Raw genomic sequence first — 72,089 nt, 5'->3', positions numbered from 1 at the left:
AACCCATTTCAGCGCCAGATTGCCTCTTATTTCACACAATCGAACAAAATTAATAGTCTGCTAGTCAACTAGAGTTGTTTAATTTGTTATAGATATATCTGTACCGCAAAATGTTTCAAAAAGTCACTTTTTTTAAATGACGTACGACTCGCATTGACAGGGGAATATCCGATCTGTCCGCTTACACGGCAGGTGCAAATGCACGTATCAGATTCATATAAGATTTATTTCCACATATGAATGAGGCCTGAAACCTCAAGTATGACTGAGCTCTCGCAGTTTACACGTGTGGGGGTTTGTAAGTCTTGCACCCAGCCGCAGAAGAATTGTTCATAAGCTTCTAATGACTTAAAGCTTCTGAACTCGTGCATTGTGTATGCACTGATAACATAATCCAGGTAATTTACGTTGTCAGGGAATGTGAAAGGTGGTAGTGCTTCTGGATCTTTCGTCCATTCTGTAGCTGGCAGGTCGTACGGGTCCATGTTGTTGATGTCAAGCACTTTTACTGCCTAGCGTTGTTATTTAGTCTCTTCCGATAGAGCCCCTTTCCTTTAGCTTCCTCTTCTCTTTATTTATTACCAAGAAACTGTGGCGTATCGCTAAAATGCAAACAAATATCAAGCTACTCTCTCTCTCTCTGTCTCTATTTCTCTCGGTCTCACTGTCGAAGTAACCATGGCAACGGATAACGCATCCTTCCAATATGACGCCGCCTTCCCGAAATGCAACGTGGAGTGAAATGCATGAGAGCTTCAAACAGATTCTGTTTAGCGTGAGATGGCTTACTCCCATTTGGAGGTTTTCTCCTAAGGCCACCACTTTGTATAAGCTCCAGATAGACCAACCAAGCGTAGGCCCACCTGGATAGCCACCTTGTATTTGTATAGCAGGTCTCATCTCACTTCTGAGTGTTGGTTTGAGACTTTAGCTTGGAACTTCGGACATAGGATATTCAAGTGCCATCCTTAAAGGAACACTCCACCGTTTTTTGAAATAGGGCTTATTCACCTTCTTTCCTACATTTAGATAGGTGGGCAAATGCATTTTTGTCTCAGTGCATGCATTGTTTTAGTTTGACAGGGTCGGCGCTAGCTTAGCTTAGCATAATGAATGGAATCCTTTGTTGCCAGCTAGCATGTCCTGAGTAAAAGTAATAAAAAATAAATAAAAAAACACCTAATTACTTCTTGTGGCCTGCGTATTCACAATGAGTACAAATAGCGATGCAGATTAACACTAGGCGATTTCCTATACAGATATTGACTTGGGACTATATTAGGGGGAAGCGCAGGCGAAGCACTGCTACTTGGGCGCAGAGATATCACGCCCAAGTAGCAGTGCTTCGCCTGTGCTTCCCCCCAATATAGTCCTTAATATATAAGTCAATATCTGCCTAGGAAATCGCCTAGTGTTAATCTGCATCGCTATTTGTACTCGTTGTGAATACACAGGCCACAAGAAGTAATTAGGTGTTTTTTTGTTTGTTTTTTATATCACTTTTACTCAGGACATGCTAGCTGGCAACAAAGGATTCCATTCATTATGCTAAGCTAAGCTAGCACCGACCCTGTCAAACTAAAACGATGCATGCACTGAGACAAAAATGAATTTGCCCACCTATCTAAATGTAGGAAAGAAGGTGAATAAGCCCTGTTTCAAAAAACGGTGGAGTGTTCCTTTAATATCTGGGCTGCCTTAATATCTGGCTTTGGCATGTGTACTAGGAGTTTGTTGGAGATGATCTGCTAGAAGGTTTTTTGTCCCGAGTCCCTTATCTGAGCGTAGGCTTTCTAGAGTTCATCATCTAGAGCTTATCTCTGTAAGGTCTAGTTTGTTCCCTGGTACTTGCCTCCTTTTTCTACAATAGTCGTGTAGCCTAGGCCTGGCTTTGCATTAGGCAATAATGCTAGTGGATGTAAAGGGTAGAATAAATAGCAGCATAGGTAGCAGGCTATTCCTAAGCCTCCCATGTGGGTGGCATTGTCAGACTTGTCTCTCTGGGAAGAGAGAGTTGGAAGCAGTAATGCTGAGGTCTCCGCTTTCAGAGCTGTATATTGTAGCTAGGATATAGGTTGGTTATAGGATATAGGTTGGCCAGCTAGTCTTTAGGTTGGTTATCTAGGCCCCTTGAATTAATTGTCAAGTTATAAGGTGAAAATGTTGCCAAAACTGGCATCCGACCAGCGCGGAAGGTCTTTACGTGTTACTGTCCTTTTCTCAAGGCAAAGTATTTTTTGATTAAATGCAATACATTTGAATATGTATTCTCTCGTTATTTCATCTGACTCCATAAATGAAAAGGTTTTAATTATATCATTGCATCATTAAATGTGAGCGAATGTTTGACTATTCCTTTTAACTCTTTAAAGCTGCAGTAGGGAACTTTTAGAAAACGTTGACTTAGCCTGAAAATTTGAACAAGCACAGCTTACAGGTCACTCCCCCTTGCTCTCTGCTGCGCTACAGCCCTCCCTCCACAGCTCCTCCCCCACCACAATGAAGCCTGCCGTGAACGCGCAGGCTAGTAAACAGGACCACCGATGACGGATAAACAGTTATCGCACATTCACTGGTAGGGACGAAAACATCAACAATATGCTTTATATTGACTATGGCCTGCCCATACTTTGACTTCAAACTTGGTCCTCAAATCATTACGTATTTTGCAATACATGTAATGTAACTTCATAACATTGCACTCTTTCTATAAGTTATAAATAGCTAGCAAGATAATATAACGGCAACGTTACAGTATGTAAGCAATTATTCTAGCGATGTGTAATGCTAAATAAGGTTTGCTAGTACATTATTTCAGCAACATGACAATGAATAAGCAGGTTTCAATTGTTGCTTTGCACAGTGCGTGACATTTTATCTGTAGGCTATGTTATGCGGCTAGAGTTTTGACACTGAGTCAATGGCCTCCGACGGGCTTGTTTATCGTCATCGGTCTTTTTCCGTTTACCTGTCTTTGTTGTATGAGCTGGTGCCACTCGAGAAATTGGCAGTTTTGGTTGTTTGTCCCTCATTAGCAGAGCTGCGGCACACCGGCAGTCTTGATTTTGAACGACGGTACGCGCTGTGCGAGAGAGGGGTGTGATCAGCGCGTACACGAGCTTGATTGACACTGCTAAGACATTCCTCCTGGCTCTGATTGGTTGTTTCTTACCGGGAGCGGTGTATTTCTGCAAATGGCAATAGGACCACTGGGAGGAGCCAGAGGAGCTTGATTTTTTCACAGATTATCTGTCTCATATTCTACTGTCAGGACATAATGACAGTTTTGGCAATATGTAAAAAATACATTTTTACAAAAGTTACCTACAGCAGCTTTAATGAAAATAAAGTTAGAATAATCAAATGTAACAATTTATTATGTCAGGTAAATGTATCATGCCAATTTCATAATCAATTCAAAGATAATCGATACAAAACATCAAATGCTCTGGAATAAAGAGAAAAGATGCAACCCAACATTAAGAAATACATGAGGCTCACGGGCTAATCTGAGGTACAGAAAAGGCCCAGAATTCCCTGCTGCATTTCATTATATAGCCAGACCTCTTTCACATGGAAACATGTGCTAACAAAAGAAATTTGCATTCAGAGGTTGCACCTTTTGGGAGTGTGTGACCATTTGTCTTGAGAGACCACCTTCCTTGTATGTCAGTAATCTTTAAACTCTTAAAATCCTTATTACCTTTAGTTTTACTTATTTGGAAATTAGACATTTGTACCAGTCGTACTGTGACATTTTAAATGATACCAAACATGAAAAATACTCTGTGGAAATCATTCACATTAAACTATACATTTTCTTGGGTGAATTCAGGTGATCATCTGAGCATGAGAGAGAGGGGGTGAGGGGAGAGGGAAAGAGATGTAGATTAGGATGACTCGGAGTCATCCTTTTGTCCTCTCAGGGTCTGGTCGCTCTTGAAATAGACTACCGGCATTTTGTAATTTCTCAATTCTTACAGCCTCATAACTGAGGCCTCCATTTCCCTTGGCCTTAGTGTTTTTTTGGCTACCCACAGGCCACAGCTTTAGTTTATTCGCCCTACACCACTGGGGCTAACTTTTGTACTCCCTCCCATTGGGGACGGGTTTGAGCCTGTATGTGACCCGAAGGGGGAGTGTGTTCTTGGCCTTTCAGGTTGAAACTACCAGTTCTATCGTTTTTGTCACACGTCATAACCCTTAGAGCCTGAGCATGCCATGGTCTGACGCTGTTGATAAATGAAATTGCAGGCCTTTCTATAGGCCTCCTCGATAGTCAGGTAGCGTAATATTGCACTCCCCTTGTTTAAAGGGTCGATAGCGCTCTAGCTGAGTACACTGTCCATTGGCAATGTAAAGTAGGAAAAGTCGGGCCCACAGTATTTCTGTGAGTACACCTATGATATCTGAGGCTAATTCTGCTAACAAGTATCGCAATCAAGTAGCAGGCCTTCACAGTATGTTGTGGAATTTAGCAATATTCATCATGTTGTAGGCGCCCTTTGAGCCACCCTGATTCTAGCCCAGAGCCTAGTCACACACATATATATATATATATATATATATATATATATATATATATATATATATTATTTTCCTAGCTACCCTAAGTCTGGTTAGAAGGTTGAAGGACTCTTATGAGGCCTCCCTGTTATATCAGCCCTAGAGCTGGAGGCGCTTCCCTTATCTAGGGTCCCTTGTTAGAGTGTCCATCCTCCACAATGTGTAATAGCACTGTGTAGATCCAGGATTGAGTAGAGTTACTCCCCTCGTTTGCAAGGGTTATAGAGCACTATGCGGAGTTCTACTCTCCAGGATGCCCGTCTCGATGATCCGGTCTGTGAGCAATTAATGCAACCATCTGCAGTCCTCACTATCGGATGCCTCCACAAGTGAGGCAAATAATGTTAGAAACTCTGTTTAGGTTGTTGCAGACAGGTTGTTGGCAAGACTATGTCAGAAGACTTGATCATGTCAGTTGGGTTGTGGGGTTGACTCTACGTCCCCCTCAGAGAGTGACTGGACGGGGCTCCTTTAGGATGCCCTGGCCATATTCCCTTAAAGCAGGGATGTCAAACTCAGTTCCTGGAGGGCCACTGTCCTGCAGAGTTTAGCTCCAACCAGCTCCAAAAACACCTGCCTGGAAGTTTCTAGCAATCCTGAAGACCTTGATTAGCTGGATCAGGTGTGTTTAATTAGGGTTGGAGCTAAACTCTGCAGGGTTGTGGCCCTCCAGGAACTGAGTTTGACACCCCTGCCTTAAAGGAACCTCTTCAATGGAAGCTGTTGGTTTCAAGCCCTTGAGCGGCCTTGGTAGGCTTTTTCTGTGTTTGGAGGCCTCTTTGAGGCTTATAGCTTGGGCAGTAATAGTAGGGCATAATGTCACTGACAGCCTGTATGTGAACCGAAGGGGGAGTGTGTTCTTGGCTTTTCAGGTTGAAACTGCCAGTTCTGACGTTTTTGTCACAAGCCATAATTGGCAAACACTCCCCTCAGCATGGTGGGATTGTACATCGTTCCCCAATAGCGTCATCGACGCAGTGCGAGTTCCCTTTCTAAAGGGAACGTCTAGGTTACGACTGTAATCTCTGTTCCCTGAGAACAGGGAACGAGACACTGCATCGTTAGTCATGCCTTGGGGATGCCTGCTGAACAGTCCCTTCAGACGAAAGTGGATGACGTTCTCTAGGCACCCCTTTTATACTTCCGGGTCACACTAGTAGTGATGTCATGTTGTCGCTGGTCAAATTCGATTGCCGTGATTGGATAGTTTTTGCGTCATCGACGCAGTGCGAGTTCCCTGTTCTCAGGGAACAGAGGTTACAGTCATAACCTAGACGCTTTGTGTAGGCTTACTGAAAATGTATGAAACTTATATCAGCAGAAGCATTGACTGGTTGTGTGGTTAAGACCCTCCACTAAACCCTGCTGTCATTATTGAATGGTGTTATTGTAACAACAGCACAGAACAACTACAGCATAGATATCATAAAACGCCTCGGTTACGACTGTAACCTCGGTTCCCTGAAGAGGGAACGAGCGTTGCGTCGAAAAGCTGACGCTATGGGAACGCTTTGCGTGATGACGTCTTGAAGCACATGTAAAATCAGTCCAATGGTGTGGCGGAACGTCAGAGGCGGGTGACGTCACGTACCAGGAAGCTATAAAAGCCGGCCCGAAACAGAAAACGAAAGCTTCGTAAAGTCTGAAGTCGCGCTGACAGGCATGAAGGAGATATGGCAAGGCGACGCAACGCTCGTTCCCTCTTCAGGGAACCGAGGTTACAGTCGTAACCGAGGCGTTCCCTTTCAAGGGAACTCCCGTTGCGTCGAAAAGCTGACGCTATGGGAACGTCTATACCAACGCCTCCATAGCTACAAATGTCTGTCCTGTGTGTAATCATGTGAGCAGCACTAAGAAGACAAAACATGAGACCCTAGAGTAGAGTCTAAATCCAGAGAGTAGAACCTGACGAAGGTGTGCGGTGAGGACCAGCCGCATCACAGACGTCCTGTAACGATACTCCTGATATAAGGGCCTTAGAGGCCGCCATACTCCTAGTAGAGAGCGACCGGACAGCCAAAGGAGAAGGCTGTCCAGCCGCCTCATAAGCCAGTGAGATAGTCTCAACCACCCACTTGCTCATCCTTTGCTTAGACACTGGACCTCCCTTGTTAGGGGAGCAAAAGTCACTTTTACGCCACAGGGCAGCTCTGTGGACATACGCGTCTAACGCCCGAACAGGGCAAAGCAAATTATTCGCCTCCTGGTCCGATTTCGAAAGGGAGGAGGACCTCCAAGTGCCACGAAGGAAACGAGATACCAAGGGGTCTTTCCCCACAGACATTCCACCCAAAGGACTGTGGTAAGCACCTATGGCCGCCACATAGACCTTTAAAGTGGACGGGGTCAGACCTGCAGTGAACCGTTCCTGCAGGAACTCCAGCACTGTACCAATTGGGCAGTGGACTGGGTCCAACCGACGGTCACTACACCAAGAAGTGAATACTCTCCACTTCAGGGCATAAAGTTTCCTCGTGGAGGGAGCTCTGGACTGTAGAATGGTCTCAACAACCTCGGTTGAGAGACCTGACTCTATGAGCTGGGCCCCCTCAGAGGCCAAGCCCACAGGTTCCACAGTTCTGGCCGAGGGTGAAATATCGAGCCCTCTGCCTGGGACAGAAGGTCCCTCCTGACGGGTAACTCCAGAGGATGCCCGTCGAGGAGGGACACAAGATCGGGAAACCATACTCTGCCCGGCCAGCGCGGGGCTATAAAAAGCAGGCAAACCCGGTCCCTGCGAACTCTTTCCAGAACTCCCGGGAGCAGAGCAACTGGGGGAAAGGCGTACAGACGTAGCCTCGGCCACGTCTGTACCATAGCATCCAGTCCCAGAGGAGCTGGATGCGTGAAGGAGAACCAAAGTGGACAGTGAGACGTCTCTCGAGACGCAAACAGATCCACTTATAATTTCCATATCAGCTCCACCACCTCGGGGGTGGAGCCACCATTCCCCGGGCCTCGGCCCCTGTCTCGACAGAGTGTCTGCTCCTATATTCTGGACCCCGGGGATGTAGGCTGCCTTGAGTGACAGCAACTTCCCCTGGGACCACAAGAGGATATGGCATGCCAGCGCAAACCCCCTTGATATAGGCGACTACCGACGTGTTGTCCGTATGTACTACACATGGTGTCCCCTGAGACCTGTGATAAAGCTCCTCAGAGCCCGGAAGACAGCTAACATCTCTAGGCTATAGAATGCCAGGAACGATGATGGTCTTCCCACAGACCTTGAGATGAGCGACCCTCAGGATCGCTCCCCAACCCGTGAGGGAAGCATCCGTCGTTAGCAGTTTGCGACGACAAGGAGCTCCCAGCACTGGGCCCTGGGACAGGAACCAAGGTTTCTTCCACATAACCAAGGCACGTAGGCATCACCGCGTGACCTTGATTGTGCGAAATGGGTTGCCCCTCGGGGAAAAACCCTCTGGTCCTGAGCCACCACTGCAGGGGCCTCATGTGCAGCAGTCCAAAAGGTATCCCGTTGGAAGCTGCTGCCATGAGACCCAACAGTCTCTGGAACTGTTTGACAGTGAGTAGCTGGCCTAGCTTTACACTTCTCACAGCTGCCAGGATGGAATCGAAGCGTGGCGATGACAGGCGCGCCTGCATCGACACTGAATCCCAAACCACGCCTAAAAAAGTGGTCCTCTAAAATGGAGAAAGCACACTCTTCTTGGCGTTCAGCCGTAACCCCAACTCTTTCATATGGGCGAGAACAACATCTCGATGTTGAACCGCCATCTAATGCGACTGAGCTAAAATCAACCAATCGTCGATGTAGTTCGTGATGCGAATACCCCGGAGGCGCAGAGGCGCCAGAGCTGCATCCACGCATTTGGTGAAAGTGCGGGGTGATAAAGCTAGGCCGAATGGAAGAACTCGATATTGGTATGCTTTGCCCCCGAAAGCAAACCTCAGGAACTTCCAATGACACGGACGGATGGAAATATGCGTCCTTGAGGTCTATCGTGACAAACCAGTCCTCGGACCTGATCTGTGGCACGATTTGTCTCAAGGTTAACATTTTGAACTTGAGCTGCATGTACTCGTACAGAACTCGAAGATCTAAAATGGGACGCAATCCCCCGTCCTTTTTTGGAACTATGAAGTACCGGTTGTAAAACCCGGTTTCCCTGTTGGAGGGGGGTACATATTCTATGGCCCCTTTCTCTAACAGAGTGTTTACTTCCTGTTCCATAACCAGAACCTGCTCGGGGCCCACCACTGTGGGCAGGACCCCCATAAACCGCGGTGGGCGTTAATAGAATTGTATCTAATACCCTTTTTCCACGGTCTGCAGGACCCAACGAGAAACATTTGACAGTAGCTTCCACGCTGTCAAAGATTCTACTAGAGGTACCAGTCTCTCGAGACTGGTTTCTGGATTTTGTTGCTGTTGAGTAGTCGGTTCGTCGCCCTGTAACGGCGCACCGGCAGGGAACGACCAAACAGACTGCTCCAGCACCCTCCTCAGAGGGGGCGGGCATCCCGAGGCCACTACGTTTCCGGGTGGACCTTGAGATATGTGCTCGCCGGAGACCGCTGCGCCCTGTAACACCGGAGGCGGCAGGGTTGGCAGAACGGTCCCCTGAGGGCACCGAAGAGAGACGGCACCGTATTTTTCTCCTGCTGTTGAGTAGTCGGTTCGTCGCCCTGTAACGGCGCACCGGCAGGGAACGACCAAACAGACTGCTCTAGCACCCTCCTCAGAGGGGGCGGGCATCCCGAGGCCACTACGTTTCCGGGTGGACCTTGAGATATGTGCTCGCCGGAGACCGCTGCGCCCTGTAACACCAGAGGTGGCAGGGTTGGCAGAACGGTCCCCTGAGGGCACCGAAGAGAGACGGGCACCGTGAAAAGAGGTGTTAACCGCTCTGCTTCGGGGGGACTACCCTCATTTGTCCTGAGCCCTCAGACATCAGGACTTTTTCCCAGCAGCCTTCTTGGCGGTAATAACGGTCCGCAGATCCGTTTTACCCCTCGAAGACTGCTGGGTTTGAGAGCGCCCTCCGTGTCCCCGAGATTTTTGTGGGGGAGCACGAGAGGACACACTCTGTTTTTGAGTGGCACGATGTTCAGCGCTCTTTTTAGAGGAGTGAGGCTGCTCCCGCTCAGCAGCCTCAATGAAAGAACGGCGGGGGAGAAGTTTTTGTAATGCAGCTGCCTGTTTAGCAGCTTCCTGAGATTTAGCTACCGCACTGTTTACTGCATCACCAAATAAACCAACAGTGGAAACCGGAGCATCTAAGAGAACGTGCTTTTCTTTCTCTTTTATATCGCTCAAATTGAGCCACAGATGCCTCTCAGTGGCCACCAGGGCTGCCATAGACCGCCCGATTGATTTAGCGGTCTCCTTGGTGGCCCTGAGAGACAGATCTGTGGCTCTGCGTAGTTCAGCCACTGTGTCAGGACCAATTCCCCCGCCCTCCTCTAAATCCCCCAATAATTCTGCCTGATAGGCTTGCATAATAGACATCGTATGCAGACACGCTGCAGCTTGACCAGCGGCTGCATACGATTTATGAACCAGAGATGATGTGAATTTTACTGGCTTAGAGGGAAGTGAAGGAGCTTTCAGGGAAGATGCCGTTGCTGGAGAGAGATAGCTCGCAAGCGTCTCCTCCACCTTCGGCATCTCCCCATAACCATATTCTTTATATTTGTGAATGGAAGAATAGTGGGATGTTTGTGGTGCATACACTCTGTATGAAACCGGTTTTCCCCACGATTTCGACACCTCGGTGTGGAGATCGGGGAAAAACGGAAGGCTTCTTCGCTGAGGCTGTGTACGAGATGGCAGGAAGCGTTCGTCGAGCTTACTTTTCGAACGAACGTCCTGCCTATCCTCTGGCCACTCAATAGATAGTCTGTCAACTGCTCTAGTAATAACATCGAGCAGTTCCTCAAACGCATGAGACTGAGGTGGCGAATCCTCAGACTCAGCTTCAATACTCACAACATCCAACTCCTCAGAGCTGGACAGTTGCAGTATTGGTGCCTCTATCGGGGGGGAAGAAACCGCAATGCGTGCTTCCACACCCTGATGAGAGGCACTGGATCTGTCAGATTGATGCTGAGATAAGGCAGAGCCCGTCTCAACATCCACTGACAGATCCATTTGCGAACCCCAGGTCTGAGATCGCCGCCGAGCCTCAGCCGCGGCGGGACCCGAGCCCTCGGGAACGCGATCGGGATTGAACCGAGCCAAGCGGGATCGGAGCGTGCGCAATGGAAGCGCGTCGCAATGCACACAGTCACCACCCTCGAGTGCTGACTGGGCATGCTCCTCACCCAAACAAACAACACAAAGAGTGTGAGTATCACCTCCCGTTAAATAACGCGGGCAGGGATGGACACACACTCTAAACTGCTGCTTGCTCGCCATACTGAATATATATATATAATATAGACAGACAACACCAAATAACAAGGACAGATTCAACACAGAGCGCAACTGAAGACTCAGAAAGCTTTCGTTTTCTGTTTCGGGCCGGCTTTTATAGCTTCCTGGTACGTGACGTCACCCGCCTCTGACGTTCCGCCACACCATTGGACTGATTTTACATGTGCTTCAAGACGTCATCACGCAAAGCGTTCCCATAGCGTCAGCTTTTCGACGCAACGGGAGTTCCCTTGAAAGGGAACTGTATTTTGAAGAAAAATGTGAAGTCTTTTTTTAATTTTTTTATTGTACATGACTGATTAAATAAAATAAATCATGATTGTGAAAAGGCTTCAATTGTTTTTTGTCACAAGGATAATTGTTTTTCAGTCATTTGTTTCAATCATTTCATATTATTCTCGGTACATGTTATTTGCTAAAATGTTTCATTTAAAACATTTTTTTTTAAAAATAAAATTTTTTTACTTCCTTATATAAACATTCACCACCCCTATTTGAGTTGAAAATGAAGTTGGAAATAGAATGGGCAGTTGTATTGTCATAGTGGTGATTGTCATAGAAGTGAATCCATCCACATTATTTTGCAACACGAAAGTAAGCGATTTTCTTTGAATATGCAAGACTTCAGGATGACATCAGAAGCCTTGCACATTTAAGTAACAAATGACCACGCCCGCTCTTACAGTAAACAACTGTTTGTAATGTTAGCATCATTCTCTTTCTGTGTAAAACGTGTCTGTACGTCAGTGAAGCATGGATTCCACATTCCTGGACCTGGATAGCCACATTCCTCCTGAGTTTAGTTAAGACCATGCTGCACTTTTCAAGTAAACTCAATTACCTTTACTTTTGATATAGGCCTAGGTGATGTTTTTATTAATGTTTGGATTAAATTTAGCAGGCATGTAAGTGCTTTTGTGTACTTCTGTGCATTTGTTTTTAAGTAATTAATTCATAATTAAATCTATAATTTCATGTATTCATCTATTTGAGGTACAATTTAAAATGTAAATGTGATGTAATTTGATGGATACTAATTTGTTGCACTTTAACTCTTTCCCTGTCTGTTTTTTAAACAGTTGCCAGCCACTGTCAGCATTTTTGATCATTTTCACAAAAGTTTCATGGCCCTCAGAATATTTTGTTGTATGAATATCTGAACATATGTCAAAAGAAAGAACAGACCCTCTGCTTTTTTGAAACAATCAAAACCTTCATACTTGACCAAAATGTTTTGCTTAGCCTATTTTCCTAATGTTGTTGCTTTTTGTTAGTTTTGTTGCTTTTTTTAATTTATTTTTTACGTATATTAATTTTGTTTCTAAATTTTTATTTATATTCTTGCTTATTTTGTTGTTTTTTGTTCATTTGATTGCTTATTTCGTTTCTTTTTATATTGTATATTACATTGAAGAGGTTTATTTTTTACAGAGGTGTACAGCTGTACAGTTTACATTTTTGTATCTTGTAAAATTGATTATTAATAAAGTATTACATTTCAATTATTAAACACAATTTAGATATGCTTATACATGAAGAATAAAGCATTTATAGCTGTATTTATAACTGCTTATAAATGTCTATTAATGTAGGGACATTGCTTTATAAATGATAAATTAACTATTTACTAACTAATGATTCATAGCATGCAGTAAATCAAGGCAAGGAAAAACAGTTTGCACTTAATCACGTACAGACTGCGAACAAATGGAAACAAAACAAAACTGAAAGTTAGATAATATGAAATCTTCCTCCTTCCTTGTGCTTCAATGCTGAAACCAGTTCAAAAACAAATCTGAATTGTTATTGTGGTGTGGAAAGTTTTCTTGTTTGGATTGTTCCAGTGATATCTGCCCCCACTTTGTTTTTGTAAAGTTTCTCAATCCTGTAATGTATTCTAAAAGTTCACAAGAACAAAGTCACTAATAGTACATTTTCATGCCATTTTCTAACTATTAATCTGTTGTTAATAATGTAGTAATGTTAGTTAATGGTCTTAATGAAAGCTTTTATATGTGTCACCAAGAATTACATTTTTGAAGGGGTCCCTGGGTAGTTTTGTCTGGTAAAAATGTTAAACATTTTACCTTGTGGTGAATCTTGTGAACTTGAATATCATGTAAATATTCATATAAACCACCAACCAACATAATAATGCATTCTTTTTATATTTTTTATTTATTTTATTTATATATTTATATAGCTTAAATGGCATATTGTAGTATACGCAATGCATGAAAATTAATTTATTCACCCTCATGTCATTCCAAACCTGCATGCCTTTCTTTCTTCTGCTGAACACAAAATTAGACATTTTTTTAGAAGATAAAGACCGTCATGTATGGACAAAAACAATGAGACATTTCTCAAAATATCTTCTTTAGAAGAAGGAAAGGCATACAGGTTTGGGACGACATGAGGGTGAATAAATGATCTATCCATTGTGTCAGTATTAGGGGTGTGATGAGATCTTGTGCCACGAGATCTTGCGATATTCAAATGTGACGAGATTTCTCGTTGAGGTGAAAACCTGTCTCGCTATCGCCATGATGAAGCGTGAGGGTGAAATTAGCATAGAATACCTGTATGCCATCGCTATGTTTACATTACATTGCTTCCACTCTTGTTTTGCTTTTTTTATAAAAAAACAAACAAACATTTAATTCAGTTGGATAAAGGTCGCTTCAATTGTAAACTATTGTAAATGTCTGCTCTGTAAAGTAAAATGTGAGCTCTCTGATGCGTCATGCGCGCAAAGTAGGCCGCATACAATAGCCTGTCTTCCAATACCAAACCTATCTTTGGCTGGGCTGTGTAGATGTACCCACCTCTTAGCTCTGGTCTCTGTTTGCACTTTGAATATTGAGAGAGTACTTTGATTATGGTTTCACTTATTGTTTGCACTTTATTTTTTTATGTTTTTATTTCTATATTCAATTTGTGGAAAGGAGTTCAATTAGCAGATCACACACAGCCTTAATCAGAAGTTTTAGAAGCTTATAATTCATGTACAGTAAGGTCTGAAGAGACTCATGTTAAACAGGACAGAAGCCAGCCAGAGTTTGTTACAGTGCTTGTATATTGTTGTCTTTCAATGCATATGATAATTCATATTAAGTAGAACTGAAATTACATTCATTACAAAATGATCAGTTAAAACATTTCAAAATACACCTGCAGACTATTTTTCCAGTCATGAATTTTTTCATTGGGGATTTCTTAAAAATACTGCATGTGCAAAAATCTAGTATCCTTCTTGTGAGCTTAGTGTCTCGTCACACCCCAGTTACTATTAAGAAGCTACGTACAGAAATCCATAGTTCTTGTTTTTGCATTCCTGTAATGCATACTAAGAAGTGTCACCTCAGAACAATAAAAAAAATAAACAACACACATGGTAAATGTGAAAAGGAAGAAGGAAGTAAACGCCTACAACTCCCTCAGTGATGCTTAATAGAGTGATGTATGGACAAAAACAATGAGACATTTCTTTAAATATCTTATTTAGAAGAAGGAGAGGCATATAGTTATCAGTCAAAAGAATGAGACAGAAATCTTCAACAGCTGTACTGCCCCACCACCATGTCTGATTTTGGCATGGAGTTTTGGGACTTTTCAGTTGGAGATAGCATCATTTTGCACACTTCAGTCTGTCACACAAAAGAATGAAGTTTCTGGTCGGTCATCAAATTAATCAAACAAGATATTGTCATAGGGACAGTGGTGGAATGTAACGAAGTACAAATACTTCGTTACTTTACTTAAGTACATTTTTCACGTATCTGTACTTTACTTAAGTAGAATCAATAGTGCATACTTTTGACTTTTACTTCGTTACTTTTTGCAGCAATTATTATACTTTCTACTCTACTACATTTCTACAACGTTTCGTTACATTTTCGGATCAGTTTTTCCCCCTGCCAAAACAGGGATTGAAAAAAATCTCCATGTTTTCGGTGCTGACGAGTTGGTGGCGCTGCCAATAAAGCACCTAAAAGCTGTCACAAAGAACCAGCAAAAGTAATGAATATGTCAAATATAGCAAGGAGACATTTTAATTGTTTATTAATAAACAAGTGTTTTCTGTGTCGGCTGCAAAGATGAGGTTGACGATACTGATACGCGATCTTCGCAGTAGTGAACGCGCCAGAGAGAAATGCGCATTTCTTACGGATTACATAAGCAGAGAGCAGTCTGTTTTCTTTCGTTTTGAATTGTTCTGTTTAAAAGTACACATTTAAAGCTCTCTTAAGATATATTTATCAAATATATTTTTAACTGTCACGTCTTTTGTTTTTTCCTCATAAATGGGAACACGAAAAATAAAATAAAATCAATATTTTATGTTCTGTGGAGAGCCAACCCTTCTTCATCCGGTGGGTATTACTTTTGGTTTGTGCAGTGTAATTCACAGAATTAGGTACAACAAAATATTTTGCTACCTAAAAGTGAAAGAATTTTTGTGTCCCGTAGGTCTACGTATTGTATAATGTTAACTTCAAAAAAGGTGTGTGTCGCGATTCTGCCTTCTCACACCGCGACACAGGTTCGTAGATCTGTGTGTAGCGATTTCGGATTCATATTGCATATTGTTACAGCCCTAATTATTAGAATATAGACATTAAGAGAATAAATTGTTATGCAAGTACTTTTACTTTTAATACTTAAAGTACATTTAAAATCAGGTACTTTTTACTTTTTACTTAAGTAGGGTTTTCATTGTGGTACTTCTACTTTTACTAAAGTAAATATGTCTCTGGTTATTTGTACTTTTACTTAAGTACTGAGATTCAGTACTTCCTCCACCACTGCATAGGGATAATCTGAGTTTGTGTTATGTTTGGATGGGTTTTGAATTATGTTTCAGTTCTGTGCCTTCTCTCATTCTCTCATTTCTCCCCACTATTTAGCAGGCAAAAAAACAATAGTTTATATTAGGAGAGTAATATGTCTGAATTCATAGAATTCATAAAAAGTAGACGAAAACTCCCTGGATGACCTACTACTATTATATTTTGCAATATTTTGAAGTACGCATACAAAAGACACATGAGATCACATGAGGCTTTGGAAGAGGATTTGTAAAGTGTGTGTAAGCAACACAATTTATATTGCAATGCCAAAATGGCAGATGTAGCATGTCTGGATTGCATTCATATAGAACATAATTTTTTTATTGGTCATGAACTAATTTCTCTTTGAAATATAGTACTCTGACAGTATGCGAAGTAGTAAGAGAAAACTGACGTAGAAGAAGACTATTATTGCAACAGCAATAGTGTCTATGTGTGAAATCAAGCAAGTGTAGCCGGTATTTGCATTCAAACACCTACGTATGATTTCAGTCTAAGAGAGTGCTTAGTAAAACATGTATAAAAGCACTTTGAAAAGGTTTGTTGTACCTGTCAGCAGAACCAAAAAAGTAAAATAAATAAAAAACTATGGTTTGAACATCTAATATCTCAAGAAAAATTACCAAAAAAAAAAAAGAATTAATGGACGATACTGTAAATGGACTTAGAAATTTTACAAAGATTGCAGTATTCCTGATGTGAATTTTTTTTTCCCTTTTGTGTAAAATGCTTTTAATTGCTGAATTTACTAAAATTGGCTGAATTTATCGAAACTATTAGGAAAAAATATATACTAGTCAATGGGACCAGAAACTGTCTGGTTACTGACATTCTTCTAAATATCTTCCTTTCTGTTCAGCAGAAGAAAGAAATTCATACAGGTTTGAAACAACATGAGGGTGAGTATATGATGAGAGAATTTTCATTTTAAAGTGGAGTATCCCTTTAAGAAGCTAAGTACAGAAATATGTAACTTTTTACATTCCTGTAATGCATAGTAATGAAGTCAGACTGACCTCTCAAAAAGTACCACACCTGGTAAATGTGAAAAGGAAGAAGGAAGTAAACCTGCTGAGATTCGCCCAGTGATGATCAACAGAGAGGATGAGGGACGATATAAAAGCCACATACTGCCAAAATAGCCTTACTTGCAAGAATCATTCTGACGAACAGTGACATTTCTCGAGTGACTTAAAAGCTTTGTCCCATTATTCAAAGGAAGTGATGTAAAATAAATTCTTATAAACATGAAATACCATAAATGTTTTAGATGAAAACATCTTTCAGCATTGATGACAGGACAAATTCAGTCAGTCAGTTTCAAGTCTGTTTAGTCACCGCTTGCATTTTTTTAATACAAAAGTATGACATCATTATTAACAAATTTGCAACAGTAAAATATGATCCTCAAGCTTTAATAATATTTTATATAGGCTACTTTCTTTGAGCACATATTGAGAAATGTTTACTGTACCCTATCTGTGACACTACATAAAGTAAAAAGTCAATAGAGTGTAGTCTCGTGTTAGCGGCCCCTAAGTTATAACTAATGTTCGTTGTGACGGAAGTGAATCAATCAAAACTAACTTTAGCTGGACAATAACTTTATTCTAGAGCTGCTGTAAAGCCAAAACAATCTCTGTTACTTTAATTTCCCATTATCACTGTAAAGCTGCTTTGAAACAATCTATATTTGTAAAAGCGCTATATAAATGAAGGTGACTTGACTTGACTAGTCTAGGCTACTCTAAGTTAGTGTTGCGTAGCCTCTATCGCAGCTTTTCTTGGCCAAGGACCGCCCAAGAGGACGTTTGACTGACATGTAACGCAACCAATCACAGTTTGTTTTGTTCCACGTCATGTTTAGGGGCATGACAATATGATGTCGATGTCCCTACAATAACAGAATGGCGTGCATATAACAAATTATTCATTCAAGAACATTGTGCAAGTTTACTGCATCAATGGAGCTGCAAACTTCACATACTTTTGAAAATCCAGCATTTAGATCCTGGTAAGCGCTCATTGTCACAGTTGTAAACACAGCAGCTTTCTTCTTCCACGAGGGGTTTTGGCGTCACAGCCTTTGTCTCCAGGCGGACCGATAAAGAACGCGACACACACGTCTTCCGGAAATCCTGTAGAATTCAACCAATCAGATCGCGACTTCGAAACTTCTGAAGTGTTTCCAGGAAAGTGTGCCATATGCATCAGACGTTCAGCCAATGATCCGTGGACATGAGGTCTGAGGCTGAGACTAACTCTAAGTGTAAAGTACATTTATATGATTAAGCTTGCACAATATTTACTAAAGCCTGGTTCACACGGCAGGATAATTAGGCCGATTTTAGCCCCGATTCACCCCTTCCGACAATCTTAAGGATGCTCAGATTATCGTAAAATAATCTGATCAGATATTCCTGCCGTGTGTGGTGTGTTAAGGCTGCTCTCGTCTGCTTGGAAGGACGTCGGTACCGCTCCGATCTCAAATCGGGGATATCCAACATGTTGGATTTATTTGGCCCGATTTCTTCTCGTGTGTGGTGTCCCCCGAGCACGCAGCCTGTGGACTGTGGAGTGTAGCCAATCAGAAAGTGAGGTGACGACGCGGCGAGGAAACACCGGGAAATATAATCAAAACAGCCACCGGCATGGCGCACCAGAAAGTCCGGTGGACGTCAGAGATCATCGCCTTTTCTTTTGATAACGTTTTTTTTCGGTTAAAAACAAACTACAAACTATTGCCACTGCATCCTCTTCGTCCGCCATGATTGTTTACTCTGAAGTCACGTTTGATCTCGAGGGATTTTGCGCAATTTCCCGTCTGATCTGGGAATGCTCGGGAGTCAAATCGGTTCGTGTGTGATGTGTTGATTTTGCCGTGTGGCTGCGCACCACACACTGTACGACCAAAACTGTTAGACCCGTGATTTTTTATCCCTGTGTGTGGGGTCTCTCAGGTTTGGAAAATCGGCCGACAATTTTAAAATCGTCCCGTGTGAACCAGGCTTAAGGCTGGGCATACACTGTGCAATTTTTGCCCAATTTTGAGCCGAATTCTGACTCGTGCAGCTCTTTTTTTAATCGGGCCGATTTTCAGCTTTGTCGTGCGTCGTTTGTCGTGCAGTGTTTCTTGCCCTGTTCCCTGGATTACTCTTTTGCCTCTGACCACTCGCCTGTTTTGTGTGTTTGTCTGTCACGAACTGCTCCAAGACACGAAGGTGGAGAATCCAAATGCAGATTTTATTAAGGGGTAATCCATAGAACAGGCAAGGTCAAACACAGGCAGGCAGTCCATACAAACAAACACACAAAACAGGCGTGTGGTCAGAGGCAAAAGAGTAATCCAGGGAACAGAGCAAGAAATCCAAAACCAAGAGACATGAAAACCAGGATACTCTTGCAGTGTGACACTAAAACAAGACTTCGCAGGGAAAGAATGAGTGTACAAGGTATAAAAAGGCTGAGACTAACAGGGTAAACAAGCTAAACAAGATAATAAGGGGGCGTGATCAGAAACACCTGGGGAGACTAATCAACATAATGGGGAACTGCTAAACACGGGACAAGACAGAGGAACACAGACATGAATCATTACAATTATTAATTAAATTTAACAAATTAGAATTGAGTAATAATTAATCAAATTAATTCCTTAAAAGTTAACCATTTAAAATGAGTAAAATTTCAAAAAAAAAAATTTCAACAAAAATATCTGAATAACAGACAGACGTCAAAGATGAATTAAGATCTCTTCATTTTTTATTGCCAACATTGAAGACACCTGATGTTAACAAGCAGAATGGAGAAAACCGTAATTTTAAGTCACCATTCTGGTGATTAGTGTTTGTTTTAGTTGGGCTCTTGAATTAGCGTATGAATTTCAGCAATACGCTGATTTCACGCAGCCGTTATTCTGAAATCAAAAGCGAGGCTCCGGTGGGAAGAAAACCGGAAGTGTCGCCTTTAATCACAGGAGAGTCGTGAATGCGATGGCGTATTATTGTTTAATGTATAAAATGATTTATTCTAAAACTTTATATACATTTCTTTCATACTTTAGACTATATACAGTGAAATTCATTTATAAATAAAATATTTTTTTATATATAATTCAGAAAGTAAAAAAAGAAACAGGAATGAACTATATACATATCCTATATTGGATATTAACATCCAATGGTGTAAATCGTGGCAGCAGCTTCAGGTTGGTAGTCCAAGGCATTGTTGTTTATCTTTACTTAGTGTTAAAACACAACCAATACCATCAGATCACCTTTTTTTATTTGTTCATCTGGCTGTTATAACTCAAGTACAGCAGCCAAACAAAATGTAAAGTGAATGATTTAAGGGTCAAGAGCCCAACTAAAACAAACATTAATCACCAGAATGGTGACTTACAATTACGGTTTTCTCCTTCAGTGATTCTGCTTGTTAACATCAGGTGTCTTCAATGTTGGCAATACAAAATAACTAGATCTTAATTCATCTTTGACGTCTGTCTGTTATTCAGATATTTTTGTTGAAAAACATTTTCGGGGTAAATTTTACTCATTTTAAATGGTTAACTTTTAAGGAATTAATTTGATTAATTATTACTCAATTCTAATATGTTAAATTTAATTAATAATATTGCTTGTAATCTGTTGCCACAATTGTATTGAGTAGATATAGCGTATTCATTTTTACAGTGTGCTAAGCAACACATGCAGCAACAAAGAATCACAAACGGCAGTTGCGCAGAAGGCTACTACAATGCGGTCACAGGTGTATGTTTGTTGAGTAATTTACAAAGGCTTCGAATGCGGCTTAACCATTCAGAATCAAGGACTGGAACTATCCGTTTTATAATATTGTCTTTGAACTTCCGTTTTTGCGGTCGCTCTGTATATCTCTATGGCATCCCTGTCAAGGAGTCGCCTACTTAGCTGGTGAAGTGGATTTACTTATTGTAAAGTTAACAAAAGTTATCATGCGGAATCTAATGTTTAGAGCAGATGTCTTAACAAATGTAAATAGACCGGGAAGATTTTAAAACAAGCCGTTCATTCATAAGGAACACTGTGAAAATACAGACCAAAAGACAAAAGACAATGACCGCAGGGCGGGGCTACATAAGGTCTATAGTAAATCGTGCACACAATTTAGCCTACTATTTTTTCTCTGCATGTCATGCGGCTCCTAGAAAAACGTACCTGTGGCAACAGTTTTGCAGAACACGTTGTGTCGTGCTCATTTTGCAACAGTTTCAAAGTGAAATGTTTAGTAAGTGGCGCTAAAAGCATGTGACGTTTTTTTTTGTTGTTTTTTTTTTGGAACAGATGAACATAAATATGGCTACGTTTTATTATGTTAGAGTTTGTACGTTGGCTATCACCCAGTTCTGAATTTAAATGTCGGGTGAGTGGCTCTAAAAGCTCAGTGCCATATTAATATAATTTACACCTAGCCTGGATGCCAACCGAACTAAGCCCCGCCCACAACATTTGAGGTCAGGAAGTGCGGTCTAGACTTGATTCGTTGTGGAGCAACTATGCGGGCGGGCTTTATACGATGATGGAAAGATGATCAACAGTAGGCCTAACGTAATCATCCACGTCACCAAAGAGCGCTTGGGTTGAATTCGTTTACAACAAAGATGACTGCCGCTGGAGAATTGAGATGTGTAGATTCCGCCATCGCGCCTGTTATAGAAGAAATGGAAAGCACATTAATTTTAAAAGAGGAAGAGAGAACCACGATCAAGGCATTTGTCGACCGGAAAGATGAATAAAGAACATACTTCACTTACTCCATTGCTCTGATTGGTTGTAGGTCTATCCAATTTAGTGCAGAGGCATTTTCTTTCCTGGTTCGGTTGAAACACGCCCTTTAATCACAGCCCAATGGAGCAGTATCAGACTCATTTTCTGAGTAGAATCTGAGTATGACGATGTCAGGCTAACGTACACCTACACTAACCCTAAACCTACCCAATAGTGTTAACTAAAGCAGATGTGACCAAAAAACACAATCGCAACCATAACACTTTAGCAACTTGTTTTTGAACTCTTGCCTCTGAGCTCTTCAATCGTGACTCGTCTTTTACGGTATTCACCCGAGCTCTCCGCATCACAAGTGCAATTCTGTTCCAGATGAGCTACTGAGCAAGCTTAGTATGTCAGTAAATCCAACATATGGAGCTGGTTAAGTGATGCAAACTCCAAAATATATTTGTTTACTATGGTAAAAAGTGTTTTGAGGTAATGACATAATTGTGCAAGGAGCACGTGAAACAAGTCTTTATTAGCCTAATCTATAATCTGTTCCTGTAATCATAATTGTGTGTGAAAACGATTAAAAGTGCTTGCTGTTTTACTGCCTCTAGAGTTCATTCCTGTTGGAAACTGTAGTGATACAAAATGTTGCCACAGGTACTTTTTTTTTCCCAATGAGCCTGTGTTGTATAAAATGGATCTCAAATCACATCAGGTTAACGAAAGACATGTCTCTGTCACACGCACTCAGTTTTGTTCATCTTTAGTAACACTTCCATGAACTTTCTGTTTGTTTTCTTTAGTCACATGTTTCTTGTCTTTGTTTCCTGCCACTCACACTACTCTTGATTGATTAAAATCACTTCGTATTGGATCCTGTGTTCCTTCGTCTTAATCTTCGTGACAGTCTCATCTTTAATAACTTTACACTTTACACTTTATGCGTAAAAAAACACACAACTTTAAAAATGTCAGAAGATTTGTTTAAATGTTAAATTAAACTAAGTTTGGATTGACTAATACCATGACAATAAGTTCAATCACAACACTTGAGAGTTTCAGATCTGTAAATTAATACGTGACAGTTTGTAGTTCATCTAATATTAATGACTCTATTGAAAATTTTGTCTTGAGGTTTGCCTTCTCTTAGCCAACAAAGTTAAGAAAGTTCAAATAAATACTTTCAACATATCTGAAAAATTCTGCAAGGCCAGACAATTATGAAAGAGTCTTACGGAATGAGGATTTTTGAAAAACAGAAATTAAAAGAAATTAAAAACAGACAGACATTGTGCCCAGTAAAAAGTGATAAATGATAGGTTTAAGGCGAGTATTAAATATATTTTTTACTGGTAGAGCCCTTGTGTGTGCCAACATGTTTTCCATGAAATAATTCTGTGACCAGGAAAGCAAAGCAAATCATAACTTCATAATCAGGCTCTGATTCATCACATGGGGTTTGATGTCATAAATTCTATGGTAGGTGGAGTGCTGGTAAAAATTAACACAAAAATAGTGCTTCCTGATCTTAGTGATAGATTAAAGGTCAGTATAGGCTGTTAAACAATTTAAACAATTTTAGTTTTCAACTTATTTTAGTTTTTTTTTTCTTTTTTTCCCTAAATGTTATAAAAGTAAAAAAAAAACAAAAAAAAAAAACATGGTGACAGTAGTATACACGGTCTACCAGTCAAATGTTTCAACACACTTTATTTGAATTTGTTACCCTGCATGACCTTAAAACGTTTTCTCTTAAAGTCTTGTGCTTAAATTCTTAAAATGTGTGGAAAATATAAATTGTGTTAATGTATGAAAATGATTTTTTAGTTTAGTGTCCAATTCACACTATTAACTAGTTGCTTTAATTAGCATGAATATTACAAGGATATTGTCAGTTTGTTAGTACTAATAAAGCACACCCTTTTCTGCATGACCATATTCTACATCCCTTAATCCTACCCAATACCTAAACTTAACAACTACCTTACTAACTATTAATAAGCAGTGACTTGGAGTTTACTGAGGAAAATTATAGTGAGTCAAAATTAATAGTTAGCCGGTGAGAATTGGACCCTAATCTAAAGTGTGACTGTTTTTATATATATATATATATATATATATATATATATATATATATATATATACACACAACATTTTACTGTTTTATTGTTATTATTATTTAATGGATGAACTGGAGCAGACAATGAAAGAAAAGCAGCCAACAAGTGCCCATCAAACTCCTGTGTTGTTGTAATTCTGAGATCTAAGAGAGTGGTTACTTTGACTTGGAATTTTGGTAACTACATAATTTCCTTACTTATGTTTAATGAGTGAATAAATGATGACAGAATTTAAAATGTTTGATGAACTACTCCTTGTGTCAGTATTAAGACAGTATTACGTACAGAAATACGTAGCTATTGTTTTTGCATTCCTTAATGCATACTAAGAAGTGTCACCTCAAAACAATAAATTAAAGAAACACATGGTAAATGTGAAAAGGAAGAAGGAAGTAAACCAGTTGCCCTGCCTAGGACTCCCTCAGTGATGCTCAACAGAGTGAGGATGAGGGACGGTATAAAGCACGGCTGCTCCATCAGTACAACACACTCTCAGAGCCTTGAGTCCGGAACCAGAGAGCCTGAGACCTGTAACCAGGTGAGAAATGCAACAAATCTAAAACTTATCGTTAGATGGCTTTTTTGTTGTTGTTGTTGTTGTAAATAAATTTAATTGCACTTTTTACGTAGTTGTTGTGAAACTCTGTGATGCTGATTGCAAATGCAAAGTATAAATGCAAATGTATTTTTAAGTCTAGTTATTTGTTACATTGTATAGACACTTCTCACTCAGTTTTTTAATTGTCAAATTTTTCAGATTCTTTCACAATAAATCTGTATTCTTTTTCCTGTGTCTCTTAAAATGTAAAATATGCACAATATTGAAACATATTTATTTTGTTTAAAAACTGCTATCATATAGTATATACTCCAAATGACTACAGTATAAAATAACATTTTAATCTTACTTCGTTTTTAAAAAAGTTACATTTATTTATTTTAATGCTTTTTTTTTTAACTTAAATGTAGAGGAAATGCATAAAAAAAAAGTGCAATTTTCATAAACAATGTTTTTCATATGGTCACACTTTGTGTTTCAGAGATGAATCATTGCACCTTGCTTTTTGTGGTCGTGTGCTGTTGTGCCCTTTCAATGGGTGGTAAGTTTATCAATTAAGGCCCAGATATACTCAAGGACTCGAAGTTCTTTTTCCTTCTTCGCTTCGAAAATACGTGACCAGCGATATACTGTTAGCGAACATTGCAATGTTTTAGATGAATATGTAAATATGTGCTGGACGCTTTCCTCTCAATAACAAAATAAAGATACAACAAAAATTAGAAAACAGCAAGCTTTTTTAAAGAAAACATAAGAAAAGCATCTGATCATAACAACTTGGATATGTTTACACGAGCTCAGCAAATCGGCACTCCAGTAAAGTCACGTCAAGTTTATATATATGAAGACCTCCGATGTAAAAGCCTCTAAGCCACCTATTAAAAAGTGAGATAATAATATTGAGTGAATGCTCTCCGCACTTAGTATACGTTCATCAGATACTTTTTACTTCAAACTCACTAAATTCCAGCCTCATCCCATTCAGAAATGTCGGTACTTAGGTAGAAACCTATATATAGGAGCCTGATAAAAATGTTAATATTAAAGAAAAACATTAGACGGACTTAGAGGCTTTTGCATCTGAAGTCTTCATATATCACTTAGTTTATACAATAGATTTCTTAAAATCAAGCAGCTTTACAGTATTAAACATGAAAAACGGTGTCAGTGTCTCATGTTATCCAAAGTACAACTTAATTCTCTACTATAAAGCGTCTCTCCAGTGTGTTCATGTTTTTCTTGCGGACGTCCGACAGACTGAACAGAAGAAACACTCAAAAAAATGAATGAGGAAGGTTGTGCACTTTACATAATATATTTATATTTAGTTTACTTATAATAATTGTGTTTGTTGACTTGAAATGTTTTTTTCTATTAAGGTCCACGTAATTATATCTCAACTTGTCTAAACACAAACCATTTATGTTAAGTAAATAATTCTTACATCCAGATGTCGGCAGTATAGTGCGACGCCAACTGCCATTTTGCCCTAACTTAATTTGATTGTGTTCAATCTGCTTATATGTAAAATTTAAGTTTACTTAATCCGTTTGTGTTGGATTACTTGAATGATTTGTGTTGCATTAACTGAAACTTGGCGGTGCTTGTTAGTTCCCAGCATGCTTTGCATATGTTTGAATTAAGAGAGAATAAATGTTAAAATTAAGTGTTATTTTATGTTTTTTTGAGACAATGAGAAAAGGGGAATGTAATTGTGTTTAATGTTCAATTACATTGGAATTATTAGAACCATTTAAATTAGAGTGGAGCATTTTGTTTGGCTGTGGACTGATTCAGCTACTTTCAAAAGCTTTGGTTGAAGGAACATGTAAATCTTACCAATTAAGATGCTAATATGTGTTACTGCTAGCTGATAGCTATTTATAGTCTATAAATTTAATTATGTGTCACTAAAATGAATGGAATATTAAATAAGTTGGATTCACAAATTTTGTTAGTCGATATAACTTAACTGTTAAACTCAAACGTCTCTTGTTGAGCAAAAATTATTGATAATAGTTGGCTCGAGTCAAAAATATTATTTATCCCTAAAACAACCACATTAAGTTAGATAAACTTAATTATTTGTTTTGAACTTTCATAATTAAATTAAGTGGAACCTGTTGACAAGAAAAAAATAATTAAAGTCAAGGTTTCATTTTTTGGAGAGCAGAGATTTCCTTATCAAAAAAGAAAAAGAAAAAAAAGAAAAAAAAACGGAGCCTCTGCGCACACCAACCTATTACGTAATCACATTGGACCAATGGTAGTACGAAGGTGTTTACCAGCTGGAGCGAACTTTTCTGGAAAGTTAGCTTTGCAAAGCTGTTTCGAACTGCCAAAACGAACTTCATCTAGGCCTGATTTTGTACAAAACGTCCTTTTCCATTCTTCAATTTCACTTGAAATATATTGGGGGCCTTTAAAAAATGTATCAGCTAATGATTATCAATATAAAAAATACAGGTACACTAAAATTTGTCATTATTAGTATTTCTGGGGCAATGATTTGATGATTTAATACCCTTTTCTTTTTTTTAGCAGAAGACAGTGCAAGGAGACGTTTCATTCTAGATTCAATTGAGGAAGCAAAGCAAATAGTAGATGCTGCTTACAAGTATTCTCGTGATGAGTGAGTAAAGTTTGTAAGAATGTTGCTCTATATTCCTGTGCCATCATCAGTCACTGATCTATTTTATTTTTTATAAATCTCCCCTCTTCCAGGAGTTTAGCAAGGGTGCGCAGAGATGTCACCAAGCCTTCCGACAAGCTACGTCTGCTGAAACAGCCAGCTCGAAAGACACGAGACGCTGTGAGAGCCGCAGACTACATGGGGCAAACGCTTAGACTGATCAGTGAGAAAGCCCATCATGTACACAAGAGGTCCATCAATGCTACAAGTATGAGTAAAACATGTTGCAAAACTTGCAAAGCTCAGAAAAGATCCATCAATGACTGATGTTCCTTTCTATAAACTGTCGTTATGTGTTTTCCCCTAGATCTGCTCACTCAAGACGAGCTTAACACGATTACACGTCTGACAGGCTGTGCTGCTCAAGTCCGCCCACCTTCTTGTAGGACCACACCCCACATAAACAAGTATCGAACTGCCAGCAATGTCTGCAACAACAGGTCTGTCTTGCCCTCGTTATTCAGAGTAGTCTTAATCAATGACTCAGTGTTTGTCTTGCTAAACAACTAAATTTATAATTCCCAGGAATAACCCACTTCTTGGTGCATCCAACACCCCTTTTGCCCGATGGTTGCCTGCTGTCTATGAGGATGGCATATCCCAGGCCAAAGGATGGGATCCCAACAGATTGCTTAATGGTGCAGCACTGCCCCTGGTATGATAATGAATAGTTTACTGAAGTCTACTTGACAATCAAGTAGGCCACCAATCAGTTAACAATGTCTGAATTCTGTCTACATCAATGATTATAGGTCAGACTGGTTTCCAATCGTATTCTAAGCACTGCAGATGCTGACATAGAGAGTGATCATGACTTTACCTTCATGCTTACCATCTTTGGGCAATGGGTTGACCACGATCTGACTTTTACGCCCACCTCACCAAGCATTAGGTCCTTCAGCAGTGGCCTCAACTGTGACGAGAGCTGTGAGCGCTCTGAACCCTGCTTCCCAATTCCAGTCAGTCAAAGATTGTTCTTCTGTCAGATATTATCCCACTATTGTTGTTGTATAATAACGATCTTTCATGATACATTTAATTTCAAAACACAGGCTCCTCCAGGAGATCAACGCCTGCTTCCTGACTCCTGTCTCCCTTTCTTCCGTTCTGCACCGGCCTGTGGTTCTGGGAACACCGCCTATATCTTTGGTGGGGTCCCCAAAGTTCGGGAACAGATCAACGCTCTAACAGCTTTCCTAGATGCTGGACAGATTTACGGGAATGAGGATGGGCTAGCAAAGGAACTACGAGACCTGACCAATGATGGTGGTCTTCTGCGTGTCAACGATCAGTTCAAGGATAATGGACGAGAGCACCTTCCCTTTACTAGTGTAAAAAGTAACGTCTGTGCCACGCGTAGGAAAACCCTCAATGACACCACCCTAACAGAGGTGCCTTGCTTCATTGCAGGTCAGTAACTTTTTCATTCTTAGAAAATCTTATGCCTTCATATGCAATTATCAGGCATTTTCCTAGTCGTCATTGGTAAATGCAGCATCTAAAATGTGTGCTATATGCCTACTATTTGCAAATGCTAATGAACTCTTGATGTGTGCAGGGGATGTTCGTGTTGTTGAGAACATTGCTCTTACCTCATTACACGCACTTTTCTTGAGAGAGCACAATAGATTGGCTCGTGCCCTCCATGTGCAAAATCCTATCTGGAGTAGTGAAACCCTCTATCAAGAGGCAAGAAAAATTGTGGGTGCCTATAACCAGGTAAAGACACTCAATGAAAAGTGCATTAACACAAGCACAAACAGTTACATGCGGAGTACAACATATATTCATATATTCAACCTCTCCTTTCTCTTTTAGATCTTGGTGATTAAGGACTACTTGCCGATAATTGTGGGTCCTGATGCTTATAATAGACGCCTTGGACAATATCCAGGTTACAATGAAAATGTGGACCCTACCATTGCAAACGTCTTTGCCACAGCAGCTTTCCGTTTTGCCCATCTGGCCATCCAACCCATCATATTTCGTCTTGATGAAAATTACCAGAACCATTCTCAATTTCCAAGTGTGCCCCTCTATGAGGCCTTCCTCTCGCCGTGGAGGGTGATATTCGAGGGTGAGTTTGTGAGGCTTGCAGCACACCTACAGAGTCCTAAATCTGTCTTCTTTCAAGCTCACTTTATTTCTGCTTTGCTTTTTGTTTAGGGGGCATCGATCCTCTGCTCCGTGGACTGATTGGTCGGCCGGCAAAATTGAACACACAAGACCACATGATGGTGAATGCTCTTAGAGAGAGACTGTTTGCCTTTACATCCCACATTGCTTTGGACTTGGCATCCCTCAACATGCAAAGAAGCCGTGACCACGCTATACCAGGTAAATATTCTGGATATACACAACATGCAAAAAAAACTCTTGGAACCCTTTAAACCCAACCACGTGAAGCTAACTCAGCTTCATGCTGCATTATCACTCCATGTGTTTTTTTAGAAGACTTAACGGGTATTCATCTGTTGTTCCTCATAAGGCTATAATGCATGGCGTCGGTTCTGTGGACTGTCGGCACCTCAGAATGAGCAAGAATTGGCTGTGGTGATGAACAACACTGAATTGGCTCGCAGGCTGATTGAGCTTTATGGCACCCCTGAGAACATTGACATTTGGTTGGGAGGTGTTGCTGAGCCTTTTGTTCCTGGTGGTCGTGTTGGTTCTCTTTTTGCCTGCCTTATCTCTACACAGTTCCAGCACATTCGTGAGGGTGACAGGTAAAGATTTCTGTGTATTTAGTCCAGGGGTGTCCAATCCCTCTCCTGGAAGAGAGAACCTGCTAATCAAGGTCTTCAGGAAATCTCCAGGTAAATGCCCTGTGGCAGGTTGGAGCTAAACTCTGCAGGACACTGGCCCTCCAGGAGCAAGATTGTACATCCCTGATTTAGTCTAAGAGAACAGCATGTGTTTGAGTGGTGTTAATGCCAAGTTGCATGTTGTGTTCAGGTTATGGTGGGAGAACAAAGGAGTGTTTACCACCCAACAAAAAGCATCACTAGCCTCTGTGTCGCTGGCCCGCATCATCTGTGACAACACTGGAATCAGCAGAGTTCCCAGAGATCCTTTCCGCTTCACAAGTTCAGCCGATTTCGTTAACTGTGGGGATATCCCCGCCTTAGACCTCAACCCTTGGATTGAAACTGGTAAGGCATCACAGTATTAGAGCTCTTAAATGCTTATGTGCTGTGTGGTCATACATAAATCTTCTTCCTCTGACTGCAAATTTCTAAGCTTCTTACTGCCTTTCTATGTGCTTGTAGAGGTTGATTTATGGTAGTATAGGCACACAGGTATCGAAGACATTATTTAATCTGTTCGCATGCTCACCATGGTTTGGTTCACCTGTGATTTGGTATTTGGCCTTCCAGGTGTTGGTGGCTTCAACATTACAGACATTGGAAAAGAGGTTAGACAAGTGTTTGTGTTCTCTTAATTGCAAGGAAAAAAACAAGTAATGCTGTTGTGCACATGACCTATTTACCTTAAAATGGCAATTAATTCACTGTAAAATCTCTAAACTGGACACTGCTTGAGTAATTTCTTTTTTGCTGTACACTGTACTGGTGCAGTGACATATATTAATACATTTGGATAGCACAACTGTCAAGCACTGTTTCATGAACTGCACCAAGCCTTTGTAAGCTGTTTGGTCATTTCTGCCTTTCGCTTGCTTCTTTGGGCTTTGCTTGGCTTAGGGGCCTCTTTCACATTTAAAATAGTTTTTTCCCCTTTAATGTGAACAGTTAGGCTTATAGTACAAACATGTAACATATATGCATTATCTTTCAGACACCGATTCCTTCATAGGACCTCGAGGACAACCTGGTAAGCCAGTCATACATCAAACATGGCCTTTAAATATTCATTCAACATAAAGCCGCCAACCTCACTTTCTTTTTAATTATTTAAGCCAGATACCATAACTGACCAACAGAGCCAAGATTACAAATATGATATTCTGTTTGTTATCAATATCAAACATTTTAGTTTTCACTTCATTTAATTTTTCCAGGTCCACAAGGTGTAGCAGGCCCGCCTGGACCTCCAGGACCTCAAGGACCCCCAGGACCCCCAGGACCCCGTATTAACCAAGGAAATAATTCTACCAATTCTTCTGTTGGCGCCACCCTTTCTGTCTCTACTATAGTGACTGTGTTCAGTTGGGTCATTTGTTTTTTCATTCAGAGCATCGCATAGGTGGACTTCTATTCCACAATCAATTAAAGAATGCACATCAAATGGCTTCTTCATAATCAAAAATGTAAATATTGATGTTTCTCACTTATAAATATTATTATTATTTACTTTGTCTTTTTTATATTTTGTCTTTTTGTATAACTTGTTTAACTGCGTTTTACAGAATTGTTTATAATTTTTTTAGGCCTAATAAGATCTGACAAATGGACTACCAATGAAAACAAGCCTTCGGGCTAATTTGAGTACATTTACATTCATGAATGTTGATTAATGTACATTGTCTCTTTTTTAAATTAAATAAATTGAAATTGACCAAATAACCAAACATCAGGGTTGTTCTTCTGCCAGCAATCCTGGTGTATATGAATTCCAGTTCTCATGCATAGGAACTCGGACTTTGGGCACTGTGACCTTAAAGAAAAACTATAATGTACAGCTAACTGCTGAAATAATCAACCTTAATTACGCTATCATTATCACTATCATGGTGCTGGTTGAGGAGATTCACCCCTTTCATGTAAAGCGCTTTGAGTGCAGAGAAAAGCGCTATATAAATGTAATGAATTATTATTATTAGCTGAAGGGAAGAGGATACTTGATTTAATTCATTACTATTTTCCTTTTATGTAAATGCTTTATTTATTTATTCATTCATTCTAAATGCAGTTGTGTACAAATGCACATATCCGGTGGATAAGAACAGCCAGAAAAAAAGTCAATAAAATGCAAGTTGTAAATCTGTTACTTTTCCAATGTCTTTATTATTTAATAATGAAGTGCACTTATAATGTTAGTATGACTTTAAATAAAAAATGGTAACACTTTATAATAACTGCACGCTATTAATCGTTAGTTAAGCATTCGTAAACAGTTAATTCATAATTTATAAAGCATTAATAGACATTAATAAGCCGTTTATAAATACAGCTATAAATGCTTTATTCTTGATTTGTAAGCATATCAATAATGTGTTTAATAACTGTATTTTCATACTTTATTAATGATCAATTTATAATTTCTAAATGAAGTATTGCATAATTTACACCAAATTATTTAGGAGTTGTCACTGTCAGTGGTTCATAAGATCACTTAGAAGGTGTAAGTAAATGATTAATAAACTATTTAAATGTACAATTATAAAGGGTTATAATTTAGAAATAAAAGGCCATTTTCTGCTCTGATTTTAGCTCTCTGATTTAAACGCTCTGTTGGAAGGGATGTGTCTACTGTGAGACTTTAGTATAATCGGCCACTGCTATGATTGGCTAACATCTTTGCAGTCATTTAGTGAACGCGGCGAGAGCGCGCAAGTGGTTTTTTCGAAATACACCAGTTCTGCTGTAATTCAGCATTGTATTTGACTCAAGGTAAGTGTATGTTTGATTCTCTGCTTATTTTTCATTTTTACCTTCTCACAAATCTGTATTTTATCTAGACGCGTTAACACTCTAACTAACAGCCGCGAGTGGAAATTATTATTAGTATTATTGCTGTTTAATTGCACTTAAGTACTGGCTTTTAGCACTTTCGATTCGGGACTTTTTCGCTTTATTGCTTTAATTGCTCGGCGACACAGCGGTCCTCACTCAGGCAGTGACAGCACTATATTTCTGTAGTCTACGCGCTGTCGCGGAAGCGTCAGCGGAAGCGTTCAGCTCTCGTGTTCAGCCTCCTCGTGTGAGTACACCAGGAAGGCACTTAAGTATCTTCCTCTCCCTTTCCCCTCCCAATTTTATCCTTTTCCTCCTTACTCAACGTGTGCTTTCAATACATTCCTGTTATCTCTCGGCAACGCCCTTTCATCATTCACAAAAGGCAGCGCAATACTGCTAATCTGCGTCCCATTCTCTCATCCTCTCACACACCTCTCTCTCTTTCCGTGGGTCTATGGAATTGTCAGTCAGCAGTCAATAAAGCAGACTTTATTCCAGCCTTTGCATCCCATTCTACTCTTAGTATCTTGGGCTTGACTGAGACCTGGATTCGTCCAGAAGACTCAGCAACCCCCGCTGCTCTCTCTAGCAATTTCTCTTTCTCTCACTCCCATCGCCAGTCTGGGAGGGGTGGGGGTACAGGGTTTCTCATTTCTAACAACTGGAAATACTCAGCGCTCTCTTCTCTATGCAACAACAACTCATTTGAATATCATGCTATTACACTTACAACTCCCATTAAGATCAATTTTGTCAGGTCAGCTGGGTAACTTCGTAGAGGAGCTGGATGTGCTGCTGTCCTCTTTTCCTGAGGACGGCACCCCACTTGTAGTCTTTGGTGACTTCAACATTCATCTTGAAAAGCCACATGCAACAGACTTCATTTCTCTCCTAGCCTCTTTCGATCTCAAACGGCTCATCACCACAGGTACTCACAAATCAGGCAACCAACTGGACCTGGTTTACACACGCAACTGTATCACAGACAACATTTTGGTGACACCTCTCCATGTTTCAGATCATTTCCTCATAACTTTGTCTACAACTCTCTACCCCTGCACCACCAATCCTCCCACCAGTCACTTTCAGACGAAACCTGCGCTCACTTTCTCCCGCCAATCTTTCCTCTGCCGTGTCATCTTCTCTTCCCTCACCCTCACAATTCTCATCTCTGGATGAGATGCAATGCTCTTCTGGCTGGACTTCCATCATGTGCAACTAAACCTCTACAAATGATTCAGACCGCTGCAGCTCGTCTTGTCTTCAATGAGCCCAAGAGGGCCCACGTCACTCCTTTGTTCATCTCACTGCACTGGCTACCTCTCTCTGCTCGCATCAAGTTCAAGGCACTGACCGTTGCTTACAGATCTGTCACAGGCTCAGCTCCCTCCTACTTTCACTCACTCCTACAAGTCTACATCCCTACCAGAAGCCTTCGATCGGTCAACGAGCGACGTCTCGTGGTCCCATCACAGAGAGCCAAAAAATCACTTTCCAGAACATTCTCATTCACAGTTCCATGCTGGTGGAATGATCTCCCCACCGGCATCCGGAATGCAGAATCCATGACAACATTCAAAAAAGAGCTGAAAACTCTTCTCTTCCGTGAGCACTTAACCTCATAAAAAAAAAAAATAATAAAAAAAAAAATATATATATATATATATATATTTTTTTTTTTTTTACAAATTTTTTTTTATTCTCGCTTATCGGGCTTATGCTACTCTGAATAATGCCTGAACTTCGTATTTTGAGCACTTCTTGCGTTGTTTTTTGCCTCTTCACGATGACTTGCTTAATTTAGTCCCAATTTGTAAGTCGCTTTGGACAAAAGCGTCTGCTAAATGACTAAATGTAAATGTAAATATGAAATAAGTATTACACATGGAACTCTCTCAAAAACATTGACTATGTTTTTACTATTACAGCTCTCGAGAATAATCGTGTGAAGTGTTGATTTTAGCATCATATTAAGATCTCCCTTTCCATGAGAGGTTGCAGCAATGAGCATTGTAGCTGATGACAGACATGAATGTGGTAATCTCGTCATTGCCATTGGATAACATCATAACTAGAATGCAAACATGATTTAATTAGGAGATTCATTGTGCAGAGTAGACATAATCATTTATTATAATGGGAGTTTTGGTGAGAGTCCAGAACTCAACCACTGATAAACTCATGCTGTGATGGAAAAGATGGACCCTTTTCACAGACTGTGATGACGCCTTTTAAAGATCATCAGCATTGTAAATCCTGCAAAGTTTTTTGTAGTATCCTGGATTAACCACTAGGTGTCGTTTTTGTATTACAAGTGTTGTCTTCTCTTACCTGTAAAGGTATTTGAAGATGTCCAAAGTGGGTGGCATGGAGTGTTAATGTCTGCTGCTGTAACTGCTGCAAACAGAAAGTTAAGTGTCAAGTTCAACTCAATACATAATCTAAAGGATAGAGAGAAGAAGAGGAACTATGGCAACAGGAACGATTTGCTCACTAGCAGCATTTGATGCAAAAACTCAAACATGGGAAGAATATTCTTAAATACTGGAGCAATTTTTTGTGGCTAATGGAATCGAAGATGAGAGTAAGCAAAGAGCTATTCTCATAAGTGTTGTGGGACCACAAATTTACAGGGTGATGTGAAATCTTATGTGGGCTTATTAGCAACTGGTAACAATGCTCAAAAATAATTTCAATCCTCAGGCAAGTGAGATTGTACAGAGATTTAAATATGATTTGAGAACGAAGAGAATGAAATATATAAATGACAGAGTATGTAGCGGAGTTGCGTTTGCTTTGCGCAAGACTGCAATTATGGATCAACTTTAGACCAAATGCTGAGGGATTGACTGGTTTGTGGCATAGATTATCAGATTCAGAAACATTTGTTTTCAGAAACAAATCTGTAATTTGAGACTGCTTTTAAAATTGCAGTAGCCACTGAAGCTGCAGGCAAAAATGTGCTCGATTTGAAAAATAAATCTAGCGTACAGGAAAGTAACTGTCCGGGTTCCCATTTTTCATTGTGTTTTTTTCCATGTTTCCCTGTCACACAGTTTTCCAGTGTGTCTGATTAGTTGTCCCGTTCACCTGGAGATTTAAATTACTCTTAAATTACTCATTAGTCCCTGTGTATTTAAGCCTTGTGTTCTGATCAGTTCCTTGCAGTAGCACGGATTAGGCATAAGAGAGTTAGTTAACGCTGTCCATTTATTTATTTTTATTACACGTTTTTAAAGTACAATATTATGTTAGTCCACAGCCCCCCACTTGGGGGTGCTGATGCTATGGCGAGGGGTCTGCAGCCCCCGCAGCACCCCCAAGTGGGGGGCTGTGGACTAATAAAATGTTGTACTTTAAAAACGTGAAATAAAAATAAATAAATGGACAGCGTTAACTAACTCTCTTATGCCTAATGTAGTGAGTGTTCAAGCTACAGAGAAAATGAAATAAAGTTTGAATTTATCATGCTTTGTTCCGATCAGAGGAGCACGTGAGCGGAGAGCGCATTTCTGAATATTCCGCTCCGCTCGCTCATTCCGCTCAGGGTCGCTCGCTCAACCTAGAATGGTCTGCTGGTTCGAAAATATGTGGAATAAGGGCTGCCTCCGACTAAAGTTTTTTTCTAGTCGACAAGTAGTTGTTCATTTAAGCCATTAGTGGACAAATCCCCCCTTTATATAAATTGTATTACTTAAATAGGCTATACAGGATAATGAGCGTGTACATATATAGCCGCACTCAAGTGCACAGCCGCACGCATAAAGATTGCCACAAAGAACCGGCAAAAGTATGAATGTGTCAAAAATAGCAAGGAGACATTTAATTGTTTATTCACGTGCAATGCAAGTGATTGTGCCGGCGCCTTATTACATTGTCTGCTATATATTTGCTTCTTATTTATTAAATACAGGCAATTGGTTGATAAAACATTGATCAAAATTAAGATACAATTTATACAAAACGAAAATCTTTTTAAAATAGTCTTTCTACAAAACAAAACTCAATGAAGTGGTCAAAATCATGTCTTACATGTCTCCAGTCATATTGCGCATCTCATGATGTATCTTAATCTTTCTCATGCTGCATATGCTCACTTTCATAATCAACATTGATTAAATAAAAAAATAACATTAGCCTATAATATTTAAACATAAATATGAAACTAAATGTTTTCTTTAATGGCTACAACACATATACAGTACAGAGAAATTTCATGTCTTGTCGTCAGCCACAACATAATGACGTCACATATTTTCCAACCCAGCCCCCCTCGCATGAAACAGCTTCCAGCGCGCCTGGTTCCTTGTCCTGTCTCCATTTACTTTGAGGTGTTTTATCTGTTTCCCTGAGTTATTGAGTGTAGCTTTTCCAGCAGCTAACTACTTTTTGCAGCAAGTAGCGGTGTATTGCGAACAAAATCTACATTGCATTTTGTCGAGCCTGCGATGCATTGAAGCAGCGTAGCTTCTTCTTATTAGATCACAAAGTAAATTTGTGCATTACTGCCACCTGTTGTTTAATCACGCATCTTGCGGCTTAAGCCTGGTTCACACGGGACGATTTTAAAATTGTCGGCCGATTTTCCAAACCTGAGAGACCGTACACACGGGGATAAAAAAATCACGGGTCTAACAGTTTTGGTCGTACAGTGTGTGGTGCGCAGCCACACGGCAAAATCAACACATCACACATGAACCGATTTGACTCCCGAGCATTCTCAGGTCAGACGGGAAATCTCGCAAAATCCCTCAAGACCAAACGTGACTTCAGAGTAAACAATCATGGCAGACGAAGAGGATGCAGTGGCAATAGTTTGTAGTTTGTTTTTAACCGGAAAAAAACGTTATCAAAAGAAAAGGCGATGATCTCTGACGTCCACCGGACTTTCTGGTGCGCCATATCGCCGGCTGTTTTGATTATGTTTCCCGGTGCTTCCTCGCCGCCTCGTCACCTCGCTTTCTGATTGGCTACACGCCACAGTCCACAGGCTGCGTGCTCGGGGGACACCACACACGAGGAGAAATCGGGCCAAATAAATCCAACATGTTGGATATTCCTGATTTGAGATCAGAGCGGTCCCGACGTCCTTCCGAGCAGATGAGAGCAGCCTTAACACACCACACACGGCAGGAATATCTGATCAGATTATTTTACGATAATCGGAGCATCCTTAAGATTGTCGGAAGGGGTGAATTGGGGCTAAAATCGGCCTAATTATCCTGCCGTGTGAACCAGGCTTAATGGATCACTCACTGACACACAGAAGTGGGTTGATAATTCAAGTTCGACACACACACCCATCCTATATTATCCATGGTGGAGCAAGACATGGCGACAGGATCGAAGGATGGAGAAACAACTAATTATCCATGGCCTTATTTGTCCAAGTTCATGTCTCTCAAGGAAACGACAAGTAAATGTTACACTTTTATATGCAATCTTTGCAAACCAAAGTTTAAAACGCTGTCTACGTCAAAGACCTCAAGCACAAATTTAAGGACGCACATGAGCCTATAATAGCCATTTTAAATGTATTCATTATCCTGCTTTATTGCTCTCTACATCAAATGTCTATTTCTGATTTAATTTCAATGACCCGTCATGGTTCAATGGTCCCGCCAGTTTGGTAATGAACATAAAAGACCACTAACGTTTGCACTATCGTTTTGTTTGTCAATTAGTCAGTCGAACAGAAAATGTAATTGCGATATAGCTTAGTGTGTTTATCATACGACAAAGGCTTGATCTAATTAAATTGGTGTATAGATTTGTTGCGACTGATTTCAGAGCGAACCAAACTGTGCTCACACAAGCTGTGATTCGCGTTCTTCTTTCACAGTAAATTCTGCGAGCTCCATTTTTCAAATGCCAGTTATGCTGTTTAACGTTCACATAACTTCCAACATTTGTGTGGGCAGCCCACTGATCTATATAGAATGACTGGATAGCTCATGACGTCATAAACAGTGAAGTTCACGCGTTCTATTGAATCAATAGCAGGGGCGGATCTAGAAAAAAAATCACGGGGTGGCAAGCAGGGTCAGGGATAATTGCTGGGGTGGCGAATGTTTATAGCGGGGGTACGCAAGTTTTGCTTGATCGCAAGCCAATTTTTCCGTTTAGATGCAGGCTGAGCCTCCCAAAATTATATAGAAATAGTAGCATTGTCCATATTATAAGTAGGGGGTTTCTAACTAAGATAAAATTTAAACTTTTGTAAAATAATAATAATAATAATAATAATAAATCATCTTGGGAGCCACAGGAGTTGGCACCTGGCTCCTTATTTAGCTATAAAGTTATCATAATTCTTTGTCCTGTAAAAAAGTACTAACTGAGAGTGAGCCTCTGTAAGCACCTAAGTAGCTTCTAGAGCAGATGTGAGACATCACATTTGTTATACAGACCAAAAAAAACGAATCAGGCTTTGAAGATCTGGATTGCAACTAGTCCTTGAAACAATGCATTTATAAAGTGCCAGGTTGATGACTACACTAGAATTTAGACAGTTCCAGACAAGGACAAAACCTGGAAGACTTTTCCAAACCAGGACTAAACATGGAATGCACCACTAGGTCTAATCTGGGACTAAATAATCAAACAGGACTAGTGCAAGGGAACAGCAATGTCAGTAATTCACTAATTTGGAGATAATGACACTGAATGATGACAAGCCTTTTATTCCTTCGTGATACGAGCGCTAACTCTCAGGTTTATGTGAGCTTTGCTTTAGCAAGAAAAGCTATGTTTCATATCGCACGCTACGACGAACGACATCAGCGTCAGGTCTGTGGGATTTTGCTGTAATCATAAAACAACACTTTCCTTTCTCCTTTAATCCGTTCGCTCTCAAACAGCCTCCTCCGTCTAAACTTTGCACCAAATGCATCCAAACTTTCCCTCAGAGCTGGTTTGTCTAACGTTACCATGACAACAAGATTGTACGTCCGGATCATGTCTGTAACGCTGTAATTTTCTCTTTTATACTTTTTAAATGGATAAAAAAAAACTCAATTTTGGTCCGAGTAGTGCTTTGATAGCATGATATTTAGCTTAATTGCGGACATAAATATACCGGTAAAAATACATTTCATTACGCTGTTTAAACATTTTCCAAACTCCGACATGTAGATTCACACAGGACTAGAAGCACCTTTTAACTTGAGGTCCCTAGGTAATTCTAATCCCGTTGTTGATGTTTTATTGTATCCAGTGTGAACAGCACAATATCCTTCAAAAAGTAGATTAAAAAAAAATCATTGTGCAATTAGTGCAAATCTGGTTTTCAGAATATATTTTACATCTGTAACAGAATGTTAGTTGAACATATTGAACAGCAGTGCAAAAAAGTATGTATAGTCACAATAAAAAACAATACAGCAGGTAATGTCATCACTCCAGTACAAAATAATATCTTCCAAATAATTTCGTTTGCAAGTGGAAGTGCATTTAAGTGCATTGGAAAGTGCATGTTGTAACGGACAAAACGTTACTTTTTGTAATTCTGTATTTTTTTGTATTTTTGTTCTCTAAGTATTTTTGTTAAGACCCTGTTGTGATGTATTGGAGTCATGGGCAGTAACAACAGGAACAGTTAGAGGGCGCTATTGCCTGGAGGTAACTGGGTATATAAACACTGACACCATAGAGTAAGTCAGTTCGTTTGGTAGAGGGAAATCTGAGGATTGATCTTGTGCTACCTTCTATCTCATCCAAAGTTCTGTGTTGAGAACTCTTTGAGTTTCTTCTCAACTGTGAGTTTCTGCTCAACAATTTTTATCAGTACATGTCAAAATTCTGTTGAACCCCCTCAGAGTAACATCTTTAAAAAAAAGTTGGTGTTACAACGTGGAACTACAAGTAGGATGGAAGAAACAAATATCTGGTTGTCTGAACATAAATGGGACCACCCACCAACAAAACAAAAGTCTTACTTTTATTTTATATTGCCTCTTGTAAAATATTCAAGTTAGGAGCAAAGAGCAATTGTCTTAGAATAACATTTTGATAACCTTTTACAAATAAACGCAGAAGACTAACTAACTGAAACTTGACTCTGCTACTCGGTTTTATCAAACAAAGCAGAAGAATTAAACAGCTTACAGGAGCTGAAGGCGTCTTTTGCCATGTTGTTCAGCAAATCGCCTTACAAATGTATCAAGATCTAAAGCTTTAGTGCGTTTATTTTCAATGCTTAGTAATGCTAAGTTTGACAACCTACTCTCGGTCATAGTGGAGCGTAAATAGTTCTTATTCTCAGAGTTGAAAAATAATCTGTACAACTCATAGAACACATGCTTGTATTGTTCCATAAATTGTGTGTAATCCATTAAGGTAGCTCGTGAGTCTTTTTCTTCATTTTTAAGTCTTTCAAGTACTCTTTTGCACTGATGAATTTCATGTTTTAGGTCATCAGCGTTTGATCCATATGCCTTTGCCAACAGCATAACATCATCACCCAAGAAGGAACGACTGGAAGGATTCAGAGCCTGGAGTCCATTCATTATGTCACAATTTGTTTTTGAAAAACGCCGCTCCACTTCTCCCTTCATGTGATCTATGACTGGATAGTACACTTTGTCCCGAAAATGTATCTTTCCATCTGGTAAAACGTGTTGTCCCAATGTTGAGGCGATGATGGAGTCCTGAAGCGCTTTTGTTGTTTGTCTGACCCTTTTGGATTTGTTCTGTGTTGTGGAGATATTGCTCTGGTGATATGTGTCAACAATGTTATTCCACAGTTCACCAAAAGTGTCCCCACTGCGATTAATCATCCAGAGTATCTTTAAAAGCTTTGATCAGATGAACTGCCTTGCTGAAGTCAATGTTTTTTGATTGAAGATGATCTGAGAGAATTTTTGACTCACTTAAGATCATTTTAAAAACCACAAGGCACCCAACAAAATTCAGATCAAGTTGTCCAAGTATCCCTCTAGCTTCAACAGCTCTTTGTGGGTGCATTTCAGAAGCTATCTCCTCCAAGACGCGTATAATAGCAGGCAACCGGTCTAAAACATTGCGACACGCTGCCTGCCGACAAGCCCACCGGGTGTCACTAAGACGCTGGAGTTCTCTAGGGGCACCATCAAACATTTCCTGCTGCACTTTCAGCCATGTGTTGTGTACATATGATCCTGAAAGAAATGCATACAAGTGCTCTAATAATGAAAAGAAAGTTCCTGCATCTGAGACATTTTTGACACTGTCCACAATGACCAAGTTTAAGCAGTGAGCACTGCAGTGAACATAAAATGCATCCTTTGCAACCTCTCTCACTTTGGCCTGTACCCCTGCACGTACTCCACTCATGACAGCGGCACCATCGTAACCCTGACCAACCAAATTTTTTTTGTACTCCAACCCATGTTTTTCAAAAAAACTAATTATCTTTTCAGAGAGAGCACCTACATCTAGTTGATCTGCCTCCGAAAATTCAATAAAGCTTTCGTGAACAGCACCCTCATAAAAGTATCTCAGAACAAATTAAATCTGTTCCTTTTTCTGAATATCTTTTGTCTCATCAACAATTATGGAGAATTGTTGACTTTCTTTAACCGCTTTGATAATATTGTCTTTTACCATTCCTGCTAAGCATTGAAGTATTTCATTTTGTATCGTTTTACTTGTGTACATTGCATTTTTTGGCTGGTTTTGTAATCTCTTTCTGATCATTGGGTCATGTTTGGCAAGTAATTCCAACATTGACAGGAACATACATTTTCTCTCAGAGTCTGTAGTTTCCCTATGGCCACGCTGAGCAGTGTTTTCAGTTGCAGTCACGATTAAAATTTCAGCTAATGCTTTCACAAAGTTTTGGTTTTCAGTCAGTTGTTTCTTTTTTTTTTTTTTTTGTCCATTATTGCAACAAGTGAAGTGTTACTGTCTTGTCTTTTTTTGTTCTCTGCCCATGCACACATTGCATTTTGGTGGTTCTCAGATTTGGCATGTGAGCTAAAGCCACTGTCTTTAAAGCTCGCCTTTTTCCAGTTTCTGTAACCCTCCGTGAACGTGAACACACTTTTAGCGGCATCTGGTAAAGAAAAATGTCTACATGCAAAGCAGTAAGCTGCATCTTTTCTTGCAGAGTACTCAAGCCATGTGAAAGTCTTGTACCACTCAGCGTGAAAGCTTCTTTTTGCTCCTCCATGTGTAGTCTTGGGGAAATTATTTAACTTCACTTTCTTTGGTCCTTCTTGCCAGGATTTTGATATACTGTATCTAAAAGGACAGAAAATATAAATTCCTTATTAATACAGTAGGCATCAGTTACAACTAATATTTCAGCATTGATACTGCAGCTATCCCTTATTTGACACGGAAATTCATAAATCATACCAAGTTGTTCTTGAGACGATAGCCTAACATCGCCCAGCTCCCTTTCAGTTTAATTATTGTTGCTGTCACTCATCTCTTCTTCCACTGCAACTTCACAGTCCTCATCTGTCCCTTTGTCAACTTCTACGTCTTCCTCACTCAGTCTGTCTGTCTGTTCCTTCACAAGTTCACTCTCCTGTTCTTTAAGCGTCTTCTTTGGTTGAAAAAACTGGTCTATGCTTTTCCACTTCATTTTTAGGCTACAAGTGATTCATGTAATAAAATACTCAATTAAAATAAATAATTCATATTATCCAATGTCTCAAAAATACTTTACTTACTGCCACAATGGGAGATCAGGACCAACCCTCTCCTCTCCCATTCATTAGGTCATCATCATCTATAGAAAAAGAAAAGAGAAAGAGAAAGACTTAGTCTTTGCCATTAAACAGTATTGTGGGGTCAAGTAAACAATGTTTGACATACTGGACATATTTATGCATGCTTTTGATTTAAGATCTGTTTCATTTTGATACATGAACGCATAAGTGTCAATAATAAGTTGTTGGGTTTTTTTAATGATTGAACGATATACATTTTATATGACAGTAAAGTACCACACTGAGATTGAAATAATGCCTTACTAAACGTACTGCAATTAAAAGGAAAATAAAATGATGACTCCGTCATGATATTCTCATTATTTTCTTATCATGATGCAACTGATCGAATTAGGACAAAGTTGGGTATGGGAGCAACTTAATACTTTAATAGAACGAGGGAGAGGGAAGAGACTGACACTGATGGGCAGCCACGGGAAGGACTTTGATCGTCTTCATTACCCGTAACCAGGAGAGATGGCACACAAGTGTCACAATGACTGCTCCAAAAACTTAGCTGTTAACCAACTAAAACTCATGTTGGTCCCTGCTTAAACCCGGTACTTTGCGGTCTGTACTTTGCAGGCAAGCAGGGTCAAATGACTGACACAGTTTAGTCAAACAGTTTAGTCCTCCCGTGCCTATCCTTCTTCGAAACTACCGAAAGCACTGCCACCGCTGTCCGCCATTGGATTCACCGCATTCGCATTAAAAACAAGAATACTTTTTTGGTTCAACATTAGCGAGGCGGGCTGTCCCATTGTAACATTATCGACCCTTCTGATAGAGTTGCATGTAAGCCATTTTTGAAAATATGATGTGTAAAAGCGTGTTCTTCTTACCGTGTTTCGTCGTGTGTGTCCACATGAGCCTCACTTGAAAAGTTGAAAGACTGCTTGGCTGGACTGCGCATGTCACAGGGAGATAGGGAGATAGGGAGGGAGGGAGGCGGTAGAGGCTCTACTCAAGTCATGATGCGTTTAGGGGCGCCCAGGAAACAAAGGTTTTTACCGTAAATGTCATCTTATTTTCAGCCGGCCTGGCTGACATCAATGGGGTGGCAGCTGGGGTGGCAAGACCTTTACTAGGGGTGGCAGCTGCCACCCCAATAGATCCGCCCCTGTGCCTCGGGGATGCCTGCTGAACAGTCCCTTCAGACGAAAGTGGAAGACGTTCTCTAGGCACCCCTTTTATACTTCCGGGTCGCACTAGTAGTGACGTCATTGTCGCTGGTCAAATTCGATTGCCGTGATTGGATAGTTTTTCAGACATCGCGTATGCGTATGCTATCGACGCAGTGCGTGTTCCCTGTTCTCAGGGAACAGAGGTTACAGTCGTAACCTAGACGTTTTGTGTAGGCTTACTGAAAATTCATTAAACTTACATCAGCAGAAGCATTGATTGGTTGTGTGGTTAAGACCCTCCACTAAACCCTGCTGTCATTATTGAATGGTGTTATTGAAACAACAGCACAGAACAACTACAGCATAGATATCATAAAACTGCATTTTGAAGAAAAATGTGATGGTCTTTTTTTGCATTATTGTACATGACTGATTAAATAAAATAAAATAAATCATGATTGTGAAAAGTCTTCAATTGTTTTTTGTCACAAGGATAATTGTTTTTCAGTCATTTATTTCAATCATTTCATAATTCTCAGTACATGTTATTTGCTAAAATGTTTAAGAATATAGTCATATGAATTTCTCCCTTATAGAAACATTCACCACCCCTATTTGAGTTGAAAATGAAGTTGGAAATAGAATGGGCAGTTGTATTGTCATAGTGGTGATTGTCATAGAAGTGAATCCATCCACATTATTTTGCAACACGAAAGTAAGTGATTTTCTTTGAATATGCAAGACTTCAGGATGACATCAGAAGCCTTGCACATTTAAGTAACAAATGACCACGCCCGCTCTTACAGTAAACAACTGTTTGTAATGTAGACATCATTCTCTTTCTGTGTAAAACGTGTCTGTACGTCAGTAAAGCATGGATTACACATTCCTGGACCTGGATAGCCACATTCCTCCTGAGTTTAGTTAAGACCATGCTGCACTTTTCAAGTAAACTCAATTACCTTTATTTTTGATATAGGCCTAGGTGATGCTTTTATTAATATTTGGATAAAATTTAGCAGGCATGTAAATGCTTTTGTGTAAATATTCTGTGTTTGTTTTTAAGTAATTCATTCAAAATTAAATCTATAATTTCATGTATTCATCTATTTGAGGTACAATTTAAAATGTTAATGTGATGGATAATAATTTGTTGCACTTTAACTCTTTCCCCGTCCATTTTTTAAACAGTTGCCAGCCACTGTCAGCATTTTTGATCATTTTCACAAAAGTTTCATGGCCCTCAGAATATATTTTTGTATGAATATCTGAACATATGTCAAAAGAAAGAACAGACCCTCTGCTTTTTTGAAACAATCAAAAACGCATACTATTTTATCAGCACTTGAATGTGGGTAAGTTGCATAAAGCAACATTTTCTGCAAAAAGCTGAGAAAATCGAGTTTTTGTCAAAGACTACATCCAGATCGGATTTAGAACGATGATTAAAATATAGATGGAGTAGACAGAGTCCATCAACACCCCTAATGCTTGCACAGTCCTATAGCTCGTCCTGGGTAACATTAGGCAGTTTTGATTTATATGTAGAATTTATTTGGATTTTTCCACAGTAAGATTTTGTGTGGAATTTTGGAACTTCTTTGTGACTCACTGTTTGCACTGAATTTTCTCTCAGCCATGAAACTGAAACAAGAAAACCTTCATACTTGACCAAAATGTTTTGCTTAGCCTATTTTCCTAATGTTGTTGCTTTTTTTTTTTTTTTTTTGGCGTATATTAATTTTGTTTCGGATTTTATTTATATTCTTGCTTATTTTGTTTGTTGTTCATTTAATTGCTTATTTCGTTTATTTTTATATTTCATATGACATTGCAGAGGTTTATTTTTCATTTTATATCAAGTGTACAGTTTACATTTTTGTATCTTGAAATAAATATTTCTATGTTCTGTATCACTATGTGTTGTGTCTGTTTCCTTTTTATGTTTAGAAGATATCTGAGCCTTTAAATCTCCTTTTTAAAAGCTTTAAGAGGAATACAAAGTCCTCACTTTAGATGAGCTCACAAAAATAGTTAACTGACAACTACTGAATGTTTTATAACTACCTGAATTAATTATGAATTTCAGTAGGAATCTTTTGTTAAAAAAAGCATTTATTGACACATTGAGTAACTATTACTATTTGTATGAATAATATGTATAAATGTATATTTAAATAGTTTATTAATCATTTACTTACACTTTATAAATGATCTTATGAAGCACTGACAACTCCTAATTTGTAAATAATGTAATAATTAATTTAGAAATTAAAAATGTATTATCAATAAGGTATTAAATTACAATTATTAAACACATTTTAGATATGCTTATACATGAAGAATAAAGCATTTATAGCTGTATTTATAACTGCTTACTAATGTCTATTAATGTAGGGACATTGCTTTATAAATGATAAATTAACTATTTACTAATGCTAAACTAATGATTCATAGCATGCAGTAAATCAAGGCAAGGAAAAACAGTTTGCACTTAATCACGTACAGACTGCGAACAAATGGAAACAAAACAAAACTGAAAGTTGGATAATATGAAATCTTCCTCCTTCCTTGTGCTTCAATGGTGAAACCAGTTCACAAACAAATCTGAATGGTTATTGTCCTTTAAGGTGTGGAAAGTTTTCTGTTTGGATTGTTCCAGTGATATCTGCCCCCACTTTGTTGTTGTAAAGTTTCTCAATCCTGTAATGTATTCTAAAAGTTCACAAGAACAAAGTCACTAATAGTACATTTTCATGCCATTTTCTAACTATTAATCTGTTGTTAATAATGTAGTAAGGTTAGTTAATGGTCTTTTATAAGTGTTACCAAGAATTACATTTTTGAAGGGGTCCCTGCAGTTTTGTCTGGTAAAAATTTGCTTTGACACCCACAGGCTCATCTTACCCCACTCTCCCCTGCTGCAAAACACAGGCACAGAAAGAGAAGTGCTTGTAAACCATATAGGCACAAAACTGACTACATTACAGGTTGTCACCTGATGTCTGATTAATTAGTTCAATGATTGGCAAATAGCCCACATACACCCACATACTGCAAAAATAGCCTTATTTATATTACATTATATATTATATTTTAATAACCAATCATTATTCTAAAGCGTGGAAAATAGTTGTTATAATAATAAACAGTTGACACTTTTAGACTAGATCTGCAAGGACACTGAAATAAATGACATCAAAACACAGACCACTTACATTCTGAAACATTTTACCTTGTGTTGAATCTTGTGAACTTGAATATCATGTAAATATTCATATAAACCATCAACCAACATAATAATGCATTCTTTTTTTGTTGTTGTTGAATAGCATTTATTAAAAAAAAATTATATATATTTATATAGCTTATAAAATGGCATATTGTAGTATACGCAATGCATGAAAATTAATTTACTCACCCTCATGTCATTCCAAACCTGCATGCCTTTCTTTCTTCTGCTGAACACAAAATTAGACATTTTGATGGAAGATAAAGACCGCCATTTATGGACAAAAACAATGAGACATTTCTCAAAATATCTTCTTTAGAAGAAGGAAAGGCATACAGGTTTGGGACGACATGAGGGTGAATAAATGATCTATCCATTGTGTCAGTATTAGGGGTGTGATGAGATCTTGTGCCACGAGATCTTGCGATATTCAAATGTGACGAGATTTCTCGTTGAGGTGAAAAGCTGTCTCGCTATATCGCCATGATGAAGCGTGAGGGTGAAATTAGCATAGAATACCTGTATGCCATCGCTATGTTTACATTACATTGCTTCCACTGTTGTTTTGCTTTTTTTTTTAAATAAAAAACATTTAATTCAGTTGGATAAAGGTCGCTTCAATTGTAAACTATTGTAAATGTCTGCTCTGTAAAGTAAAATGTGAGCTCTCTGATGCGTCATGCGCGCAAAGTAGGCCGCATACAATAGCCTGTCTTCCAATACCAAACCTATCTTAGGCTGGGCTGTGTAGATGTACCCACCTCTTAGCTCTGGTCTCTGTTTGCACTTTGAATATTGAGAGAGTACTTTGATTATTGTTTTTATGTGTTTTAATTTCTATATTCAATTTGTGGAAAGGAGTTCAATTAGCAGGTCACACACAACCTTAATCAGAAGTTTTGGAAGCTTATAATTCATGTACAGTAAGGTCTGAAGAGACTCATGTTAAACAGGACAGAAGCCAGCCAGAGTTTGTGGCAAAACCTTTTACAGTGCTTATAGTTGTCTTTCAATGCATATGATAATTCATATTAAGAAGTAGAACTGAAATTACATTCATTACAAAATGATCAGTTAAAACATTTCAAAATACACCTGCAGACTATTTTTCCAGTCATGAATTTTTTCATTGGGGATTTCTTAAAAGTACTGCATGTGCAAAAATCTAGTATCGTTCTCGTGAGCTTAGTGTCTCGTCACACCCCAGTTAGTATTAAGAAGCTACGTACAGAAATCCATAGTTCTTGTTTTTGCATTCCTGTAATGCATACTAAGAAGTGTCACCTCAAAACAATAAAAAAAATAAACAACACACATGGTAAATGTGAAAAGGAAGAAGGAAGTAAACGCCTACAACTCCCTCAGTGTTGCTTAATAGAGTGATGTATGGACAAAAACAATGAGACATTTCTTTAAATATCTTATTTAGAAGAAGGAGAGGCATATAGTTATGAGTCAAAAGAATGAGACAGAAATCTTCAACAGCTGTACTGCCCCACCACCATGTCTGATTTTGGCATGGAGTTTTGGGACTTTTCAGTTGTCAGGAGATAGCATCATTTTGCACACTTCAGTCTGTCACACAAAAGAATGAAGTTTCTGGTCGGTCATCAAATTAATCAAACAAGATTTTGTCATAGGGATAATCTGAGTTTGTGTTATGTTTGGATGGGTTTTGAATTATGTTTCAGTTCTGTGCCTTCTCTCATTCTCTCATTTCTCCCCACTATTTAGCAGGCAAAAAAACAATAGGCTATATTAGGAGAGTATATGTCTGAATTCACAGAATTCATAAAAAGTAGACGAAAACTCCCTGGATGACCTACTACTATTATATTTTGCAATATTTTGAAGTACGCATACAAAGGACACTTTACGATCACATGAGGCTTTGGAAGAGGATTTGTAAAGTGTGTGTAAGCAACACAATTTATATTGCAATGCCAAAATGGCAGATGTAGCATGTCTGGATTGCATTCATATAGAACATATACTTTTTTTATTGGTTAAAAAAGATTGCAGTATTCCTGATGTGATTTTTTCCCCCTTTTGTGTAAAATGTTTTTAATTGCTGAATTTACTCAAATTGGCTGAATTTATCGAAACTGTTATGAATTAAAATCACTGAAAATGGCCACAATACCACAATATAAAATTATATGTATTATTTATTTCTAAACACCCTTTTTAAATAAACTGAATTTCATGTGGACCCTGATAATTATGGAAGGTATCTAAGATTAACATTGTTGTATGTTTACATCTCTTAGATAAAAAACCTAAATTTTGACCCCCCCAAAAAACAGCTTGAGGTCATTTTTTTATATGTCCATGTTCAATAATAAGAATTTTAAGAAACATTTTTTTTTTTTTTTTTCATTTGTTGCTTCTAGGGGTAAAACTTAAAGGGTTAAGAAGCTAAGTACAGAAATATGTAACTTTTTGCATTCTTGTATGCATAGTAATGAAGTCAGACTGACCTCTCAAAAAGTACCACACCAGGTAAATGTGAAAAGGAAGAAGGAAGTAAACCTGCTGAGATTCGCCCAGTGATGATCAACAGATCAACAGAGAGGATGAGGGACGGTATAAAAGCCATACTGCCAAAATAGCCTTACTTGCAAGAATCATTCTGACGAACAGTGACATTTCTTGAGTGACTTAAAAGCTTTGTCGCATTACTCATATTGTCACACTCCTAAACATGACGTGGAACAAAACAAACTGTGATTGGTTGCGTTACATGTCAGTCAAACGTCCTCTTGGGCGGTCCTTGGCCAAGAAAAGCTGCGATAGAGGCTACGCAACACTAACTTAGAGTAGACTAGTCAAGTCAAGTCACGTTCATTTATATAGCGCTTTTACAAATATAGATTGTTTCAAAGCAGCTTTACAGTGATAATGGGAAATTAAAGTAACAGAGATTGTTTTGGCTTTACAGCAGCTCTAGAATAAAGTTATTGTCCAGCTAAAGTTAGTTTTGATTGATTCACTTCCGTCACAACGAACATTAGTTATAACTTAGGGGCCGCTTACACGAGACTACACTCTATTGACTTTTTACTTTATGTAGTGTCACAGATAGGGTACAGTAAACATTTCTCAATATGTGCTCAAAGAAAGTAGCCTATATAAAAGATTTTTAAAGCTTGAGGATCATATTTTACTGTTGCAAATTTGTTTACTAATGATGTCATACTCTTGTATCAAAAAAATGCAAGCGGTGACTAAACAGACTTGAAACTGACTGACTGAATTTGTCCTGTCAGCAATGCTGAAAGATGTTTTCATCTAAAACATTTATGGTATTTCATGTTTAACCCTTAAAGGGGCAAGCATAAATAAATTTGATGGAAAAATGATTCATTGCTATTTTTGAATCTAGACTAAAATGACAGTTCATGCATTTTTTCCACTCTGGAAACACTCCAGTTTTGTTACACTCTGTATCTCCCGAGATACATTGCCCATTTAGGGTAACATTTTGCAGTGTATTCTTTTTTATTGTAGTTCATATGACAACTTTTAAAACATTTAATGAACAATTAATTAGCTACATTTTTTCATGTTATCCATACAACATTAGAAAAATTGGAAAAAACTGAAATTTTTCTCCCAAGATGCATTGCCTATGTAGGATATACGAGTGTGTGAGTGAGTGTGTGTGTGTGTGTGTGTGTGTGTGTGTGTGTGTGTGTGTGTGTGTGTGTGTGTGTGTGTGTGTGTGTGTGTGTGGGTGTGGGTGTGGGTGTGGGTGTGGGTGTGGGTGTGTGTGTGTGTGTGTGTGTGTGTGTGTGGCCTGGTAAACCCTACATTATGGGGACAAAATGTCCCCACAAGGATGGCAATATCCGAAATCCTTGTTCGTGTGGGGACATTGTTTGGCCCCATGAGGAAAACGTCTTATAAATCAAAAAAGTGATGTTTTTTTGAAAATGTGAAATTGCAGAAAGTTTTCTGTGATGGGTAGGTTTAGGGATAGGGTTAGTGTAAGGGAATAGAATATATAGTTTGTACAGTATAAAAATCATTATGTCTATGGAAAGTCCCCATAAAACATGAAAACATTGCCTATAGGATATACGTGTGTGTGAGTGAGTGTGTGAGTGTGTGTGTGTGTGTGTGTGTGTGTGTGTGTGTGTGTGTGTGTGTGTGTGTGTGTGTGTGTGTGTGTGTGTGTGTGTGTGTGTGTGTGTGTGTGTAAAATAGAGAAAGTATTGGGAAGGGGGGTTCCTTCCTTCTTCCATACTAACACATCACCATAACACACATCATGTGGACACACACAGATACAATATGTACAGCAAAACCACTAGATCTTTCACATAACAATTTGAAATACTCCTCTAAACATGAATTACCTAATTACCTAAATTACCTAATTATCTAATTACCTAAACATCTTCCCTCGTTTATTCTGGTTTGCTTGTTTATTCTGCTTTGCTCCTTCCTCGGCCTCATCACTAGAGCTGCCATTCAAATTGTCACTGCTGCTGTCATCCTCACACTGTCCCTCTGTAGGCCTATACAGCTCATCTTCCTCGACTTCCTCACTGGATCCCTCCTCTGAATCTGATGAACCATCAGGTGGCAAAACTACAGACTTCACCTCTCTCTTTCTTGTACTGTAGAAACTGCTGACAGAAATTCCCTGAAAACATGTGTACATGTTGAATTCATCAATAATACACATTTGAGAGTAAAATAAAAAAAGTAATCATTTATCCTAAAAACCTTTATCCTATTCAATATCTGTAGAGAACAGGCCTCAAAACATAAGAATATCTGTGAGTGATCAGCCCTGTTAAATACCCTTATATGGGCAATGTATCCCCCAGGATACAGGCATTCAATGCCTGATAATCAAAGTTGTGAGAAGATTATTTAAAAAAATATCCACAAGAACATGTAAAACTATCCTTAAAAAAACTATTTTCTAAAACAAAATCACTCTAAAATATCATAATCGTGCAAATATAAAAACACTTACCTCATGGCCAGTGTCTTTGTCCACGTATGCTGCCATTTTGGATATTGATACAAATGTTTGGAATGTTGGCATAAAGTCACATGACCTGATTACATGACCCATCACCCCATCAGTGTTTCTCATCAACTGCAACCACATATAATGCCCCTCCTCCATAGCCCCTCCCCCTACAGCCTGTTATTAAATGACTGTATCCCCCAAGATACAGAAACTCTTAAGAATTTATTTTACATTACTTCCTTTGATGTCGATGTCCCTACAATAACAGAATGGCGTGCATCTAACAAATTATTCATTCAAGAACATTGTGCAAGTTTACTGCATCAATGGAGCTGCAAACTTCACATACTTTTGAAAATCCAGCATTTAGATCCTGGTAAGCGCTCATTGTCACAGTTGTAAACACAGCAGCTTTCTTCTTCCACGAGGGGTTTTGGCGTCACAGCCTTTGTCTCCAGGCGGACCGATAAAGAACGCGACACACACGTCTCCCGGAAATCCTGTAGAATTCAACCAATCAGATCGCGACTTCGAAACTTCTGAAGTGTTTCCAGAAAAGTGTGCCATATGCATCAGACGTTCAGCCAATGGTCTGTGGACATGACGTCTGAGCCTGAGACTAACTCTAAGTGTAAAGTATATTTATATGATTAAGCTCATCAGAAAAATATGGAGCCTACCCAGGTGCATGACATGCAAAAAAAAAAAGTAAATCTTGCACAATATTTACTAAGGCTGGGCATACACTGTGCAATTTTTGCCCAATTTTGAGCCGAATTCTGACTCGTGCGGCTCTTTTTTTAATCGGGCTGATTTTCAGCTTTGTCGTGCGTCGTTTGTCGTGCAGTGTTTCTTGCCCTGTTCCCTGGATTACTCTTTTGCCTCTGACCACACGCCTGTTTTGTGTGTTTGTCTGTCACGAACTGCTCCAAGACACGAAGGTGGATAATCCAAATGCAGATTTTATTAAGGGGTAATCCAAAGAACAGGCAAGGTCAAACACAGGCAGGCAGTCCATACAAACAAACACACAAAACAGGCGTGTGGTCAGAGGCAAAAGAGTAATCCAGGGAACAGGGCAAGAAATCCAAAATCAAGAGACATGAAGACCGGGAGAATGCTCAGAATTGCAGTGTGACTTCGCAGGGAAAGAATGAGTGTACAAGGTATAAAAAGGCTGAGACTAACAGGGTAAACAAGCTAAACAAGATAATAAGGGGGCGTGGTTAATCAGAAACACCTGGGGAGACTAATCAACATACCGGGGAATTGCTAAACACGGGACAAGACAGAGGAACACAGACATGAATCATTACAATTATTAATTAAATTGAACAAATTAGAATTGAGTAATAATTAATCAAATTAATTCCTTAAAAGTAAAAAAAAATTTTTTTTTAAAAAATCTGAATAACAGACAGACGTCAAAGATGAATTAAGATCTCTTCATTTTTTGTTGCCAACATTGAAGACACCTGATGTTAACAAGCAGAATCACTGAAGGAGAAAACCGTAATTTTAAGTCACCATTCTGGTGTTTAGTGTTTGTTTTAGTTGGGCTCTTGACCCTTAAATCATTAACTTTAGATTTTGTTTGGCTGCTGTACCTGAGTTATAACAGCCAGATGAACATACAAAAGGTGATCTGATGGTATTGATTGTGTTTTAACATATTATTTCACAATCATTTGAGCTGAATCACTGAACTCATGTAGAGCCCAGTTTCTGAGTTAGGTTTATTTTATTAATTATAGCAGCACTGTCCTTGTACAGCATAATATGTTTAGCCTGTTCAATGAAATCCAAATAATAAAATCAAAAAAAAAAAAAAAATTTAAACGTAATTTTTATTTTTTTAATGTAGGCACACAGACGTGTTAGCGTATGAGTCTCAGCAATGGTGACAAAAAGATCACCTCTGATCATAAGCTATTTATTCATGCAGCAATGCATGATGGGAGCCATGAGAGAGTTTTGATTGGTGGCACCCAGAATGCACTGCAACATGCTTTATAATTGTCACCATTATTGAGATTCATAGGCTGATTCTTGATGTCTGTGTGTCTAAAAACTAAAAAAAACTAAACTAAAAAAAAATATTTTTTGTATATGAGAAATTCTTTGGATTACGTTGTAAAAGTTACAAATATTATGCTGTACAAGGACAGTGCTGCTATAATTAATAAAATAAACCTAACTCAGAAATTGGGCTCTATATGAGTTCAGTTATTCAGGTCAAATGATTGTGAAATAATGATTATGTTAAAACATGACCAACACCATCAGATGACCTTTTTCTATGTGTTCATTTGGCTGTTATAACTTAGGTACAGCAGCCAAACAAAATCTAAAGTTAATGATTTAAGGGTCAAGAGCCCAACTAAAACAAACACTAATCACCATAATGGTGACTTAAAATTACGGTTTTCTCCTTCAGTGATTCTGCTTGTTAACATCAGGTGTCTTCAATGTTGGCAATACAAAATAAAGAGATCTTAATTCATCTTCGACGTCTGTCTGTTACTCAGATATTTTTGTTTAAAAAAATTATTTTGGTAAATTTTACTCATTTTAAATGGTTAACTTTTAAGGAATTAATTTGATTAATTATTACTCAATTCTAATTTGTTAAATTTAATTAATAATATTGCTTGTAATCTGTTGCCACAATTTTATTGAGTAGATATAGCGTATTCATTTTGACAGTGTGCTAATCAACACATGCAGCAACAAAGAATCAGAAAAGGCAGTTGCGCAGTAGGCTACTACTAATGTAACGCGGTCACAGGTGTATGTTTGTTTAGTAATTTACAAGGGCTTCAAACGCGGCTTAACCATTCAGAATCAAGAACTGGAACTATCCGTTTTATAATATTGTCTTTGAACTTCCGTTTTTGCGGTCGCTCTGTATATCTCTATGGCATCGCTGTCAAGGAGTCGGCTACTTAGCTGGTGAAGTGGATTTACTTATTGTAAATTTAACAAAAGTTCTCATGCTGATTTTAATGTTTAGAGCAGATGTCTTAACAAATGTCAATGACAACATTTGAGGTCAGGAAGTACGGTCTGGACTTGACCGTTGTGGATTAAACTATGCGGGCGGGCTTTATACGATGATGGAAAGATGATCAACACAACAGTAGGCCTAATGTAATCATCCACGTCACCAAAGAGCGCTTGGGTTGAATTCGTTTACAACAAAGATGACTGCCGCTGGAGAATTGAGATGTGTAGATTCCGCCATCGCGCCTGTTATAGAAGATATTGACAGCGCATTAATTTTAAAAGAGGAACAGAGAACCACGATCAAGGCATTTGTCGACCGGAAAGATGAATGAAGAACATACGTCACTTACTCCATTGCTCTGATTGGTTGTAGGTCTATCCAATTTAGTGCAGAGGCATTTTCTCAGGGGGTAAATCCAGCGCTCGAAAACCGTACCATCCCCGGGGACCACCATTGGCTAACAAGCCATCACCTGCTGTTAGCATTCGATTGACTCCCATTCATTTTGGCGTCACTTTGACAGCGAATAACTTTACATCTGAGCCCCGTAGAAGCAGTTTTTGAAAAAGTAGGCTAACGATTGCATCATAACCACATGACTCTCTGGAAATTTCCGTATAGACAGGAGGAGAAGCTCGCTGTCAATCGGGGGGACGTGGAGGCATAAAGTCCGATAAAGTCAAGGGAGAAGCCCATAGAGAGTCATAAAGTAACACTACCTTCACACTCGAGTGACGCCACGGCGAGCCTCGGCCTCGAGTGGTCTACGCCTGAACGCCCCCTTCTCAGCTAGAATGCGCTCTTCTGTTCCGCTAGCATTCTCCGCTGTTGACGATGCTAAAAACAGAGGGTACCATTCGCTGCTGCCGGTTGAAGAAGCGATAGCAGCCCACCTATGCCCGCCCTCCACTGGACGGCGCGCTAAGCTGGCGCTACCTTCAAAAGCTTGCCGTATGACGTCAACCCTGCTCGGTCGCGCTTTCTCCGCCGCTGGGCAGGCTGCGTCAGCGCTGCATACTATGGCCACACTGCAAATTTTCCAGGCCGATCTCCTCCGAAAGCTGGACGAGATAGGACCAGATGCAATTTGCGTGCCAGACTTGAGAAGTGCTACGGACCTCGCTCTCCGCGCTACTAAGTCTGCTGCACAGGCCATAGGACGGAGCATGGCCTCTCTCACTGTGACTGAGAGACACCTGTGGCTAACGCTCTCTGAGATGTCTGAGTCTGAGCGCGCCGCGTTCCTCGACGCTCCGCTTTCTCCTGCTGGCCTCTTCGGAACTTCCGTCAAAGATTTTGTGGAAAGATTCGCCGAGGTACTGAAAGCGTCACAGGCTATGAAGCACTTCCTGCCAAGCGCTCCAGTTCTGCAGCAAGCCGTGCGAAACCGTCTGCTCAGAGCTCACAGCCTCAGCCTCCGCCCACCGCCGCCACTTCGCAGCGCCGACAGGCCCGAAGCGCGAGACCGCGCTCTCGCTCATCTGGCCGCCGCCCCGCCCCGCGTGGGCCGCGGCCCAGGATTCCGGTAAAGCCCGAGGCCCCGAAGTCGTCCTAGCACCTCTAGGGAAACGACGGTGTTCAAGTCCCGCTGCGGCCGGACTTTCACCAAAACTCATCGCTCGTTCAGTTCCAAGAAATGTGACTGTTCCAGTGTATTTTGCAGTCAACAAGCCGGTTCCACTGCCCGCTTGCCTGCACACAAATGCCGTTTTTACTGCTACCCAGATAAATCCCACAAAGAGTGCATTTTCTGGTGTCCCGGCCACGGCCGATGGTGTTATGAGTGTAGACAAAATGCCCACTGCCCAGTGCTCATTCCTACACACAAGCACAGCCCGTCACACAGGGCTCGCGCACATAAAATCGATCCAGTTCGGTTGCGCATTAAACGTAGCAGATGTGCCCACTGCCCAGTGCCCACAATCACTACGTTCTGCATGTCTTGAGGTTTCTGTAAAAATGAAACCAACATGCATTCGCTCTGCTCAGGCGGACAATGCTCTCGGTGTGGTAAATGTGCCCGCTATCCCGCGCCCACATCCACGCATAGACATGACAAGTCCTACGGGACTCGCCCAGCCCTGCCCCTCTCGGTTAACCACCGCAGAGGAGTCGAGCGCGGGCAATCTGCCCGCTGTTATCAGCGCGCCCTCTGCCTCAAATGTCATAAGCGCGACGCTTATGTTGCAGCACACCGAAGCCCCTCTGTCGCTGAGCGACCAGAGCGCGCTTCGCATTCAACCCCTAGCCATTCGTGCAGATGCATGGGCAAGGCTACCCGGGGTTTCGAAGTGGGTGCTAGACATTATAGAAAGAGGCTATTCGCTACAGTTTCGCCGACGCCCTCGCCGCTACGCGACGCGCGTCGAGACCACGGTAAAAACAGAAGTAGCACACCTACTTCGGGCCGAAATTTTGAAACTGTTGAGCAAAGGGGCCATAGAGCCGTTATCTCAAGCTCAGAGCGAAGGAGGGCTATACAGCAGATACTTCCTGGTACTGAAAAAAGACGGGGGTCTCAGACCCATACTAGATCTAAGGCAACTGAACAGAGTGCTTGCAAAGCGACAGTTCAGAATGCTCACGACCAGAAAAATCCTCGCGCAGATTCGCAGAGGAGATTGGTTTGTGTCAATAGATCTGAAAGACGCGTATTTTCAAATACAGATAGCGTCACGTCACAGGCGATATTTGAGATTCGCCTTTGAGGGCCAGGCATATCAGTACACAGTCCTACCGTTCGGCTTGTCCCTAGCACCCCGTACATTTACGATGTGCATGGACGCAGCGCTCGCACCCCTCAGACTACAGGGCATGCGAGTATTGAACTACTTGGACGATTGGCTGATTCTAGCTCAATCTCACTCGGTGCTCATAGAGCACAGGACCATTTTACTCAATCACCTCGAGAATCTGGGTCTCAGAGTCAATTGGGCGAAGAGTTCTCTGTCCCCCAGACAGATAATATCTTTTCTGGGCACAGAACTGGACTCGCTGTCTATGATAGCGCGACTGTCACCACAGATCGTACTAGACATTCAGCGCGCAGCGAGCTCTTTCCGCTGCGGCGCATCTGTCCCGCTCAAGAAATTTCAGAGGATGCTAGGTCTCATGGCCTCAGCATCATCAGTACTTCAGCTGGGCTTGCTTCGCATGCCCCCGCTACAGTTCTGGCTGAAAGCGCGAGTGCCGCGCCGAGCGTGGGCTTCCGGTCTGCTTCGTCTCAAGGTCAATCAGAAATGCATCGCAGCTCTGAAACCTTGGAAAGCAAACGACTGGTACCAATCAGGTGTAAGCCTGGGGACTTCCTCGAGTGTGAAGGTAGTGTCTACGGACGCATCCACCTCGGGATGGGGAGAGCTGCTCGAGGGCAGACCGTTCTTCGGCCAATGGTCAGAACGGAGGAAGCTTCTACACATAAACTGCCTCGAAATGCTGGCAGTAGACAACGCGCTGACGCGTTTTTGTCCCCAAATACGAGGACACCACGTCCTGGTCCGCTCGGACAACATGTCAGTGGTGTCCTACATAAATCGCCAGGGCGGCCTCAGGTCTATGCACTTCACTGAAGCGAGAGCCAGAAGAAACACTGTCTTGAAAGACAGGTGTTTAAGATCAATCGTCTGTAAAGGCTCGAACGGGTCACCTTTCATGGCTTCCAGCACCGTAGAAAGGTCCCATACAGGGACTGAGGGAGGTCTGGGAGGATTCAGTCTCTTAGCTCCTCTAAGGAAACGGATGACTAAATCGTTCCTTCCTATTGACTGACCAAGCGTTGTTTTTGAGAACGCTGCTATGGCCGCCACATAAACTTTGAGCGTGGAAGGGGTCCTGCCCTTGTCCAACAGCTCTTGTAGGAAGGAGAGAACCTCCGTCACCCCACAGTCTGGGGGCGACACGCCACGAGCTGTGCACCAGCTGGAGAACACTGACCATTTCGAGGAATAGAGACGTCGCGTAGACGGAGCTCTAGCCTGCGTGATCGTGTTTAACACTCCGCTTGGGAGGTCAGCGGGTACCCGTTGATGGCCCAAACATGAAGGGACCACAGCTCTGGGCGCGGATGCCAAATCGAGCCCTTGGCCTGAGAGAGGAGGTCCCTCCTCACTGGCACTGGCCATGGGGCAGTGCTCGCTAGCTGCATCAGAACTGGGAACCAGGGTTGTTTTTTCCAGAATGGCGCTACGAGTAGCACTGAGCATCCTTCTTCCCTGATCCGTTCTATCACCTGAGGCAGGAGAGAGACGGGAGGAAAGGCATAGAGCGGGCGGCGGGGCCATACATGAGCCAGCTCGTCCCTGCTCTTGGAGAAAAATTCCAGACAGTGAGCGTTTTCTTGAGACGCGAACAGGTCTACTTCTGCTCTGCCGAATTTCTTCCACAGCAGCTGGACTGTCTGTGGGTGTAGAGACCACTCGCCTGTCGGAACATTGTTCCTGGACAGTCTGTCCAGTCCTACGTTTAGGAGCCCTGGCACATGCGCTGCTCTCAGCGAGAGCAGGTTGCGCTGAGCCCACACCAGGAGGCGCGCGACGTGCATGGAGTTTGGGCCTAATGACTCAAGAGTTATACTCAAACCTAAGCACGGTTATGTTCCAAAATCCCTCAACACACCGTTTAGGGCGCAGGTCATTTCCCTGTCAGCCCTACCGGTCTCTGACGAGGAAGGAGACGCGAGCTCCCTTTGTCCAGTCAGGGCATTAAGAGCTTATGTGTCTCGCTCATCTGTCTTCAGACAGACAGAGCAGCTCTTCGTTTCGTTCAGCGGACGTTCCAAGGGACTAGCCGCGTCGAAACAGAGCCTATCCAGATGGATAGTTGACGCCATTGCGCTGGCGTACACTTCCAAGGGTATGCAGTGCCCGTTGGGTGTCAGAGCGCACTCCACGAGAAGCATGGCTTCATCATGGGCCTGGTCAAGTGGGATTGCCTTGCAAGATATATGTATGGCAGCAGGCTGGGCCTCCCCGTCTACATTTATAAGGTTTTATAACCTAGAGGTTCCCGCCTTACAGGCCAGGCTGTTGTCGGTCTAAATATACCAGTACTGTCTGTTCTGATGCTATCGGTTCAGAATACTGTGTCTGCTGAGCACTGCTCGATGAGCACTGCTCGCTGATCGACCGCAAAATGCTTATGGGCAAATGAATAAGACCCACAATTTTCCATCAGTTCAGGCTGTACTCCGCCCTGTCTGTATGATGTAATTTGCGTCTGAGGGACGCTGCTATATGTGGAAGAGCGCGGCTCCGCCCCTCCCTCTTCCCCTGGTGATTATGCACTATATGAACCCCGGGCTTTCGCCCTTGGGTCTTTGGTGTCAGATCCCAGCACGCACGGCGTTTTACATTGGGTCCCCTAGCGTAAGATACTTACGCAGTACGAGAGACCTCTCGTAAGAGAATGTACTCGGTTACTAACGTAACCTCGGTTCTCTCTAGAAGAGGGAACGAGTACTGCGTATCTTGCCGTGCATGCACACGCTCTGGTTAGCTTCGGCGATGAAAAACCAGATATCAGCTGCCTGCGAGCTGGATTTATAGGCCTAAGCCACGCCCGTTTCGGCGGGACGTGACGCAGTGGGCGCGAAGCACCCTCATTGGGTCTGACGTCACGTTAGGCCTCGCTCGATAGGCTGCTGCAGTTGCCGATAGGCACACGAGCCGTCTTGCCTATGTCTGTATGCTGCCGCAACGCGTTTTACAATAATACAAAATTAAGGATAATTTTTGGGCTTCAATATCTCTATAGGGATATTCCCCTAGCGTAAGATACTTACGCAGTACTCGTTCCCTCTTCTAGAGAGAACCGAGGTTACATTAGTAACCGAGTACGTTTTTTCTTCCAATGAGTATAAAATGGATCTCAAATCACATCAGGTTAACGAAAGACACGTCTCTGTCACACGCACTTAGTTTTGTTCATCTTTAGTAACACTTCCATGAACTTTCAGTTTGTTTTCTTTAGTCACATGTTTCTTTGTCTTTGTTTCCTGCCACTCACACTACTCTTGATTGATTAAAATCACTTCGTATTGGATCCTGTTTTCCTTCGTCTTAATCTTCGTGACAGTCTCATCTTTTGCACCACTTTAATAATTTTAGAAGATTTGTTTAAATGTTAAATTAAACTAAGTTTGGATTGACTAATATACCATGACAATAAGTTCAATCACAACACTTGAGAGTCTCATATCTGTAAATTAATACGTGACAGTTTGTAGTTCATCTAATATTAATGACTCTATTGAAAATTGTGTCTTGAGGTTTGCCTTCTCTTAGCCAACAAAGTTAAGAAAGTTCAAGTAAATACTTTGAACATATCTGAAAAATTCTGCAAGGCCAGAAAAATGAATCAGTTGTTTTTCAAGTCTGCAGACGTTTACTTTTAGTAGTGAAATTACTGGTAGTGAAACTTGATATGACCTCAATTATGAAAGAGTCTTCTGGAATGAGGATTTTTGAAAAACATAAATTAAAAGAAATTAAAAACAGACAGACATTGTCCCCAGTAAAAAGTAGTGAATTGGACAAAAACAAATGACCTGATAACACAATTGATTGAAAATATTTTGATAAATGATAGGTTTAAGGCGAGTATTAAATATATATTTTTACTGGTAGAGCCCTTGTGTGTGCCAGCATGTTTTCCATGAAATAATTATGTGACCAGGAAAGCAAAGCAAATCATAACTTCATAATCAGGCTCTGATTCATCACATGGGGTTTGATGTCATAAATTCTATGGTAGGTGGAGTGCTGGTAAAAATTAACACAAAAATAGTGCTTCCTGATCTTAGTGATAGATTATAGGTCAATAGGATGTTAAACAATTTAAACTATTTTAGTTTTCAACTTTCTTTCTTTTTTTTTTTTTTCTTTTTTTTTTTAAATGTTATAAAAGTTTAAAAAACAAACAAACAAAAACATGGTGACAGTAGTATACACTGTCTACCAGTCAAATGTTTGACCACTATGTAAGATATAGTTTTTGGAATTTTGGTAACTACATAATTTCCTTACTTCTGTTTAATGAGTGAATAAATGATGACAGAATTAAAAAATGTTGGTGAACTACCCCTTGTGTCAGTATTAAGACAGTATTACGTACAGAAATACATAGCTATTGTTTTTGCATTCCTTAATGCATACTAAGAAGTGTCACCTCAAAACAATAAATTAAAGAAACACATGGTAAATGTGAAAAGGAAGAAGGAAGTAAACCAGTTGCCCTGCCTAGGACTCCCTCAGTGATGCTTAACAGAGTGAGGATGAGGGACGGTATAAAGCACGGCTGCTCCATCAGTACAACACACTCTCAGAGCCTTGAGTCCGGAACCAGAGAGCCTGAGACCTGTAACCAGGTGAGAAATGCAACAAATCTAAAACTTATCGTTAGATGGCTTTTTTGTTGTTGTTGTTGTGTTGTTGTCTGTCAAATTTTTCAGATTCTTTCACAATAAATCTGTATTATTTTTCCTGTGTCTCTTCAAATGTAAAATATGCACAATATTGAAACATATTTATTTTGTTTAAAAACTGCTATCATACAGTATATACTCCAAATGACTACAGTATAAAATAACATTTTAATCTTACTTTGTTTTTAAGAAAGTTACATTTATTTATTTTAATACTTTTTTTAAAAACCTTAAATGTAGAGGAATTTATCTTCCAAAACTGAGGAAATGCATAAAACAAAAAGTGCAATTTTCATAAACAATGTTTTTCATATGTGTTTCAGAGATGAGTCATTGCACCTTGCTTTTTGTGGTCGGGTGCTGTTGTGCCCTTTCAATGGGTGGTAAGTTTATCAATTAAGGCCCTGATATACTCAAGGACTCTAAGTTCTTTTTCCTTCTTCGCTTCGAAAATACGTGACCAGCGATATACTGTTAGCGAACATCGCAATGTTTTAGATGAATATGTAAATATGTGCACGCTTTCCTCTCAATAACAAAATAAACATACAACAAAAATTAGAAAACAGCAAGCTTTTTTAAAGAAAACATAAGAAAAGCATCTGATCATAACAACTTGGATATGTTTGCACGAGCTCAGCAAATCGGCACTCCAGTAAAGTCACGTCAAGTTTATATATATGAAGACCTCAGATGTAAAAGCCTCTAAAAGCCACCTATTAAAAAGTAAGATAATAATATTGAGTGAATGCTCTCCGCATTTAGTATACGTTCATCAAATACTTTTTACTTCAAACTCACTAAATCCCAGCCTCATCCCATTCAGAAATGTCGGTACTTAGGTAGAAACCTATATATAGGAGCCTGATAAAAAATGTAATATTAAAGAAAAACATTAGACGGACTTAGAGGCTTTTGCATCTGAAGTCTTCATATATCACTTAGTTTATACAATAGATTTCTTAAAATCAAGCAGCTTTACAGTATTAAACATGAAAAAACGGTGTCAGTGTCTCATGTTATCCAAAGTACAACTTAATTCTCTACTATAAAGCGTCTCTCCAATGTGTTCATGTTTTTCTTGCGGACGTCCGACAGACTGAACAGAAGAAATGAATCAGAGATTTCCTTATCGAAAAAACAAAACAAAAAACGGAGCCTCTACGCACACCAACCTATTACGTAATCACATTGGACCAATGGTAGTATGAAGGTGTTTACCAGCTGGAGCGAACTTTTCTGGAAAGTTATCTTTGCAAAGCTGTTTCGAACTGCCAAAACGAACTTCATCTAGGCCTGATTTTGTACAAAACGTCCTTTTCCATTCTTCAATTTCACTTGAAATATATTGGGGGCCTTTAAAAAATGTATCAGCTAGTGATTAGCAATATAAAAAATACAGGTACACTAAAATTAGTCATTATTAGTATTTCTGGGGCAATGATTTGATGATTTAATACCCTTTTCTTTTTTTTAGCAGAAGAAGACAGTGCCAGGAGGTAGAGTTCTCAACGGGTCGGGTCGGCCCGACAAACCCGACGGGACCCGCGGGTTCGGGCTGGGTTCGGGTCGAAAATATAAGCAAATGACTCGGGTCGGGTCGGACCTCGGGCTTAATCTTTTCCGCTAAGTAAAAAAAAAAAAACATTTATTAATCATCGCTGCTGTTCACCGTAAAGAAAGTCTGGCTGCTGCGTGCAACGTGCATCATGGAGAGGGGCGGGGGCAGACGCCGCTGCGTGCACGCCTTTAGCCTGGAGATGGAGTTGGTGAAAAGTAAACTTGCCGCAGGTGAATTCACCGTCGCTACTACAGCCTATTTATATATTTAAAGTTTATTGTTTCAGTTGTTTGTATTGTTAAAAGGCGTGAACATTAAAGGTTGATTTGAATTCGCGTCTGCTAGTCATGAATACGTGTATGAGAAAAAAAAATTATTCCGACGCGGCCGCGGGCCGGGTTCGGGCAGATAATTCATGTTGATGTGTCGGGTTACATCGGGTCCGGGCTTTAAAAGCCACGGGCCGGGTCGGGTCGGGTTGTAATTTTCAGGCCCGTTGAGAACTCTACCAGGAGGCGTTTCATTCTAGATTCAATCGAGGAAGCAAAGCAAATAGTAGATGCTGCTTACAAGTATTCGCGTGATGAGTGAGTAAAGTTTGTAAGAATGTTGCTCAATATTCCTGTGCCATCATTAGTCATTGATCTATTTTATTTTTATAAATCTCCCCTCTTCCAGGAGTTTAGCAAGGGTGCGCAGAGATGTCATCAAGCCTTCCGACAAGCTACGTCTGCTGAAACAGCCAGCTCGAAAGACACGAGACGCTGTGAGAGCTGCAGACTACATGGGGCAAACGCTTAGACTGATCAGTGAGAAAGCCCATCATGTACACAAGAGGTCCATCAATGCTACAAGTATGTGTAAAACATGTTGCAAAACTAGCAAAGCTCAGAAAAGATCCATCACTGACTAATGTTCCTTTCTATAAACTGTCGTTATGTGTTTTCCCCTAGATCTGCTCACTCAAGACGAGCTTAACACGATTACACGTCTGACAGGCTGTGCTGCTCAAGTCCGCCCACCTTCTTGTAGGACCACACCCCACATAAACAAGTATCGAACTGCCAGCAATGTGTGCAACAACAGGTCTGTCTTGCCCTCGTTATTCAGAGAGGTCTTAATCAAAGACTGTTTGTCTTGCTAAACAACTAAATTTATAATTCCCAGGAATAACCCACTTCTTGGTGCATCCAACACCCCTTTTGCCCGATGGTTGCCTGCTGTCTATGAGAATGGCATATCCCAGGCCAAAGGATGGGATCCCAACAGATTGCTTAATGGTGCAGCACTGCCCCTGGTATGATGATAATGAATAGTTTTCTGAAGTCTACTTGACAAAATCAAGTAGGCCACCAATCAGTTAACAATGTCTGAATTCTGTCTACCTCAATGATTATAGGTCAGACTGGTTTCCAATCGTATTCTAAGCACTGCAGATGCTGACATAGAGAGTGATCATGACTTTACCTTCATGCTTACCATCTTTGGGCAATGGGTTGACCACGATCTGACTTTTACGCCCACCTCACCAAGCATTAGGTCCTTCAGCAGTGGCCTCAACTGTGACGAGAGCTGTGAGCGCTCTGAACCCTGCTTCCCAATTCCGGTCAGTCAAAGATTGTTCTTCTGTCAGATATTATCCCACTATTGTTGTTGTATCATAACGATCTTTCATGATACATTTAATTTCAAAACACAGGCTCCTCCAGGAGATCAACGCCTGCTTCCTGACTCCTGTCTCCCTTTCTTCCGTTCGTCACCGGCCTGTGGTTCTGGGAACACCGCCTATTTCTTTGGTGGGGTCCCCAAAGTTCGGGAACAGATCAACGCTCTAACAGCTTTCCTAGATGCTGGACAGGTTTATGGGAATGAGGATGGGCTAGCAAAGGAACTACGAGACCTGACCAATGATGGTGGTCTTCTGCGTGTCAACGATCAGTTCAAGGATAATGGACGAGAGCACCTGCCCTTTACTAGTGTAAAAAGTAACATGTGTGCCACGCGTAGGAAAACCCTCAATGACACCACCCTAACAGAGGTGCCTTGCTTCATTGCAGGTCAGTAACTTTTCATTCTTAGAAAATCTTATGCCTTCATATGCAATTATCAGGCATTTTCCTAGTCGTCATTGGTAAATGCAGCATCTAAAATGTGTGGTATATGCCTACTATTTGCAAATGCTAATGAACTCTTGATGTGTGCAGGGGATGTTCGTGTTGTTGAGAACATTTCTCTTACCTCATTACATGCACTTTTCTTGAGAGAGCACAATAGATTGGCTCGTGCCCTCCATGTGCAGAATCCTACCTGGAGTAGTGAAACCCTCTATCAAGAGGCAAGAAAAATTGTGGGTGCTTACAACCAGGTAAAGACACTCAATGAAAAGTGCATTAACACAAGCACAAACAGTTACATGCGGAGTACAACATATATTCATATACTCTCCTTTCTCTTTTAGATCTTGGTGATTAAGGACTACTTGCCGATAATTGTGGGTCCTGATGCTTATAATAGACGCCTTGGACAATATCCAGGTTACAATGAAAATGTGGACCCTACCATTGCAAACGTCTTTGCCACAGCAGCTTTCCGTTTTGCCCACCTGGCCATCCAACCCATCATATTTCGTCTTGATGAAAATTACCAGAACCATTCTCAATTTCCAAGTGTGCCCCTCTATGAGGCCTTCCTCTCGCCGTGGATGGTGATATTCGAGGGTGAGTTTGTGAGGCTTGCAGCACACCTACAGAGTCCTAAATCCGTCTTCTTTCAAGCTCACTTTATTTCTGCTTTGCTTTTTGCGTAGGGGGCATCGATCCTCTGCTGCGTGGTCTGATTGATCGACCGGCAAAATTGAACACACAAGACCACATGATGGTGAATGCTCTTAGAGAGAGACTGTTTGCCTTTACAGCCCACATTGCTTTGGACTTGGCATCCCTCAACATGCAAAGAAGCCGTGACCACGCTATACCAGGTAAATATTCTGGATACATACACAACATGCAAAAAAAAAAACTCTTGGAACCCTTTAAACCCAACCACATGAAGCTAACTCAGCTTCATGCTGCATTATCACTCCATGTGTTTTTTTAGAAGACTTAACGGGTATTAATCTGTTGTTCCTCATAAGGCTATAATGCATGGCGTCGGTTCTGTGGACTGTCGGCACCTCAGAATGAGCAAGAATTGGCTGTGGTGATGAACAACACTGAATTGGCTCGCAGGCTGATTGAGCTTTATGGCACCCCTGAGAACATTGACATTTGGTTGGGAGGTGTTGCTGAGCCTTTTGTTCCTGGTGGTCGTGTTGGTTCTCTTTTTGCCTGCCTTATCTCTACACAGTTCCAGCACATTCGTGAGGGTGACAGGTAAAGATTTCTGTGTATTTAGTCCAGGGGTGTCCAATCCCTCTCCTGGAAGAGAGAACCTGCTAATCAAGGTCTTCAGGAAATCTCCAGGTAAATGCCCTGTGGCAGGTTGGAGCTAAACTCTGCAGGACACTGGCCCTCCAGGAGCAAGATTGTACATCCCTGATTTAGTCTAAGAGAACAGCATGTGTTTGAGTGGTGTTAATGCCAAGTTGCACGTTGTGTTCAGGTTATGGTGGGAGAACAAAGGAGTGTTTACCACCCAACAAAAAGCATCACTAGCCTCTGTGTCGCTGGCCCGCATCATCTGTGACAACACTGGAATCAGCAGAGTTCCCAGAGATCCTTTCCGCTTCACAAGTTCAGCCGATTTCGTTAACTGTGGGGATATCCCCGCCTTAGACCTCAACCCTTGGATTGAAACTGGTAAGGCATCATAGTATTAGAGCTCCTAAATGCTTATGTGCTGTGTGGTCATACATAAATCTTCTTCCTCTGACTGCAAATTTCTAAGCTTCTTACTGCCTTTCTATGTGCTTGTAGAGGTTGATTTATGGTAGTATAGGCACACAGGTATCGAATACATTATTTAATCTGTTCGCATGCTCACCATGGTTTGGTTCACCTGTGATTTGGTATTTGGCCTTCCAGGTGTTGGTGGCTTCAACATTACAGACATTGGAAAAGAGGTTAGACAAGTGCTTGTTTTCTCTTAATTGCAAGGAAAAAGACAAGTAAAGTTGTTGTGCACATGACCTATTTACCTTAAAATGGCAATTAATTCACTGTAAAATCTCTAAACTGGACACTGCTTGAGTAATTTATTTTTTGCTGTACACTGTACTGGTGCAGTGACATGTATTAACACATTTGGATATCACAACTGTCAAGCACTGTTTCATGAACTGCACCAAGCCTTTGTAAGCTGTTTGGTCATTTCTGCCTTTCGCTTGCTTCTTTGGGCTTTGCTTGGCTTAGGGGCCTCTTTCATGTTTAAAATAGTTTTTTCCCCTTTAATGTGAACAGTTAGGCTTAAAGTACAAACATGTAACATATATGCATTACCTTTCAGACACCGATTCCTTCATAGGACCTCGAGGACAACCTGGTAAGCCAGTCATACATCAAACATGGCCTTTAAATATTCCTTCAACATAAAGCCGCCAACCTCACTTTCTTTTTAATTATTTAAGCCAGATACCATAACTGACCAACAGAGCCAAGATTACAAATATGATATTCTGTATGTTATCAATATCAAATATTTTAGTTTTCACTAATATTAAATTTTTCCAGGTCCACAAGGTGTAGCAGGCCCACCTGGACCTCCAGGACCTCCAGGACCACCAGGACCCCCAGGACCCCGCATTAATACAGCAGGAAATAATTCTACCAATTCTTCTGTTGGCGCCACCCTTTCTGTCTCTACTATAGTGACTGTGTTCAGTTGGGTCATTTGTTTTTTCATTCAGAGCATCGCATAGGTGGAATTCTATTCCACAATCAATTAAAGAATGCACATCAAATGGCTTCTTCATAATCAAAAATGTAAATATTGATGTTTCTCACTTTATTATAAATATTATTATTATTATTTACTTTGTCTTTTTTATATTTTGTATAACTTGTTTAACTGCGTTTTACATAATTGTTTATAATTTTTTTAGGCCTAATAAGATCTGACAAATGGACTACCAATGAAAACAAGCCTTCGGGCTAATTGACCCTGTGCACGAGAAAAATGCTAACTTCCGGTTTGAGGGCGGAAATTGGGTACTTCGTTTCCGTTTGCCGCCTTGTTTACATCAGTGGACCGGCGTTAAGTTAGTTTAATCGTTCGCAATGGACCTAAAACATTAAAAAAAAGGATTCACTTTTCAAAGGGCAGTCGGTGGTAATAACCACCATTGCTGCGTGCCACTATGTACCGCCGGGGGGAGATTCAACACAACCTTGAGCTTCCATAGTTTCCCAAAGGAACTTAATTTACGAGCCCAGTGGCTTGTTAAAATCAGAAGGGAAGGTTTCACCCCCACCACCAACTCCAGAGTGTGCAGTCGGCACTTTGAGCAAGAAGAGATAGTAATATCTTCTTCTGGAAAGCGGTGTCTTCGACCTAAGGCAGTTCCATCCTTGTTCGGTTGGAATAATTACACTAAAAAACCCCAGCGACCCGGAGTTTGGGAGCGCTGCCCTCGAGCAATCCAGGCTTTGGACCGCGCTCCAGAGGATGACTCCACCGTGGACCTGGTGACTGAGGTGGATGAAAACACACCTGTCTCTGGTTGTGCTGAGTTGGCTCCGACACCCCTGATGAAAGACCACGATTACACAGCCAGCTCTTTCATCGTGGTCGACCGGATGAAATTTGAGAACATGTCAAGGCAGATCGAGGAGCTCACAAGGCAGCTCGAGTCACATCATTTGGAGAGATTTGGGTTGCAGCGGTTTGCCACATCACCTGATGACTTTCGGTACTATACCAGGTAAGAAATCAGAGATTTCACACCATCACATTTGGAGTATTTTCTTTTCTTTGTTCTGTAAATAATACATATTTTATGAATATATACATACATGTCACGGGACAGATCTATCCCTTCCAAGAAAGTCAGCCTCATCTCCGCTGACGAGGCAATAAAAAACTTATCATCAGCAGCCGGTGATGTGATTAGCTTTAAAGTTTCACGATAGCTGTATAATAGTTTGGCTAGTATGGATTTTTGCGGTTCCATACAATGCGTGTGTGGTGAGTGTCTGATGTGTGTGGATTGTGACTTTGTGTGTTTCAGTAAAGAAGAATAAAATATAATGAAGGAAATATAATTAACAGATCTAGAGAAAACAACGCTAGATTCCACGTTCACAACTTGAGAATGTTTTGATGTAATCTGAATGCCATCAATAGAAAAACTATATGATATGTGCTGTTTATATGCAGATTTCCATCATATGAGCATTTCATGGCCTTTTGGAATCTAATCCAAGAGGCAACGAGCAGAATGGTGAGAGTCACCAGTGGTCAGAAGAACCTTTCCACCAGTACATCCACTGAGAGCCCTATGAACAGATCAACAGTAAGTTCTACAATAAACATATACTACCAGCTTGGTCCATGTGAATTACACATTTTGCACTGTTAGCTGTGTTTTGTTTTTTGCTTGCTCTGGCACTCTTGTTGTCTGTGGAAGCGACTACCTGCTTTTGTTGCTCTGCTCCTTTGGCTGCTCAGCTCCACGCTGGCCTGCTATAGGCAGCTTACTCTTTACCACCAGGGCCGGGTTTCCCGATAACGATGTATCTTAGCTCTTAAGAGCGCTCTCTACGTGCAAGGTTACGAACGCTCGCAGCAATTCCACGAGCATTTCCCAAAAATGCACTTAACATGAACGCGCGAGAACGCGTTTTACGTGCTACTTAAGAGTCGCTGTCCATTCGCGAAGTGCTGAAATATAACCTTATATGGAATCGTATTCTGAACGTTTAGCCTTAATTATTAGATTTAACCTAATAATCGTCATCTGTGGATTAGCAATCAAGACAAGTCTAAAGTCTACATTCAGGGGGAGATAGCCTACTGACAAAATGTATGAACAAAAAAACAAACAAGAAAAGATACCTTTCAAAAAAGATTAAATTAATGTAGGCCTAATTTGAGATGAGATACAGATTTAACAGATTTAAAGGACACCATACAAATAAGGAAAAACAAAACATCTGGGTGGACATGATGTTCAAACTAACTGCAATCCGGGGTGTTCAAAGATCAGGGAAGGTGGTCTGCAAGAAATGCCCAATACATGGCTGGTTTTCGTGCACTGTTTTTTTTTATTCATCCATATTTTGCCCAGTCTTTGAAGCATATTTCCCACATTACTTCGTTCTTTTATGATATATATTTTTTTTCATTCATTTAATTTAGATGTTTTTTTTTTCTTCCCTTTTTTATTATTTAATTTATACATTCATTTAAACAAAAAACAAGTACAATAAAGTGTACAATAAAAAAGTACAATCAAAACCTTATATTTGTAATCACTTTGCAGTGTAATCTGTTAAATCTAGATAAAAGTGTAATCTGCCGTTTGTCCTGCAGGTG

At 40.4% G+C, this 72,089-nt stretch overlaps 1 protein-coding gene across 10 annotated transcripts; it reads left to right on the top strand.

Annotated features, from left to right (window-relative positions):
* Positions 1-24,600: 24,600 nt before the first annotated feature.
* On the top strand, positions 24,601-69,711 carry LOC309489376 (eosinophil peroxidase-like). Of its 10 annotated transcripts, none has more exons than XM_082158145.1 (16): positions 24,602-24,798; positions 64,536-64,557; positions 65,135-65,206; positions 65,298-65,473; positions 65,573-65,705; positions 65,787-65,916; positions 66,019-66,225; positions 66,319-66,676; positions 66,824-66,984; positions 67,078-67,336; positions 67,426-67,596; positions 67,753-67,990; positions 68,220-68,416; positions 68,642-68,679; positions 69,063-69,098; positions 69,287-69,351. In XM_082158145.1, the coding sequence occupies exons 1-15, from the start codon at positions 24,717-24,719 to the stop codon at positions 69,078-69,080; spliced, it is 2,262 nt and encodes a 753-aa protein (XP_082014271.1). In that variant the 5' UTR covers positions 24,602-24,716; the 3' UTR covers positions 69,081-69,098; positions 69,287-69,351. The 10 variants fall into 10 exon arrangements, 9 of the variants coding, with proteins under 9 accessions (XP_082014268.1, XP_082014266.1, XP_082014271.1 ...); XR_014202404.1 differs by lacking the exons at positions 64,536-64,557; positions 65,135-65,206; positions 65,298-65,473; ... (9 more) ...; positions 68,642-68,679; positions 69,063-69,098 and adding exons at positions 26,799-26,889; positions 26,982-27,157; positions 27,257-27,389; ... (9 more) ...; positions 30,748-30,783; positions 30,971-31,028 and having other exon boundaries at positions 24,726-24,798; positions 69,318-69,332; XM_082158144.1 differs by lacking the exons at positions 24,602-24,798; positions 68,642-68,679 and adding exons at positions 62,951-63,001; positions 63,382-63,441 and having other exon boundaries at positions 69,287-69,711.
* The last annotated feature ends 2,378 nt before the right edge of the window (positions 69,712-72,089 follow it).

This window comes from Leuciscus leuciscus (assembly GCF_965113295.1).
Source record: "Leuciscus leuciscus genome assembly, chromosome: 24".
In the NCBI taxonomy this organism is placed as follows: domain Eukaryota; kingdom Metazoa; phylum Chordata; class Actinopteri; order Cypriniformes; family Leuciscidae; genus Leuciscus; species Leuciscus leuciscus.
Note: the sequence above shows the minus strand (reverse complement) of the source record. Positions and strands in the feature narration are given on the sequence as shown.

Coding starts and splice junctions, on each gene's coding strand:
- LOC309489376 (XM_082158140.1), top strand. CDS start 24,717: ATGGTCACACTTTGTGTTTCAGAGATGAATCATTGCACCTTGCTTTTT. Junction 65,207..65,297: donor TACAAGTATTCGCGTGATGA/GTGAGTAAAGTT, acceptor CCCCTCTTCCAG/GAGTTTAGCAAGGGTGCGCA. Junction 66,677..66,823: donor GGTGCCTTGCTTCATTGCAG/GTCAGTAACTTT, acceptor TGATGTGTGCAG/GGGATGTTCGTGTTGTTGAG.